Consider the following 72,089-nt stretch of genomic DNA (forward strand, 5'->3'; position numbering starts at 1 on the left):
GTACAGGGGAGAGAAGAGAAAGAGAGATAGAGAAGAGAGAGGGAGAGAGAGAGAGAGAAAGAGAGGGGAGGGGAGAGGGGATAGAACAAGAGAAAGAGTAAAAAGGGAGAGAGAGAGATGACAAATCTGTACACTGTTGGACATTTACAAGGTAACTTCATAATGGTGAAACTCGTCTTGCTTTGGAGTTGAACACATGGATAGAGTCAAGGACAAAGATCGTCTGAAACATGCACGTTGAGTTTGTGGTGCACACAGGTGTACTCCTGATCTGTTAAAGTTAAAGTTCTCACTCAGTGGATGCAAGGGATCATGCATTATCTGTTTCTCTTTTAAAAAGGACATTATTCTGGTACAGGTCTTCGATTGATGGTAAATCCACTGCAATGATGCGTTTCACTACCTTTCTCGGACGTTCTAACAGATTCCTGGTAGCATTAGTCGCGTTTGCATAGTAGCAGTCAGATTAGGTTGAAGGGTAATAAACTTTGTATCAGGGACTTAAAGAACAATGCTATCAAAATAATATCTCTCACCCCCCCCCCATCCCCATTAACACTCATTCTTACATGCAGGTATCTCTCTCCATTTGCCCCCACCCCCTCTTCCTTCATCACCCTTCTTCGTATCTCTCTTCATCAACATTGCTCTCCCTCTCACCCCACTCTTTCTCCTTTGTGATCCTCTCTCTCTCACACACTATTTCTCTATCTTCTCATTCAGTCTCCCTCCAAAGTCATCTAGCTATCACCGTTTCCCATGCTCTGTCCCTGGCTGTTTTCTTTTCATCCCCCCCCCCTTTAAACAAATCTCTCTCACTCATGATTTTAAGTTTTCTAAGCATCTCGCTTTTCTGCACCTCTTTTTATGTTGTCTCTAGTGTATCTGTTTCTCTCATCTCTCCCTCTCCCTTCCCCCCCCCCCCCCGCCCTCTCTCTCTCTCTCTCATCGTCTTCCCATATCTCTCCTAGATTTCACATCACACAAAGAGATCAGAGATACAGAGGGTATATTTAAATCTTCCTTTTTTATTCAACTTAGAATCATAACTTATTATAACATAAGTATAGGTAAGTATATAATTCATTGTCCATATCAGGAAATTCGAATTTTTCGGGTTGGTACAAGTTATACAATCCAAACATACACACAATGAAACAAAATACATACATAATATACAAGAATACTCGAGTTATTTATCGTCATCCTTACAATCAATTCCATCAGACAGTTTAATAACTAAATGAGCTGATCATTAGTATTATCATTATTATAATCATCAGTATTATTGTCCATATCATTGATGGTAATTACTTACCTACCTATATACTTACTGCATTTTATTACTTATCCAATATCATTTATCACTACATTCAGTGCCATTGATATAGTGTGGCTAGATCATGTTATGTTTAGACAATCTAGTACATTATTATTTTGTGGCTTAATTGGTTATTGATAATTTAGATACAGTATGAAATCTATGTATTGGCAATGTTTGTGCACAAGTAGGAATGGTAGCAAAGATACAGGGGAGAGAAGAGAAAGAGAGATATGGAGGGAGAAAGAGAGAAAAAAAGAGAAAAAGAGAGAGAAAAAGAGAGAAAGAGCGAGTAGGGGGATATAAAACAACAGAAAGAGGAGAAAGAGTAAAAAGGGAGAGAGAGAGAGATGACAAATATGTACACTGTTGGACATGTACAAGATAACTTCATGATGGTGACACTCGTCTTGCTTTGGAGTTAAACAGATGGATAAACAATAGACTTAGGGACAAAGGATTGTCTGAAACATCCCGGAAACATGCACGTTGAGTTCGCGGTGCACACAGGTGTGTTCCTGATCAGTTTACACTCAGTGGATGCGAGCTTGGGTCCTGCATTATCTGTATCACTTTTAGAAAGGACATTATTCTGGTACAGATCTTCGATTGATGGTAAATCCACTGCAGCTATGATGCATTTCACTACCTTTCTTGGACGTTCTAACATATACCTGGTATCAGTCAGATTAGGTTGAAGGGTAATACAATTTGTATCAGGGACTTAAAGAACAATGCTATCAAAATGATACACATCAATTATGAAGTATAAAATATTGGCGCAGCAGATATAGATTGCTAACCCACATCTATCAAAAATAGTTACATGTATTAGATTTACTATCAACCGCTTTGACATTTTAAATTGAAGCCTTAATCATCATTTTTTCTGAGAATGTAGGAAAACAATATGTGCTAAAATTTATAGACAAAAATGTATATCGAACCAAATGACAAAGGAAATTATCATGTCATTATACATCTTCATTCAGTAATCACATTTGCATAGATTAACAATACATGCATATATATATATACATAATACATGTATGTATCTATTGTATTTCACTGAGGCCATAGGCTGAGGTTGAAATATAATGGCACGAGGGGAATTCTGAATTAGGAGATAAAAACATATTACACTGAACAATGAAATGCATGGAATATTTATTATACAAAATTGTTGGTATTTGCGAACCTTTGGAGTCAGGTCCTCTTCATTACTTTCAGATTGCCTGCGCGTCAGATGCGTGCCGTTAAGACAATGCAAACAATGGGTACACGTAACAAAACTAGAAGAGATGTGCGCAGTTTAATTCTCTTTCGCACACATTATAACGTGCAATTTTTTTTGTCATATTGCACGGTCGTGGAAACATACGTTAATGTTGAGTGTCACGTGACAGTTTCAGCTAATAGGATACTCACTAACAACTAGACTATCATCAAACTATAATTTGCAAGTTCTTTTGTCTCCTTGGTACATCAAAGTGGTGGAAAATCTAAGGCACGGCAAACTTAATTTCAGTAATTCACAATCATCCAATATACATAGAAAGACCTGCTTAGTACATCATTTTGCATGACATAATTCAGAATAAACTCACAGATCTGAGCTATTCGCATTGTCTATTATGAAAATCAGATTGGATTATAAAAATGAGATCACTTAATCAGAAGCGGATGGTGATCGAAAGGCAAGGTAACAGAGTACTGCTTACGTTTGTATCTTATACGCCATTCAGGAATGCAAACTTACTAAAATATAAAACTTATATACAAGGCAAGTATGGCAAACATATACAAGTTAAAAATATACATGAATCATGCCATTGCATCATAATCATAATGATGTGAAGAAAAGCCTGCAATACGTATCATCAAAATGATGAAATGCAGTACTGAATACAATTAGAATAAACATGTATGGTACAATTTTAGTTGCACGTTTACATACACACTGGAATGATGTAGAACAACCTGGAAAATATTTCCTTAAATTAGATTTATTATATAGTACTGGTGGATGTAGCCTACATGTAGTTATATTAACATGTAAAAACAATAATCCATGTCAAAATAAATATTACACTGATAACTCAGGCAAGAGACAAGTATCTGAATAGTATAGCAGCATATTTACACAAACACTGGTGTGATGTAAAGAAAATCCAGGAAAATATTTCCTCAACTGGATTTATTGTAAAGTACTGTAGTGTGTTAAACATATACAAACAATGATCCATGTGAAATCAAATATTACACTGATAACTCAGGCATGGTACATTACCAAAGAGACAGCAGATTAACATATACACTGGAGTAATGTAGGGAAAGTCCTGGAAATATATTTCCTCAAATGCATTTTAAAATCTAGAAGTGGATGTATTTCTAAATTTAAAACAATAATCAACGTCAGATAAATTGTTACACTGATAACTCAGGCCTATGACATACACCCTTACCAGACAAAGCTAGTTCTCAAGTATACCGATTGAGCTCTATCAAGTTTGCTGACATGATAACTAGAGCAATATGGCTCTTAACATCTGGGCCATTTCCGGAAATTAATTCACAAGATAATTTAGAATCTACTTAATTATATTTTTATTGAACATATGTGCAATGACATTGACAAATACAGTGATATTTTGATAAGATAATTTGAAATATTATATACATAACCTCATAACTCACTTTGTGAAAGTTAAGTGGTATTTCATACATTGCATACAAATCACCTGAAACAAAATGGTAAAACATCCTTGACAATTAAGGCATTAATCCACATTTGCCACTCTCCACCCAGGTACACATCAGCACCTGATATGCCAAAGCGCTACATATTCAGCCGCCTAGGACCATTGTAAGAATGTTTGAGTGTTATGGTATGATGGAGTGTGGACTATATCTTAGAAGCCATCGTTATTATCATTATAACAACTAGCTGTTGTCACCCTCTATACACAGGCATAATGCATTAACATAGCCGAGTCAAAAATTAATCCTATTTGGAGTATTTTCAAAAACGTTTTCCACACAACATGGCCCCTTTCTGCATAAAACAGGTGTACACAAAGGGCTCTTGATGCAACTCTGTTTTAGGCTTATTGAGTACACATTCACAAAACGTATCCTAGTTTTGCATCATTTTCTACATAGGACTTTCACATGTTTTTGAACATTGTGACAATATAATGTTTTCTTTCTCGTAAAATATATATACACTAACATTAGATAGTGGACTGTACTCATCAGGATGAAAAAAGAAGAAGACTGCCTTTTTGCAAATATTCAAACGTTTGCATATACATTGCCGAAAGTTGTCCCCTTTTACCCAAAATTTCCTGCTATCACTCCAGGGCTTGAAACCAACAGGCTAGCCGGGACACCCAACATCTAGGTCCAAACCCTCAGAATGTGGAAGTATTTTCTTAGGGCTTTTATGCATACAGACTGTAAAAAGTTAAATCTCAACCTCTTTCCAAAAAGAGTTAGTGTGGAGCCCTGTATCATACATTGACAAAGTCAAGATGAAGTGTTACCACTGGGACATTGTCTTACTCTACCCATACCATAGCAACTAGACTTTATACTTTGATTGCTTCTCTGGAATTTCAAGATCATCCTGTGGATCTCTTGAGTGAGTGCAAGGAGCTTGCCTCTTGTCAGGCCTGCTCCGACTGCTGCTACCCTCTCCGTGTGTTAGAGAGAATTGACAAAGAGTATCTGATGTACTGCCAACATGCTGTTGAGGGTGGTCTGATGAAGGTAATGTCCTTCTTGGATAGTGTACATCACCCATGGGTTGCTGTTGAGGGTGGTCTGATAAAGGTAATGTCCAACTTGGGTAGTGTACATCACCCATGGGTTGCTGTTGAGAGTGGTCTGATGGTGGTAATGTCCTTCTTGAATAGTGTACATCACCCATGGGTTGCTGTTGAGGTTGGTCTGATAGTGGTAATGTCCTTCTTGGATAGTGTACATCACCCATGGGTTGCTGTTGAGGGTGGTCTGATAGTGGTAATGTCCTTCTTGGATAGTGTACATCACCCATGGGTTGCTGTTGAGGGTGGTCTGATGGTGGACATGTCCTTCTTGGATAGTGTACATCACCCATGGGTTGCTGTTGAGGGTGGTCTCTACCAGTACTGCTTGTACTTTGGATTGGGGACGAAAAGTTGGTGGAATGTGATACCTGACTGAAAGAACCTGGTCTACCCGTGTTCCCATGAACCGGTGGTTGATACTGTGTTTGTGAAAGGTACCCTGCGAACATGGTAGGTTGATCATGCCTCGAGACTGGAGGGTTAGGAGACGGAGCAGAACTTGACATAGTGGCATGGTAGGTAGGATTGTAGTAAGCCTCTCTATACTCAGGACTGCAACAATAACCACTGAATGGCTCAATTGGAGCAGGGGTGTGGTACCCAGCAGACATGCCTGATTGGAGATTGGAAGGCATACATTGGGGCTGACTAGGCTCAGGATTCCTCGGTAGTGCATTATTCTCTGAATAGACTGGCAGAAAACCAGACTGATTCCTCAATGTACGTGGCTGTTGTACAGGTTGCCCCACAATGACATTGTCCTGAGACTCTTGCAAGACTGGGATATTAGCACCTAACCCCCTTGGTAGGGTGTCTGGGGTAACATTGGTGTTGGCATCAGCTGAGTTGTCTGAGTCGTTTGAGCTGCCCAAGTCAGCTGAGTTGTCTGAGTTGTTTGAGCTGCCCAAGTCAGCTGTGTTGTCTGAGTCGTTTGAGCTGCCCAAGTCAGCTGAGTTGTCTGAGTTGTTTGAGCTGCCCAAGTCAGCTGAGTTGTCTGAGTCGTTTGAGTTGCCCAAGTCAGTTGAGTTGTCTGAGTCTTTTGAGCTGCCCAAGTCAGCTTAGTTGTCTGAGTTGTTTGAGCTGTCCAAGTCAGCTGAGCTATAAAGGAAACAGATGTTTTGTTACTGGTACTATCTGTTTGCAAGATGAGAAATAAAAAGCCAACTACTATTGGTCTTATTGAAAGTACTAGTCTCAAGAAACCTTTGATCAGTGAATGAAGAAAAAAAAATATATATAGACTATAGCCCCCCCCCCCCCCCAAAAAAAAAAAAAAAAAATTAAAACAAAATAAATAAAGACATATATATATTATATATACAAAGAACACAAAAATTCAACAAATTTTAGGTTGACTGATACCACTTTACAGTAGGGAATTTGTTCAATAAAGCTGTTACTGAATATGCAGTACTGTCAAACAAGGAATCTTCATTTTTTTGTAAAGGTAAACAGTATCACTTTATCACATGCTCCCTGAAGAGGTATCAGCATTGTAGCTTTTCTTAGTATTCCATTAGAGGCTCATTATATTGTTTATATATCGCACTATTCATGATGGGGATATACATGCTGTTCCCTGATTTTTGTTATCACATATACTGTCCTGACCTTTGCAAACATGTGAGGATGTGAAGAAATGAGTTCAAGTCATGTTGAGCAACTCCATTGAACCTGAAGTTTCCCTTCCTGATCTGAGGAAAACAACCCTGTAACATATAATAGCAACATTGCTTGTAAAACTTGTATCAGTTTCAAGTAAGTGGATCTATTTCATTCTGGCATATTATATATTTTCTTGGGGAATACACACTCAACATCTAAAGTTACATCCCTTAAACAAAATGAAAATAAGGACAAAAAAGAAGTATGGAGAATCTAGGCAATTTGTTCAGTATAAATGAAAATTAAAAAAAGCTAGAGTACCTGGTAAGACAAATTATGCACAAGAGATTTACATTAGTACTGGTAGTAGTATCCACTATAGCAGTAGTAGTGGAATATGGTATCGGCGACAAGTAAATCAAAATCAACTACCTGTTAGACAAATCTTTATACTTTTTCTCATACTGTTAGGGGATCAGAGAACAACAGAGAACAGAAGAGCATTACTTTTACGATTCAACCCTTAAAGGGCTTGGGTTGGTGGAAGCAGCCAACTTTCCTGAAAGTAATATGTTTGAGATTAATTTTATTCCACGAGCTGTCCTGACTTAATAGCCTAGAATCTTGTGCATTTTTTATACTAAATTTATATAATTTAAACCATTGTTTACTGCGCAGCATCAAGAATGATTGCACTGTGCACATCAAAAATAGACATTAACCCATATGTAATGTACCGGTACACAATGCAGAATAAACAAGATGAATGTGACTGCATCTCTGATATGACTCCCCCTACATGTATGATCAATGATCCTGTGACCTTTAACATCTGACCTCACAAACCTAAACTCTTTTCCTTTAATATATTTTTATGCTCTCACATACCTGTGCCTTGTTTGGTTGAAACTGGTTATTTTTTTGTTAATTTTTAGACTAAAAAGGTGTTTTCTGGGGTTTGTAACAGTTCATGACCCTGTTATCATTCACCTTTGATCTCTTATAGTCAAAATCTAATCAGTTCATCCTTACAGGTATATACATATGTACAGGCGCGTACACAGGTGGGTGTGGGGGTTGGGGTTAACCCCCCCCCCCCCTTTGAGGTTTTTTGTTTTATTATTTATTATTTTTAATTAAAAATTTAAAAAAATCCAAATGGATGACCTAAAAAAGATGACATTACCCCCCCCCCCCCCCCCAATGGAACGGAATGACGTTCGTTCAAATTTTGAAATTTCGGGACCAAATTTTTTTTTTAAATGTCATCTTATCATTTTGTTTGATATTTCTTCTTCTTCTTTAAGATAATCTGCCTCCTTCAATACTGAAGATTCTTGCAGATGCCGTATATCCTCGGCCTGATTGGGGTGTGCAGGTGGACCACTACACCGGGGTTTCCCCCTACTCTTATATGAATAGTGCAGTGGGTTCTTAAAGTGCCTGTTCAAAGAAAATCACAAATATGGCAAATAGCATATCACTAGAAACTAGTCAGCTAACAGATGGCCATCGTACAAGTTTTAGGTCAACTACCCGGTACATATCGGGTGATTTATAAAAATACAAATAAAACCACCTCCCTAGCATCTGGGATATGCGAGAGATTCGCCAAAAAAAGAACGATGTTTTAATGCCGTCACAATATGAACCAATACTGCCCAAGCAGACGACATCTCACAAAGAATGAACATAATTGAAATGCTATTATTTCTCAAATTATAAGGAGTTTAGTGTATATAATAAATAATAATAATACATTACATTTATAATGCGCTTAATACAATGTTTCTAAGCGCAAGAGAAAGAAGAAAGGATAAGGAAGGAAAGTGAGAAATACTAAAGGAACATGTTAAAAACATCGAATTACAAGTAAACGGCAATGAAGAATATGACATTACACAAAATAAGGCCGCATCGAAATTGATTGAAATATATATTAATAAACCAGATATGGACTCAGAATTATAATAAACCATATGATATATGAAAATACAACTTAAATGCAAACTATTATATACATTCAATATAAGAATTTTGCATCATTAAACTATATAAATGTAATGGAATTTTACACCATTCAAAAAGGGATATGAAACCGATTCTGATAACAAAAATCTTTTGTTTGTAAATACACAGGATAGGGGTTAATGAACAATCAAAGGAACCACACTTTCAAATTGAAAAAACCCTCGGAATAATAGCATGGAATTCACCTTCTATAGGGATAACGCAAATTATGAAATGTTTGACATGAGGCCTTTAATCGAGATTTTCACTATAATGACGTCATCAAAATGAAAAATGGTTATTACAGAGCTTGTAGAAAATTGTTTTAGCTACAACATATCAAAATTTTGAAGAAAATTGATCAATATTTACAGAGATACAATCAATTTTACATAAATATGCTGACGTCATAATATGCAAATTCGTATTTTGAGTTCCAAGGCCATTGTGATGATGTCACGATACACTTAATGGCCAAATGAGACATGAAATCATATCTCCGACTCATACTCTATCTAAATATGAAAAAAGATTGAGGATCCCGGTGCATTCCAAAGAGCTATAATGGATTTTGTATAGGCATGTTTTTGCCCATATATGCTATGTATTATAAGAGCTCGCGTGCACGGATATTTATCTTGAATGGATGCTCATCTTGTTATTAATGGTCATAAAGATATGAACGTGGTATCAAATTGTACAAACAAATATATGAAATATCATGAAAGAAAAAAAAATGGCGATTCTATGTTATGTAATGGTGTTACGCGCGAAAACGCGCGTGCATGAGCGTGTGCGGGATTTTTTATGAAATGCTTAAAATGGCCTGAAACGTATGTAAAATAAATTTGAGACGATTTTGAGCATTTTGAAATTTTGCGCGCGCACTGACGAGCGGACGTACGCGCATGCGCGCGTTTTTCGACCTGAAATTGACCGGACTGATATTGACCTTGATCATGATAAATATGAATGAGAAATGACTTTTGGTTATGAAGATATGATCATGAGTTGATTTTCAGAAAATTTCACAAAATGGCGCCTAGATGACGTCATCAGTCAAGGTCAAGGTTGAAAAAATGTCTGTGTTTTGTTCTAATGCCTATACATATGTGTGCAAAATTTCAAGGTATTTGATTGAACGATTTTCAAGTTATCTTGCTCACAAAAAAGTGGGTCGAAATAAGAAAAATAAACTAGAATTTAATTCGTCACGAAGACGAATAAGGTGGTCTGTCTAAGTCTTATGATAGATTTGAGAATGGGAGAAGTTATATAGACATGTAAACAATGATGATCATGATAGTAAAGGTGATGATGATGATGATAATGATAATGTTATATGATAATAAAAACGATAATGTTAATGATGATGATGATAATGATCATGATCATGATGATGTTGATGATGATCATCTTCAGACCATGATGATAATGATGGTGACATTGATGATGATGATGATGATGATGATGATATTGATGATGATGATGATGATGAGCATGAGCATGATCCTGACATCTGATTGAAAAAATGAGGAAATATTTAGATAGCAAATAGTCTCAGCTACAACATACTAAAATTTGGAAGAAAACTGTTGAATAATAACCGAGATACTGGTCAAAACACATTGTCATGCAGAGTCATGTTTTGAAAAAAGTGACCTCCCATAGACATAACACGCAAATATGACAAATTATGCATTGTCGCCTTTAATCGAATATTTTACTATGATGACGTCATCAAAATGAAAAATAAATGACATATTTTTGATAGAAAATTATCTCAGCTACAACATATCAAAATTTGGGAGAAAATCGATCACCGATAAGTAAGATAATCTCAATTAAACAAAGACAAAAATGACGTCATCAACAAAATACATTTGTTTGAGTCTAGATGCCAATATGATGACTTTGTTTCACTTTGTACGAGTCAGGGTGGCATGAAATCATATCTCCAACTCATGCTTTCTCCAACCATGATATCAAAATTGGGGGTCGATGGACTATCTGAAGAGCTATTTCAATTTTTAAAAAGGCATGTTTTTGATCAAATTTGCATTATATTGCCCATAGCAGCACGCGCGGATTTTGAACTTTGACGCGCGCTCACGGCCTTATGAAAGGTCAAGAGTGACTGAAATTAATGTAAATTGTCAATTACGGTAAGAGGAATCCAAATCATGTAAACATTTTGAATTTGACCTTTTCCGCGCGCTGTGAGCGCGCACAACGCGCGCGGGGACACGTACGGACGGAAAATTTTGAAATGCTTAAAATGACCTGATTCGTACTCTCGTTTAATAGTTAAGTGATATTGAGCAATTTAAAATTTTGACGCACGCGTTTGCGCGCGTCATGACCTTTATTTGACATTTGATGACACGACCTGTTGACCCTTAACCTGAAGTATATGTGATATGAATATGAATGAACTTTGAGTACGCATCATGAAGATATGATGGATAATGTAATTTCACAAAATGGCGCCTGGATGACGTCACGATAATTTGATGACCTTGAAAATGTTCCTGTCACGTCTCATGATGATTACCTATGACTGTGTCAACATTGAGAGAAATTGGGTGGATGGATATTGAGAAATCGGTTGCACAAAAGAGTGGAGAAATAAATAAAAATAAATAATAAATAAATAATAATAAATAAAGAAATAAAGAAAGAAAATTCTGACGAAATCAATAGGTGGTCTGTTGACAACAGACCACCTAATAAAGAAAGAAAATTCTGACGAAATCAATAGGTGGTCTGTTGACAACAGACCACCTAATAATAATAAAGGAAATCCTGCAAAGTTCTAGAAAATGTGCAATTTCAACTTTCAATTGAAAATTCCGACATGATCCCAACATCTGATTAAAAAACAAAGTACACCGTTTTTGTAGCCCATAGTCTCAGCTATAACATACCAAAATTTGGAATAAAATAGAGCACGAAAAGGCGAGATAGTGCTCAAAGATGAGTGTCATGTAGATTCATGATGTGAACGAAATTCACCTTCCATAGAGATAACACGCAAATTAAGAAAATTCTGACATGTCGCCTTTAATTGAAATTTTCACCATGATGACGTCATCAAAATGAAAAACAATGGGCATTCATCTTGTAGAAAATTGTCTCAGCTACAACATATCTAAGTTTGGAAGTGAATTAATTAATATTGACAGAGATACAATTGATTTCCCATAAATTTGCTGACGTCATAATATGCAAATTCGTTTTTTGAGTTCCAAGGCCATTATGATGATGTCACGATATATATAATGGCCAAATGAGACCTTAAATCATATCTCCAAATCATATTCTATCCAAATATGACCCAAAAATTGGGGGTCTCCAGACTTCCTAAAGAGCTACAGTGGAGTTTGTATGAGCAGGGACAAGCATGTTATTGGCCATATATGCTATGTATTACAAGATCTCGCGCGTACGGACGTGTATTTTAAACGGACGCTAATTCCGTCAATAATGGTCATGAAAAGATGAACATGGTATCAAATTGTTCGGAAAGAGATAAGAAATATCCTGTCAAAAATAATCTAGGAGGAATTATTTTTCGTTTGGCCGCTACGAACGAAAACGCGCAAAAATGCATGTTTTGCGTGATTTTTATGAAATGCTTAAAATGGCCTGAAACGTATCCAAAATGAATTTGAGACGATTTGGAGCATTTCAAAAAAAATTCGCGCGCATTGACGCGCGGACGTACGCGCACGCGCGCGTTCTTCGACCTAAAATTGACCGGACGGATATTGACCTTGATCATGATAAATATGAATGAGAAATAGCTATCGGTTATGAAGATATGATCATGAGCTGATTTTCGTAAAATTTTATAAAATGGCGCCTAGATGACGTCATCAGTGAAAGTCAATGTTGAAAACGTTATTGTGCTTTGTACATATGCCTATACATATGTGTGCCAAATTTGAAGGCATTTGATTGAGCCATTTTCATGTTATCTTGTCCACAAAAAAGTGGTTAGAAATAAGTAAAATAAACTAGATTTGTAATACTTGTTTGGAACAAGTATAGGTGGGCTGATCCAACAAAAAATTGAGACAAAATGAAGGGTACATTTGAGATAGCTTTTGGTCTCAGCTACAACATACCCGAAGTTCAGCGTAAATGAAGCTAAAACGACGTAGATATTGCTCGCGAAAGACGGGAATGTAGAATCAAGTTTTGAGAAAAAGTCATGTCCCATAGAGAATACACGCAAAATGTGAAAATTGACATGCCTCCTTTAATCACAAAAATACGCCATGATGCTTTTGTCAAAATTAACAATTGTGATGACTTCATTTGTAGAAAATTGTCTCAGCTAGAACATATCAAAATTTTGAAGAAAATCGATCAATTTTTACAAAGATACAATCAATTTTCCATAAATATGCTGACGTCATAATATGCAAATTGAAATTTTGAGTTCGGAGGCCATTATGATGACGTCATGAGTTAATTGAGGGTCAAATGAGACATGAAATCATATCTCCGATTCATACTCAATCAAAATCTGAAAAAAATTGGGGTCACCTTGCATCCTAAAGAGCTACAATGGATTTTGCATAGGCATGTTCTTGCCCATATATGCTATGTATTACAAGAGCTCGCGCGCACGGAAATTTATGTTTAACGGTCGATCATTCCGTCATTAATAGTCATAAAGAGATAAACATGCTATCAATTTTTTTGTAAAAATATGTGGAATATTATGAAAGAAAAAAAATGGCGATTCTATGTTGTGCAATAGTTTTACACGCATGTGCGTGTGCGCGATTTTTTATAAAATGCTTAGAATGGCCTAAAACGTATGCAAAATGATTTTGAGACGATTTTGAGCATTTCAAAATTTTACGCGCGCATTGACGCGCGGACGTACGCGCACGCGCGCGTTATTTGACCTGCCATTGACCGGACGGATATTGACCTTGATCATGATAAATATGAATGAGAAATACCTTTTGGTTATGAAGATATGATCATGAGTTGATTTTCGTAAAATTTTACAAAATGGCGCCTAGATGAGGTCATCAGTCAAGGTCAAGGTTTAAAAAAATTCTGTGCTTTGTACATATGCCTATACATATGTGTGCCAAATTTTAAGGCATTTGATTCAGCCATTTTCAAGTTATCTTGTCCACAAAAAAGTGGTTAGAAATAAGAAAAATAAAGAATAACTAGAAATGTAATTCGTCGCGAAGACGAATAAGGTGGTCTGTCTTCAAGTCTTATAATAGATTGAAATATTTACTATATTGAAAAAGGGATAAGTTATATAGACATGTACACAATGATGATTATGATGATGATCTTGATAGTAATGATTATGATGATGATGATCATGATGATGTTGATGAGGATGATGATCACGATCATAAGCGTGATTCTGACATCTTATCGGAAAAATGAGGACTGATTTAGATGACATATAGTCTCAGCGACAACATACTAAAATTTGGGAGAAAACTGTTGAATAACAACCGAGATACTGGTCAAAACACATTGTCATGCAGATTCATGTTTTGAAATAACTGACCTCCCATAGACATAACACGCAAATATGACAAATTATGCATTGTCGCCTTTAATCGAATATTTTACTATGATAACGTCATCTAAATGAAAAATAAATGACATATTCTGATAGAGAATTATCTCAGCTACAACATATCAAAATCTGAGAGAAAATTGAGAACGATGCCTTCAATATTTCTAGCATAAATAGGCTCTTGAATTAAGATCATGAAAGTGTGCCGATGATAATGAAATGATAATGTACGCGATAATGACGATATAGGGCCATGATTAAAAGTGGTATAGCGCCCCCTTCAGGTATTCGATAGAGGATTGTTATACGGTAAACTTGCTAAACATGCATGCCCAAATTTCGACATGATCCCAACCTCTGATAAAAAACGAAACGTCTCCTATGGCCCATAGTCTCAGCTATGACAAACTAAAATTGGGGATAAAGACAGCAACAATAAGCGAGATACTGCTCAAAGAACAATGCCATGTAGATTCATGATGTGAACGATATTCACCTTTCATAGGCAAAACACGCAAATTAATTCTGACATGTCGCCTTTAATTGAAATTTTCACTACGATGACGTCACCAAATTGAAAAATAATGAATACTGAACTTGTAGAAAAATGTGTGAGCTACCAGATTTAAAAAATATGGAAGTAAATTGATCAATATTTACAGAGATACAATCAATTTTCCATAAATTTGCTGACGTCATAATTTGCAAATTCGTTTTTTGAGACCCGAGGCTATTTTGATGATGTCAGGATATAAATAATGGCCAAATGAGACCTGAAATGGAATCTACGAGTCATATTCTATCCAAATATGAAGAAAAATTGGGGGGTCTGTGGACTTCCTAAAGAGCTATAATGGATTTTGTATAGGCATGTTTTGGCCAATATATGCTATATATTACAAGAGCTCGCGCGCACGGACAATGGGAGAAGTTATATAGACATGTAAACAATGATGATCATGATGATCATGATGAACATGATGATGATCATGATAGTAATGGTGATGATAATGATGATAATGATCATGATCATGATGATGTTGATGATGATCATCATCAGACCATGATGATGATGATGATGATCATGATATTGATGATGATGATCATCATGATGATGAGCATGAGCATGATCCTGACATCTGATTGAAAAAAATGAGGAAATATTTAGATAGCAAATAGTGTCAGCTACAACATACTAACATTTGGGAGAAAACTGTTGAATAATAACCGAGATACTGGTCAAAACACATTGTCATGCAGATTCATGTTTTGAAAAAAGTGACCTCCCATAGACATAACACGCAAATATGAAAAATTATGCATTGTCGCCTTTAATCGAATATTTCACTATGATGAAGTCATCCAAATGAAAAATAAATGACATATTTTTGATAGAGAATTATCTCAGCTACAACATATCAAAATCTGGGAGAAAATTGATAAACGATAAGTGAGATAATCTCAATTAAACAAAGACAAAAATGACGTCATCAACAAAATACATTTGTTTGAGTTTAGATGCCAATATGATGACTTTGTTTCACTTTGTACGAGTCAGGGTGGTATGAAATCATATCTCAAACTCATGCGTTCTCCAACCATGATATAAAAATTGGGGGTCAATGGACTATCTGAAGAGCTATTTCGATTTTTAAAATGGCATGTTTTTGATCAAATTTGCATTATATCGCCCATAGCAGTACGCGCGGATTTTGAACTTTGACGCACGCTCACGGCCTTATGAAATATGAAGAGTGACTGAAATTTATGTAAATTGTCAATTACGTTAAGAGGAATCCAAATCATGTAAATATTTTGAATTTGACTTTTTCCGCGCGTCATGAGCGCGCGCAACGCGCGCGGGGACATGTACGGACGGAAAATTTTGAAATGCTTAAAATGACCTGATTCGTACTCTCCTTTAGTAGTTAAGTGATTTTGAGCTTTTTAAAATTTTGACGCACACGTACGCGCGCGTCATGACCTTTATGTGACCTTTAATGACATGACCTGTTGACCCTTGACCTAAAGTATATATGATATGAATATGAATGACCTTTGCTGATGCATCATGAAGATATGATGGATAATGTGATTTCACAAAATGGCGCCTTGATGACGTCACGATGACTTGATGACCTTGAAAATGTTCCAGTCACGTGTCATGACAATGACCTATGACTGTGCTAAAATTGAATCAAATTGACTTAACCAAACTGTGAGTTATCCTGGGCACAAAAAACGGGAAGAAATAAAAATAAATAATAATAATAAATAAATAAAGAAAATTCTGACGAAATCAATAGGTGGTCTGTTGATAACAGACCACCTAATAAATAAAGGCAATTCTAACGAAATCATAAGGTGGTCTGTACGTTATACAGCCCACCTGACTAGATTTGTAATACTTGTTTGGAACAAGTATAGGTGGGCTGATCCAACAAAATTGAGACAAAATAAAGGGTACATTTGAGATAGCTTTTTGTCTCAGCTACAACATACTCGAAGTTCAGCGTAAATGAAGCTAAAACGACGTAGATATTGCTCGCGAAAGACGGGAATGTAGAATCGAGTTTTGAGAAAAAAATCATGTCCCATAGAGAATACACGCAAAATGTGAAAATTGACATGCCTCCTTTAATCACAAAAATACGCCATGATGCTTTTGTCAAAATTAACAATTGTGATGACTTCATTTGTAGAAAATTGTCTCAGCTAGAACATATCAAAATTTTGAAGAAAATCGATCAATTTTTACAAAGATACAATCAATTTTCCATAAATATGCTGACGCCATAATATGCAAATTGAAATTTTGAGTTCGGAGGCCATTATGATGACGTCATGAGTTAATTGAGGGTCAAATGAGACATGAAATCATATCTCCGATTCATACTCAATCAAAATCTGAAAAAAATTGGGGTCACCTTGCATCCTAAAGAGCTACAATGGATTTTGCATAGGCATGTTCTTGCCCATATATGCTATGTATTACAAGAGCTCGCGCGCACGGAAATTTATGTTTAACGGTCGATCATTCCATCATTAATAGTCATAAAGAGATAAACATGCTATCAATTTTTTTGTAAAAATATGTGGAATATTATGAAAGAAAAAAAATGGCGATTCTATGTTGTGCAATAGTTTTACACGCATGTGCGTGTGCGCGATTTTGTATAAAATGCTTAGAATGGCCTAAAACGTATGCAAAATGATTTTGAGACGATTTTGAGCATTTCAAAATTTTACGCGCGCATTGACGCGCGGACGTACGCGCACGCGCGCGTTATTTGACCTGCCATTGACCGGACGGATATTGACCTTGATCATGATAAATATGAATGAGAAATACCTTTTGGTTATGAAGATATGATCATGAGTTGATTTTCGTAAAATTTTACAAAATGGCGCCTAGATGAGGTCATCAGTCAAGGTCAAGGTTTAAAAAAATTCTGTGCTTTGTACATATGCCTATACATATGTGTGCCAAATTTTAAGGCATTTGATTCAGCCATTTTCAAGTTATCTTGTCCACAAAAAAGTGGTTAGAAATAAGAAAAATAAAGAATAACTAGACATAATACTTGTTTGGAACAAGTATAGGTGGGCTGGTCAACTAACATTTGAGACAAAATAGAGCAAAAATAAGCGAGATACTGCTTAAAAAATCTTAAAAAACAATATCATGTAGATTCATTACGTGAACGAAATTCACCTTCTATAGTCATAACACGCAAATTATGAAATTTCTGACATGAGGCCTTTAATCGAAATTTTCACTCTGATGACGTCATCAAAATGAAAAATGGTGAATATTTAGCTTGTAGAGAATTATCTTAGCTACAACATATCGAAATTTAAAAGAAAATCGATCAATATTTACAAAAATACAATCAATTTTCCATAAATATGCTGACGTCATAATATGCAAATTCGTATTTTGAGTTTCAAGGCCATTATGATGATGTCACAATACATTTAATGGCCAAATGAGACATGGAATCATATCTCCGCCTCATACTCTATCTAAATATGAAAAAAATTGGGGGTCCAGTTCCATCCCAAAGAGTTATAATGGAATTTGTATAGGCATGTTTTTGCCAATATATGCTATGTATTAAAAGAGCTCGCGCGCGCCGACATTTATCTTGAAATTACGCTCATCTTGCTAATATTGGTCATAAAGAGATAAACATTGTATCAAATTCCTTGAAAAAATATGAGAAATATCATGAAAGATAAAAAAATGGCGATTCTATGTTTTGTAATGGTGTTACTTTCAGGCGAAAACGCGCGCGCATGCTCGTACTCGCGATTTTTTATAAAATGCTTAAAATGACCTGAAACGTATGCAAAATAAATTTGAGACGATTTTGAGCATTTAAAAATTTTGCGCGCGCACTGACGCGCGGACGTACGCGCACGCGCGCGTTTTTTGACCTGAAATTGACTGGACTGATATTGACCTTGATCATGATAAATATGAATGAGAAATACCTTTTGGTTATGAAGATATGATCATGAGTTGATTTTCAGAAAATTTCACAAAATGGCGCCTAGATGACGTCGAGAGTCAAGGTCAAGGTTGAAAACGTTATTGTGCTTCGTACATATGCCTATACATATGTGTGCCAAATTTGAACGCATTTGATTGAGTCATTTTCAAGTTATCTTGTCCACAAAAATATGGGTGGAAATAAGAAAAATAAAGAATAATAAAGGCAATTTTAACAAAATTATAAGGTGGTCTGTATTAGATACAGCCCACCTAATAAATAAAGGCAATTCTAACGAAATCATAAGGTGGTCTGTACGTTATACAGCCCACCTGACTAGATTTGTAATACTTGTTTGGAACAAGTATAGGTGGGCTGATCCAACAAAATTGAGACAAAATAAAGGGTACATTTGAGATAGCTTTTTGTCTCAGCTACAACATACTCGAAGTTCAGCGTAAATGAAGCTAAAACGACGTAGATATTGCTCGCGAAAGACGGGAATGTAGAATCGAGTTTTGAGAAAAAATCATGTCCCATAGAGAATACACGCAAAATGTGAAAATTGACATGCCTCCTTTAATCACAAAAATACGCCATGATGCTTTTGTCAAAATTAACAATTGTGAAGACTTCATTTGTAGAAAATTGTCTCAGCTAGAACATTTCAAAATTTGGAAGAAAATCAATCACTATTTACAGAGATACAATCAATTTTCCATAAATATGCTGACGTCAAAATATGCAAATTGGAATTTTGAGTTTGGAGGCCATTATGATGACGTCATGAGTTAATTGAAGGTCAAATGTGACATGAAACAATATCTCCGAATCATACTCTATCTAAATATGAAAAAAAATTGGGGTCACCTTGCATCCTAAAGAGCTACAATGGATTTTGTATAGGCATGTTTTTGCCCATATATGCTATGTATTACAAGAGCTCGCGCGCACGGAGATTTATGTTAAACGGTCGATCATTCCGTTATTAATAGTCATAAAGATACAAACATGGTATCAATTTGTTTGTAAATATATGTGGAATATTATAAAAGAAAACAAATGGCGAATCTATGTTGTGTAATACTCTTACGTGCGAAAATGGCCTAAAACGTATGCAAAATGATTTTGAGACGATTTTGAGCATTTAAAAATTTTGCGCGCGCATTGACGCGCGAATGTGCTGACGTACGCGCACGCGCGCGTTATTTGACCTGAAATTGACCGGACGGATATTGACCTTGATCATGATAAATATGAATGAGAAATATCTTTTGGTTATGAAGATATGATCATGAGTTGATTTTCGTAAAATTTTACAAAATGGCGCCTAGATGACGTCATCAGTGAAGGTCAATGTTGAAAACGTTATTGTGCTTTGTACATATGCCTATACATATGTGTGCCAAATTTCAAGGCATTTGATTGAGCCATTTCCAAGTTATCTTGCCAACAAAAAAGTGGTTAGAAATAAGAAAAATATATAATAAATAAATAAATAAATAATAAAGGCAATTTTAACAAAATTATAAGGTGGTCTGTACGTTATACAGCCCACCTGATAATAAATAAATAATAATAATAAAGGCAATTTTAACGAAATTATAAGGTGGTCTGTATTAGATACGATACAGACCACCTAATAAGCAAAATATTGAAAAATATTGTTGTCTCGTTGTTCATTATACTTATATGTGTACCAATTTTCATACAACCATAGCCGAGATCTTAGGGGGGTTCATAATGCCCCCCCCCCCCCCCCCCCCGGTATTAGAAACCCTTGAAATACCCAAGCCTCATTAGCGCTATAAGTGTTTATATATCAATAAATTTATGTGATTTTTACAACTTTATAGCCCATTTGACTTTTCACGTTTAACCCCAAAATCTAATCACTTGATCCTTGGGTGATTCTTGCTGACTGTCTCCTTTTCTGTCCATGTGCTTGCATACCACATAGATGAGGGGAAGGGTGTATGTAGAGGGGGTTCCCCTCCCACGTAAGGGACTCTTTTAATTAAATTAACTTAAATTATGGTTTAGCGCAATGAACAAATAGGAATTGAATGTTACCTTTTTAAATAATTAAACAAAATAGGGTTGACGGGAGGAGCATCCTTCAAAATGAAGGGGGCACTAACAAAAAAAGGGCTACCTACAGAAAGCGAAAACAAGGTAGACTGGGTAACCGGGTCCTGCCCGAAAGCCTCGGGTCCAGGGTCAAAAAATTAGGTAAATGTTTCCCGAAATTGGATGGCGATGAAAAATAAGCCCCTTAAAAGTTAAGTTTGTTAGCAATGAAATAAATCAACACATGAGTACCTTGGCACAGATTGGTATATTATTCCATTTGATATTATGTTCATAATATATGTGTTTGGCAATATTAGGTACTATTATTAACCGTATCAGACATCTGAGCAGGGCAATTTTTAAATGTTATTGCCCTCAAGGTTTGATGGATAAGCCAACAAAATTACAATATTTTAGCCCGCTCAGAAAAGTTAATGGGATTTTGTGTTATTTGCCGGGCAATATGGTTATACAGTAAACCAATGGACAAATATTTTAGCCCGCTCAGAAAAGTCAATGGGATTTGTGTGCAATTTGCCGGGCAATATGGTTATACAGTAAACCAATGAACAAATATTTTAGCCCGCTCTGAAAAGTCAATGGCAAAATGCGTGTTAAACTAGTGAGCAATAATATAGAGCCAGTTGTAATTTACATCGCGCATCAGCTACTGTAATCTACATCGCGCATCGTGTATAAGAACATGCGCACTTTGCACGAACTCTATTGTGACGTAACAATCACACCCAAGGCAAACTGTTTCAGTGTATCGAAAATCTGTCAAACACTGGATGAACAATGCTGGTTTGACAATGTTTTTGCAACTTCTAATGCTAGGAAACCCTGTATAGCCTACATAATTTAAGAGTATAAGGTAGTAAGAGTTTCTTGTTTGCTCTAGATGTCTGATGTGGTTAATAATAGTAATATTGACTGCCTAATTCAGGGCAATACGACTTGTCATATATCACCCTCACCTTCGGTTCGGGCGATATATGTCGTATTGCCCAGAAGGCAGACAATATTACTTAAATATCATGCCTCTAAATGTTGAAATCTGAAGTAAAATTAGAATTAGAATATGCGAGCCACCATTCTGAATTATTCAGGATGAAAGAATCATGCTAAAAAACAATGTTGGAATTACAAAAAAGGCTTTCTAAAAATTCTTTTTCTAATCAAATACATTTTTAAAGACTATTTGTTTTCTTCTTATTCTAAACACTGCATGCTTCGTTGAATAGCTGATGTAGACATAACAAGTTCCATTATTTATCACTTCGTCGCCTGGCTGGCAGAAGGGCGTTAGCTAGATTTTTCAGGTAAAAAATGAAGCGCTAAGCAGAAGGGCGTTAGCACTAAATCACCTCAAACTTTTATAAAACTGTTATTTCCAAAAAAAATTGGGTCTGTGTTCTTTTATAACATTTCTATTAGTCTTTTAAGTTTTAAACCAATTTTCGGGACAGAAAGCAGTTTAAATATGAAACAAATCTTTAAATGTGAATAATTCGGAAAGTAGTTTTCGAGTCCCTTGCGCGCTAACGCCCTTCTGCCACTATGGCGACGAATGTTGCTAGGCCAGTTTGGATTAGTCACGAAAGGAACACTAGTACACTGCATTAGCTGTAATCAGAGCTGCCAACCTCCAAAACAGAAAATCAGTAATTTCCTATGCTGCGCTATTAATCTTAAAAAATGGCACTACAACACTCCATGGCCGCCAAGAACGAAAATAAAATGCTGTAAAATTATTACCTAGCCTTTTTGGGGGGTGATTTTAGTCACACACTATTGCTAAACATTCGATTTTTAAGTCATCACAACACATCTCACGGAGATGGCGCTGCTCACATTTTTTCATTTTTTGTGTGTGTGTAGTCGTGTTTTCTGTAATTTTAGACAACATTCCATACTTTCGTAATGATTGTTAATTTTGGTACCAATTGTTTTTATCAAATTTGTACTCAACAACCTGAATATCATAGTATATATATATATGTTATTTGTTTGTATAATGTTTTCCTTTTCCGTTTTACTGTTTCTACCTGCTTTCTTTTTCTTCTTAATGTTATGTTAATTACGTACTTGTTTAGGGGTCAACGTTTAACAAGGCTAAATGCTCTTTTTTGTTGACCCCTCATTCGACATAAATTTTCTTTCTTAACTAGTTTCCTTGTTATTTTTATTGTATTCATATTATCTGTAATGTTACCCTTCTACATGTATTTATATATTTCTCTTTTTTTTTTAATACTCTGTATGTATTGTATATGTTTTTTATGAAGAATGAAATAAATACCATACCATACCATATTTCTGTGACATTTCTTGGACAACTATTGAATTCATGTACCTGCATGTTTACACTAATTCTGAGCGGTTGTCTTTTTCATTATGCTTTCATATTTTTGACAGATATCTCGGTACGATCACGTTTTTATTTAGGTTTGCAACAGCGATGAAGTATCGAAACTTATTGTGATTACTAAGCAAAGATATAAGGTTTTAAAAGAAACTCAAGGTATTTAGACTAAAAGACGTAAAAGCACTAAACAATGCCAAACATGGATGAAAATAGCTTCATATGAGATATATTCTGATATTAGCCTACCGGTAGGTATTCATGCTATGTATATTCAAAGGTATTTGGCTGCTACAATGAAATTTCAGCATAGTAATGGGAACATTTAGATCTAACAACAGAAGTAGATCTAGCAATTGTTTTCTGTTGTATCATTTTCACGTTAAAATAACATATATACATATGCAGCATATAACTATTATCGCTGTTTCTCTCTTTCAATGACCCTCGATGACATTAACATAAGGACACACATACCTGTATGGATGAGGCCTTTGCTTTCAATGCAGAGTAGAATGTGGTTATTGTACAGTTTTGGTAAATTCAAGTATCGAAATTAGAAACGGTTGGATATTGATTAGTGATCAAAATAATATTAATCTAATACACAATGGAATTTTGACTATCTATGCTCTTCTATAGTTTGCTTTCATTCCATATTTCATGACTATTTAGACATTTTGGGTAAATGGATTATAATTAAAAAAAAGTATTTGGAATTTAAAAAAGACATGTATACATAAACATCATATCATCAATACTACTCTTACTTTTTTCAATGACCCTTTCCATGGCATTTACATTAGGACACACAAACCTGTATGGATGAGGCCTTTGCTTTCAATGCAGAGTAGAACTCCTCAGTGAATGCCTCTCCAACGAGTGTAAGGTCAGTCAGGTTTGGCATAGAAGACAGTGCTTCTACTAGGTGATGTGATGAGGCTGGTTTGGGAAACTGGAGATCATCAAGCTTGAGAGTCTGGACCTGCATTGTTTGTGAATATAGTTAAACAGCACATATATACTTTTTATTTACTAATTTCTGACTGTATTCTTACATTTTACACAAATTCTATTAATTACATAGTTGTATCATAATAACATTCTCAACAAAAATGAATGAAGAAATTTTATTTTCAATTCAAGTCTATTCTCAGAACGAACACACTAAAGTTTCTATGAAGAGAATGATTTAGTATGAGTGATTTTTTCGAAATTATGTACGTATTCTCTGTAGCGCTTTCAAACTGTTTGTATCGATAAGTCCTACTCGTGATAACATCAAAATTAATAATACCCAGAAATATACCTTTGCTATCAATGTATTAAAGGTATTTGTAACTCGGGATTTCAGGTGAACAAGGTCCTAACTCAGGAGGATTGTTAGTACAGGTTGGTAAATTCAAGCCTTTATTAAATTTGACACTTAAAAAACTGTATGACCTATTTTTCATATCGATCAAACTTGGAAAAGGTTGGATATTGATTATTGATCAAAACAATGTAAATGTTACAAACTTGAATTTCAACTGAATCAGAACATGTGTAGATTGCTTTTATTTCATGTCTGTTCCAATATACCAAGTGAATGGCCTTTAAAAAGGGTGTTTGGAGAAAAAAACATAGATGTATATACTGTGCACCATATAACTATTACTACACTTACTTTTTTCAATGACCCTTTTCATGACATTTACATTAGGACACACACACCTGTATGGATGATGCCTTTGCTTTCAATGTAGAGAAGAACTCCTCAGTGAATGCCTCTCCAATGAGCTCCAGGTAAGTCAGGTTTGGCATAGAACACAGTGCTTCTGCTAGGTGCTGTGCTGAGGTTGGTGTGGGACACTGGTTTTTATGAAGCTTGAGAGTCTGTACCTGCATTGTTTGTCAATATAGTAAAGCAGGTAATCTATACATGCATTTGTTTTATTTACTAGAACTAATTTCTCATTGCATTCTTATATCTATCACCGAGGATATGTATAACACATCTGTATTCATATTAACATTCTTAACCTTAAGATAACTAAATAGATGTTTTTTTAAAATCAATTCTAGTATAACATTCAAGTTTCCATCAGTAGAATGATCAAGTTATATATTTTTTTATAAAATATCCTATATCTGTTTGCATTGATAAGTCATACTCTTAAAGGTAAAGACCAGTATTGGAAACGCCCCAATTTCAAAAAATGAAATGTAAGCTCTTATTATCAATCATGTGAAAGAATATGTTTTGACTAATACATGATGATAAAAATGTTGCCGGGAAACCGCCTACTAATTGATATATTTGGTAAATTAGTCTATCTACATCGTCTGTGAGAGATAAACGCACGTGTCGCGCACGTGTGCGTATAGTCCCATAAATATCTTTCTGTGTACAGTGCTTGTAACTTTACAAAGACTGGGCCATATTTCTTATCATTTTGATGATTCCAGAACCTTGCAGTACACACCAATACTTATATGCTAGATGATCAACCTTTTCTGATCGATTCCACAATGTTTCTTTCACAATGCAATCGCATGACCATAACTGGTCTTTACCTTTAACAACACTGAAATAAATAATACCCAGAAATCTGCATTTGTTATTCAAGGCATCGTTTAGGAACGTTAAATCTGAGATGCATGTTTCTACATTTCATCAGTGTCTGTGATATGGGGTAATATTTGAGCCCTAAAAAGAATTGTGCTTCAAAATGATCATGAAGTGTCTCAAAAAAGTAAAAATCATAGAGAGACTGGTTTTCCCCGATAGACTGTAGTGTTATGGAAACCGTCAAATTTTATTTAGATTTCCAATCATACATATCTTGATAATCAGACAAGCGATCAGCTTGTAAAAGTGATGGGGTTCCTGACTGACCTAAAGGTTTATAATTATAATTGCAGCATGGCTAAATCTAGGATTTTGTTTCAGAATCTGAGACAAAGTTACCCAACCCCTTTAACGTAGTGAAGGTATTCATAACTCTGGTTTCATGTGCACAAAAAAGCTTATTGTACAGTTTTGGTAAATTCAAGCCTTTATCTAAATTGGAAAGGGTTGGATATTGATTAGTGATCAAAATAATATTAATCTCATACACACTGAAATTTCAACTAAATATGCTCTTCTATAGTTTGCTTTCATTCAATAATTCATGACCATTTCAACATTTTTGGTAAATGGATTTTGAAAAAAACAAAAAGGTATTGGGATAAAAGAGAGACATGTATACATGAACATCATATCATCAATACTACTTTCTATTTCCAATGACCCTTTCCATGACATTTACATTAGGACAAACATACTTGTATGGATGATGCCTTTGCTTTCAATGTAGAGAAGAACTCCTCAGTGAATGCCTCTCCAGCGAGTGCCAGGTAAGTCAGGTTTGGCATAGAACACAGTGCTTCTACTAGGTGATGTGATGAGGCTGGTGTGCGACACTTGATTATACAAAGCAAGAGAGTCTGGACCTGCATTGTTTGTCAATATAGTAAAGCAGGTAATCTATACATGCATTTGTTTTATTTACTAGAACTAATTTCTCATTGCATTCTTATATCTATCACCGAGGATATGTATAACACATCTGTATTCATATTAACATTCTTAACCTTAAGATAACTAAATAGATGTTTTTTTTAAAATCAATTCTAGTATAACATTCAAGTTTCCATCAGTAGAATGATCAAGTTATATATTTTTTAAATAAAATATCCTATATCTGTTTGCATTGATAAATCATACTCTTAAAGGTAAAGACCAGTATTGGAAACGCCCCAATTTCAAAAAATGAAATGTAAGCTCTTATTATCAATCATGTGAAAGAATATGTTTTGACTAATACATGATGATAAAAATGTTGCCGGGAAACCGCCAACTAATTGATATATTTGATAAATTAGTCTATCTACATCGTCTGTGAGAGATAAACGACGTGTCGCGCACGTGTGCGTATAGTCCCATAAATATCTTTCTGTGTACAGTGCTTGTAACTTTACAAAGACTGGGCCATATTTCTTATCATTTTGATGATTCCAGAACCTTGCAGTACACACCAATACTTATATGCTAGATGATCAACCTTTTCTGATCGATTCCACAATGTTTCTTTCACAATGCAATCGCATGACCATAACTGGTCTTTACCTCTAACAACACTGAAATAAATAATACCCAGAAATCTGCATTTGTTATTCAAGGCATCGTTTAGGAACGTTAAATCTGAGATGCATGTTTCTACATTTCATCAGTGTCTGTGATATGGTGTAATATTGAAGCCCTAAAAAGAATTGTGCTTCAAAATGATCATGAAGTGTCTCAAAAAAGTAAAAATCATAGAGAGACTGGTTTTCCCCGATAGACTGTAGTGTTATGGAAACCGTCAAATTTTATTTAGATTTCCAATCATACATATCTTGATAATCAGACAAGCGATCAGCTTGTAAAAGTGATGGGGTTCCTGACTGACCTAAAGGTTTATAATTATAATTGCAGCATGCGCTAAATCTAGGATTTTGTTTCAGAATCTGAGACAAAGTTACCCAACCCCTTTAACGTAGTGAAGGTATTCATAACTCTGGTTTCATGTGCACAAAAAAGCTTATTGTACAGTTTTGGTAAATTCAAGCCTTTATCTAAATTGGAAAGGGTTGGATATTGATTAGTGATCAAAATAATATTAATCTCATACACACTGAAATTTCAACTAAATATGCTCTTCTACAGTTTGCTTTCATTCAATATTTCATGACTATTTCAACATTTCATGACTATTTCAACATTTTTGGTAAATGGATTTTAAAAAACAAAAAGGTATTTGGAATAAAAAAAGACATGTGTACATGTACATCATATATCTATCACCTACGGTATGTATAACACACCTGTATTTATATTCACATTCTTAACAGAAACAATTAAATAAATAAATAAATTTATTTTTAAAAAAACATCAAAAGGAATATTTAAGTGGTCTTCTTCTTCTGGAGTTGCTATGGTCAGTGCTTCCAGATCTTCTTTGGTGCAATGGTCTTTGTGTTCATTAATATTCCACATGTAATCTTTAAAGCCCCACTGTCCTACTTGTAGCTTCTTGCTCCCTCTATATAGAAAACTTCCCCAATCGGTGGCTGTTGGTCCCCCATGATCCTCTTTTTCCTATGTTAGTTGAGAGCTGAGTTAATGAGATAGCCACATGTCAGTGACCTCGCTGTGTGGTCTAATCCATTCTGGCCCAGTAGTGTTGACTGTCTTTAAGGAGAATAAAACCCAACAAATTCTAAGTGATAGCCTTACTAAAACAAATTAGAGCCGGTCAAAAATATCTTGAAATTACTCCTATTTGATTTAGTAAGGAAAAAAAATATCTCCATATTTTGCAGTTTCCTTGCTGGCCATTCTCGCATGAGAGTTGCCATTTGGATTAAAATAGTGATGTCATAAAAGTACAACTTGTGAGATACCCAATGTAGGACACTCACATGCGAAATACATGACAATGGTTTCCTAAAAATTGACTTTTTTTGTAATGCATTCAAATAAATGGATCAAATTTTCATTGTGAACAGTGGTCTACGAGAGTGTAGGCCTATGGAGCCTATGGCAAACAATAGCTCTTTACAAATTTGTATCAAGGCCTACAAGTTGTGAAGTTTGGAGAGCATAATTGCCTATTTATACCATGATGGGATGGTTGTTAGTTTCTTGTCTTTCCTCTCCTCTTAAAAATGCATATCATGTGCAGATCCTCCCCCCCCCCCCCACCTTCCCCTGGTTGTACTCAAAACTGTGTAGAAAGACCTACACCATTAAACCGAGCACCACCGCCATCATTTTGTTCTATCTATAGACCAAGGTTTCCTTAGTTTGCTCAGGAAAATGCAAATTTAATATTATTAAGTTGTTTGACAGCATCACTCAGTCCGATCTCATTAAAGAAACATTGTTTCTAAAGACTGAGGCTTCCTTGGTTTCTTTGGGAAAATGAAAAACTAATTATGTTTAGTTGTTTGATATATCATCACACAGTCTGATTGTATGTAAATGATATCTCTAGATAATAGTTTTAGTGTCAATGCGATAAAGGGAATTTAATCATGAAGCTAGCTAGATTAACCAAAATTGTCCGTTCAGAAATAATTTGACAGCTAGGTAGACAATCGTGTTAGCATCCAAGAAAGGGGTTCTAGCTAGGACATCTCTTAAAGTACGTCTCTGCTCACTGATGTAAAAGTTTGCTCTCCAAATAGTATTCTTTCAAAATACTTTGTTAATCAAATTGGAACCTCTATGTGTGAGTCTAAATCAAATTCTTACTGATATTTAGACTGACTACAGTGTGAGTCAAAAAAAAGTTTACACCTAGAAAATTGCTAATTATTAAAAAAAAAATCATCTATGAACAGTAAATTATTATACATCTTATGAAAGAGTATTTTTTCCCAAATCATTTAGTATCATTTTGTGTGGTATGTGTTCACGCTTGGATGAACAGAAGGCATTGTTTGCGAGAGTGCAAAAATCGACTTGCGCCAAAGTTGCTTATGTGATGTTTAAATAAAACAATTGGGATTTGGGTATTAAATCGGTTTTTGCAGATCCAAATAACATCCCTCACAAAATTAATCATGCCACACATATCAAATATCGAATATCAAATATCAACGAACATTGTGTGCGCGTGTGTGCGTATGTGTGACTTTGTTTCTGTAAAAAGAGTATGCAATGCATTTCATTTGATACATTCAATTCATTCTCTCACTCCGCCAATCCCAACATGTACATACTGTAGGCATCACTTTGGCGCAAGTCGATTGTGCACTCTTGCAAACAATGCCTCCTCTTCATCGAAGCGTGAACACATACTACACAAAAATGGTACCAAATGATTTGGGATAAAACACTCTTTCATATGATGTATAATAATTTCCTATTCATAGATTTTTGAAATAACTAGCAAATTTCTAGGTGTAAACTTTTTTTTGACACACACGGTATGTAGGCTTTACACTGTTTTCATTTACCACTTGACTGCTATTGGCTTAATATGCGTTCATCCCCCTGTGCTACTCGCACTAACATCATTAGTGGGACTGAAACATCACTGCTGGATCCTTTTTTTTTAAAGAGCGCCAGCTACTGTTCAAGACCTGTATAACGTCATTGCAGTGCTAATTACACAGTAGGGCTAGGCATAATATGCAGTGCTTCAGTCTTGAAAGTACAATGCACTAAGCACGTACATTTACGTGGTACGTACAGGCATGCGAGAGCGGGAACACGTATATGGTCTGCGGTCGAGTGGTTAAAGACACTCAGTAGTCAGCTCTCATAGGGAATTCAACGTCGTTTGGGTGTTTACCCAATAACAGGTACCTTCGGGTTCATGACCATTAGACCTTATGTAATGCTTTGCTTTTCCGTCACCCAAAGACTCTTTAGGGAGAGATTAGGGGCGAATTCATGACTGGCCAACGGGTTTGCTGTGTGCAGATTTGTACTCCCATTAATGGTATTTCTACCAAGTCTGGTGTCAGTGAATTATGGCTTTCTACACATGGAAACTGACAAGTGACTCCCTTTAAAGGGACTTGGTCACATTGTGCAGATGAGATAAAATGGTGCTAACGTAGTGATTTCACTGCTAGATGTTCAATTAAAGAGAAACTGAAAGTTTGAGTGAAAACAGACCATAATTAATGATAACAATTGGGAAAAACTGATCTGATCAATTCCTGAATTCTCCCAACTATATTATTATAATTTAATTTAATTTAGGTCAATATAAATCGTCTCATAGCAATAAATTGGCTCTATATACCATTCCAAACATTTATATGTGGAACTATTGTTTAGAGCCTGTTTGGTGTTTTATTTTCATGGAAAATTGGGTGGGAAAATTCAAAAATTGGTTGGGAGAATTTACTGTTAGAGGGCGTCGCACAGTGACGCCTTCAGAGAAAACCATGAATACCTTTGTTTGAGAATTTTTGTTCAGGATTTTTGGCATGTTAGAGGGTTAGTCCGGTAGAAAAAATTACACTGTTTTTCTATCAATCCTGAACAATGTAATACCAAGTCACTTTAATGAGATATATGAAGGAAAGGGAGAGAGAGGGCGTGCAGGAATAAATATACATTCTACTTCAAACAAAAATCAAGGCAAGACCAATAGAGAGTGAATTCATGGTCTCATCAAATAATTCAGTATTGAAACATCATTATGATGAGAGAAGATGGGGAGAAGAGGTAGAGAAAAAAGACATAGCGACTGAGAGAGAAAGGACGAAGGTATAGAAGAAAATTGTTTAACAATTTTAACAGGAATACTTGACAATTCATTACATAGTGCAAGCAAGAGAAGTAACAATAAAACCGATGGTTATCACAACAAAATCTAATATTCATGGAGGATGGATAATTTTTTAAATATTAAATAGTTATGAGTTTATGTTTATATCAATGAAACCAATTAAGTTGGCATCAAAAAATCTTTTACCTATCTTCTAGATTAATTCAAGCATTTCAAATATATGTCTAACTGATCATAAATGCATCCTTAATCTGGGAGTGCCATGTTTAATTTGGATAAAAGATTTTTTTTAAATCACTTCATGGTTTGACACAATCAATGTCAGTAGTGATTCCGTGGACAAATTCACTATATGAGATTGATTTTGTGACAAAATCAATTATTTGGAGTGTACATGGCGCTCCAGAGCGCATAGTTCGAAGTAGAAGGGGAAGTGACATGGAAATGTTGACATCTAGTGCAGTGATCTTTGTTGAGTAAGTATGCTTAATTGTTTCTTTTATAATTGACCTAGGGAAAGGATTGGTGAAATCAAAATTGATTGATGTGTAAAATTGTCACTTCTGGCATTTTTCCTAACCCTGGCATTTTAACCTCTCACACTTTTACACCAAAGAAATTTTCCTTGGTAGTTGCCAGGGGGGGGGGGGGGGGGGGGGGAGGTAAATTGTAAATTGTCCAAAGGGTACAATGTAGTTGTCCAGTGATTTAAATCGTGCAAACCCTGCTACCCAGGGACACTAATAATATACTCCTCTGTATTTATCTCATTATTGTTTATCTTTCAATTGCATTTTGTGTTAAAGATACTATGTCCCTTTTGCAGCCGACCTCAAATTCTGTAGAACTTTCAGGAATTATGAATATGTCATGTATGTCCTATCTGTGAAATTTAAATGTTAGCAGTGTCCTAATATTCAAATTATGCAACAACAAAAAACGTTCACTTGCTAGACTTCACTGTCAGACACTATTGAGTGACTGACTGGCTCTTTTCTTCTCTGGTAATAACATACATAAAATTAGCTGTAAAGGGTACATGAGCATTTGTCTACATCAATAACCCACTTCTAGTAATGGCCAACATTTAACTGATTGAATCTTTGCGCAGAACAAAACGCACGACCATTCGGTACAGCGGTCTGAAAATCAAGACTATTAATAGTCGTTATTTTCCCACTTAAAGACATTTTCAAGCCCCCATTTTTTTAGGGAAGTTCTAAACTAGTATTATCTTTCAAATGCCGTTGGAATTTAACTTTTCATTTTTTTGGCCTGCAAATGGGATATACAGTGTAGTACCTTTAAGTGATGTAAAATTTAACATCTTCCATTTTGTAAATTCCATAGAGGGGCCATGCAGAATCGACTAGCAAATACATGTGCTATTTTCTGGAAGTTCATAAGTTGACCTTTGTTACCTTGACCTTTGACCTATTTACTCCAAAAACTAATGAGATTCTCTTCCTATGGTGATACATACTATCATCAAGTTTAAAGGTCATATCTCAAGGACCGGGTTCTAGAGATATCCCGTTAATGAGAAAGTGGGTCGGACGCACGGACAGCATGCACCAGAGTGAGAGCACCTTGCTTCGAGAGGAAACATCTGATTTTACTCATGCACCTGATTACTGCCATTGCTGATTTGCAAACGGTTTTTACATGTTCTTTCAAGGTGATGTGCTGGTCAAACATGACCCCCAAATTTCTGGCTCAAGGCACAGGATTAATGTGGCAGTCACCGACATATACCCTAGATAGGGAGGGATCTTGACGAAAGTTAGATGTGAAATGGATAACTTCAGTTTTGGAATCATTCAAAGACAATTTGTTTTTCATTGCCCAAATCTTCACCTCAGTTATGCAGGCTTTTAACCTCTCTAATGATTCTTCACATTCACTATGCTTGAACAAGATATACAATGTGCGTGTCATCTGCATAAAGCATTACATTTACACCATGAGATGTTACGATGTCTTCCATTGGCTCTGTGTACATTGTGAAGGCAAGGGGCCCGATGACGGATCCTTGTGGAACCCCATGTTTATCATGGTAGGTTTGCGAAGAGGCATTTTTTATCATAACATGCTTTCTGTTTTCCAGGTATGAGGAAAACCATCGAAGAGCCCTTCCTCTGATTTCAAAGTAGGATTCCATTTTTTCAAGCAGCAGATCCTGGTCAATCGTATCAAATGCTGCGCTAAAATCTAGCAGCACCAGTACCGCTTCCTACTAACTGATGATGTGCACCTAGCAGGCAGCCCTTTAGTATCTTCTCAAATTTGTTATATTTTTTGGTTCATGATCACGTCCAATAGTTTGTGTAGTAATCAGTGTCATCAATAAAGATGAACATTATGAACCTTATGAACCTTATGAACCTGATAGTGTGGACCTTGCAGGACTGACTTTGAGGGATTTAGTGAATTAATATTCCTGCATTTAAAAGTGTAATTTTTTCACCTTTTTTGGATTGGATCTATGTATATGCTATAATCCTTGAGAAGATATATTCCTCTGTCAAAAAAACCAGCATTATTCAAGAAATAGGTTAGTTTGAAATCTGTCTGGCCAGTACGTTGCAGACCACCTTATGTGTGTCTGCATCAGAAACAGATTTAGTTTTTAAACATCTGTCAGATCTGGCCACTGAAGAAGAGTGTGACACGAACCGGTTTCTTTTCTTCTATTTTTTTTCTTTTTTTTGGACAATTCATCGCCCTCCGCCTGCCGGATGGAGGGTTTTTTAGGCCGTTTTGGGGGTTGTTCACATTCTGTCGAAAGAACCACCATATATGAGATATTGAAAGGAATTACAGAAAAGTAAAATGTAGATTAGAAAAAGGAAGAGATGGTAATGGAATTAACTTAAATTAAAACTCAAACATATATCACAATTGTGGATGAACAGCTCACCTTTGATTCTTTTCCTTTCCTTGCAAGTGTTTCAAAAAAACAATGATGGAATGCGCCATGAAGAAAAACTGCCTTCAAGGAAGGCATGGAGCATATCATCTCTGCCACATCAAGTGACATAGTAGGTCCACAATCTCTATGAATATAGAGATCAACCTGGATAAAATGATGAAGTGATTACTGATGAGATACAGAATATAGATGTTCACTTGGATGTAAGCCATACATGAGTAACCTACATGAGCGGTTGCCCTAAATTTGCTGCTAGAACTACAGAGAGTAAGAGGGAAAAGGAAATAATTAAGGGTACAGGCTGAAGAACTATTGCCATGACATTTCATATCAAATTCCCTTTTTGCGTCAGTAGGAATATCTCATCTAGGTTTACCATGTAATAAACAGACAATCCTTAAAAAAATTTAAAGGAGAGTATAAGTCTAAGAACAGGTTTCAAAGGAGATTATTTAAGTCCACACCATACCTTTATCATTTCTAAATGTTAATAACAATACAATCACTAAATTAAAAGGGTGGATACAGAGCAAAACGTTAGGCTCGCAAAGGAGAAAAGAAGAAAAAATGTTGATACTTCCTGTACATTTATTATTGGAATGGGCCTGCTGCGATGTCCGTGCACATTTTTATGTTTAACACGAGGCTAGAATCCACTATAGGTCACTTTTAAGGGGCATACTGATGATATGCGCTATTTATAGAGGCAAGTGACAAATCCTGCTAGCTGATTGCGGGACACCGGTTCCGGATCGGTGCAAGGTCATCGGGACCCGGTTTATAAAAGTCCTGACATGACTCAGGCCTACTACAGACTTCCTAACAAATTACTCTAAATAGTGAAAAAGTTGCTCTTAATCTTAACCACACAAATGGTCCTTCAAAATGCAATCTTCATACTCTAAATATTTAAGTCCGAAATCGACTCTTTCAACGATCGCTAAAGAATTACCTTTAAATTTGTTTTATCAATTTCTTTCTGTATGAAATTTTTACAGCATCTTTATCTTTGCATTGCACATATTTCTGTTGAATTTCACACATCAATAGTCATGCATGATATGAATAGCATGCTCTAAAGTTCTGAAAATGGATTTATATGGGGCCATAGCTCCATCATGCCTAGCTTTATCAGTACCCTTTTTTGAAGATATACACTTTTCACCAACAACAACAAAATTCATCCTACCACTTACTGACTTTGCGAAAAATTGCTCTTGAAAACCATACTTTTCAGAATAATTCCTAAAAAACTTCAATATGTATGAGTTCAATTTGCAAACTTGAATGTATACCAAGGTAGACCTAAGAAACTTGGCAGACATGTGTATCAACCTACTTGACAACCGACTGCCAACTTTGGTAAAATTTCATGACATCGATCATCACAAATGACACAGTTAATTATGAAAATATGCTGAATTTGCTATATGCATCACATCTACAATGCATGACATGCTTGTAGTACCTTAGTTAGGATGACAATGTTGTTTTGGGGGGAAATCAAATCAATAGCTTTGGATTGCTATAACTTTTTATTGAAACGAGATATACACCTTTCCTTTTCACAGAGTATTATCCTTATATATTGGCAAATTCCTGGAAAGTTACAAAAAAGGCACTTCTCTGATTTTTGATAAAATTGAACATTTCGAGAAAAAAAAAATCTAACTTCTTTTTTTAAAACTTTTTGAACTTAAATTTGCGATTGAATTAATCAAATTGGTATCAAAATGCAGATAATTTAATTTTCTTTCATATGACACCAAAGTCATGGTGGTTCAAGGTTCCCTTAAAATATAATTAACAAAATACTATTTTTCATCATCAAAAGGACTGCTCTTTTGACGCCTCCTCCGAATGAGGAGTGTTCGCTACAAATTATTTAAAAAAAACCTCTGAAATACTGTGTATTATGTTAAAATCTTATATACAAGATGTGCATAGTCTGACTTTGGCCCTCCGCTTAAGAGGATCATCAATCTAATTGCTTTATTTATCTGCTCAAAGAAATAAAAATACAGGCATCAATGCATGCATGCATATCATCACTAATTGCAGTTCTAGAAAACAAATTATCACTGTTTAAACCTCCTTGATGCACCTTTCCATAATTATACTGTTGTACAGTAAGAAAATTGCAAAAAGACGTAATAAAAGAAAATGGATGTACTAATTTTGTTTATCAAAATATGTTCAAACTTACCACATGTGGTCCAACTTGAATGAATGCATAACCAGCTACAGTGTGTGCTGTCGTGTCTGTGAAAATGATCAGCACAATCTCCTCTGATGACTGCACCCTGTCCTTCACCAAGGCTGCTACATCTGGGTCCTGACTCTCAAAGGCTACATCAACAATGAAAGGTAACTCTTTACATATGGCCAATGAATCCCTGTTTACTCCCTGAAGCATAGACTTCATTACATGGGTTGCAATACTTTTGTTCTGTGACACAGTGAAGTACAGTAGATACCTAAACTCCCCCTTCCTTGGCAGCACTACTTGCTCAATCAGCCTGTTGAATTCATTACGATCCGATTCATACAGGGAAGCAAGATGGATTCCAGCCATGTACTCCTGAAACAGTTTGTGAGGGAAAAAGACTGGCAATTGCACATAAGAATTTCCCTGATGTATGTCCATGCTAGTGGTAATTCTGTCCTCCTGAGACAAAATCCCAACCCTACAGGCAGTGTCCTTGGATTCTGGGCATATTTCGAAATCATCTTCACCAAAAACCAAGGTATTTTCTAGCAAACCGTTGAGGGCCTGTTTGGCAATTGGTCCAAGGAGCTCATCAATTTTTTTCAAAGAGGCAAGAAGTGAGGGGCTGCCTACTTTCTTCACCTCTTTCTGAGCATAATGTTCTTTTAGAAAGGCAATCATTGTTTTTAATATTTGAGAAAAAGTTTTCAGTGATTTCATTTCCTTTAGTTTTTGCTCACCAAGTTCTTTCCACATAAGACACAACATGGCTACATATATAGGATAGTGGGCCATGTTTTTAGATATGACATCATTCTCATGGGTGAACTGGATAAGCTGATTTGCTTTATCCTCATTCATTGGAAAGTATTTGTGAATGTAAACTGACAAATTCTCTCTGTTGAAACCCTCAACATGAATGAATGTGTAGAGCTTCATCAGATCACCATCTGATCTAATCTCTACTGCCCTCCAAGGGCGAGTGGTAACCAAGACTGGGCAAGAGGCAAGTTGATCTGAACAAAGAATATCTACAAGTCTAATATCACCAGTCTCAGATGAGCTTTCACATGCCTCTGAAGAGTCGACACTTGGCTGTGATGGCCTAAGTTGTATTTGATCAGTAGACTGTGATTTGCAGGATTTTGGCTTCATGATTTCGCCACTGACTTCGTCTAGCCCATCAAATGCAATGAATACCTTATCAGGATTTGACTGAATATAGTCACTAATCTGAGAAACCGTTGCTGGATTGTTTTTGGCCAGATAAGACTTCACAATCTTGCCAATAGTATGTTGCTTAAATTCACGTAGAGGAACAATCAAGACCCACACAAAGTGACTAAAATGCCTCCCTTCAATCCAGTCCCAGGCAATCTTAGCACAAAATGTAGTTTTTCCAGCCCCTGCCTCTCCCTGAACCATGATCCGCTTGGGGAACTCTCCATTGACTTTGAGATCAAGGATATCATTGTAATCTAGTATTCGTTTCTCTGTCCTATGTTCTTCTAGTAAGATGAGATTAGTATACATGTCTTGAAACTGCACAGTGGAAGCAGGATTGAGAGGATCAGCTCTGATCTTACAGACAGTTGACCTGTACTTGAACTTGAAATCATTTGCACACCGCTCAACCAGTTCAGGAGAAAGTGGTTTGGTCCGAGATCCAGCAGAAGGAGGTTTGGTCTGTGATTCGAGCAGTCTTGATGGCCCTCCTAAAAATACATAGATAATCCATATTCACATGATTACACATAAACATGTATTTTGATACATCTGAAAAGATTTTAAAGGCATGAGGCTAATAGTGTGACCTACAAATAGGTGCATGCACTCAAGTAAAGACACAAAGTCCTACATGTTTGTCTGAATTTGTATGAAGTCATGAAGTCAATTATGCATCCGTGCATGGGCAGATGCATAATTATAGTTATCATAATTAAATGACGCAAAAGAATATAATTTGTTTGAAGAACATGTACACATAAAGAAAGCTGACAAACATTAAATTCTGCTGTCACTCAAAGAACTTGTACTATACTGGTGTACAGAAAATATTTAAGATTAACAAAGTTAAATTAGTAAATTACAAAAACATACATGGGGCCTGAAATATTTGACACTTCTGTAAATTGTGGTCAATGTACATGTATAGAACACAGAGCATCATTCACTTTATCTAGATGGTAAAAACTTACTTTACTTTCATGCATGGTTTTCTATATCTTCTGTTCACATAGCAAGACTGCAATAATTAATATCTGTTTACCTGTGCTGTTTGGTTCATTGAGTAATCTGTCTGATAAGCCACCCAAGTCAATCTCTCGTAGTTTGTCTGCCAAAAGCTGCCGTTTGTTTGAGTGTGGAGGTTGCTGCATGACATTCCATTCCATGAATACCCGCAAAAATGCATTGGTATAGTTATTCCACTTCTGAATCAGGATATTCTCTAGCTGAGCATAAGAGAACCCTAGGGATATCCCTACAGCCTCATAGTAAGATGGTTGGATATCATGGGCCAGCTGCAGGAACTCCATGTCACTGACATTACTGTAAAATGAATAATATATCAATTGGGTATAATAATATAGAGAACATCCTATTGCCTGAGAAGTTATCATGTGATACTCAACAATTTGTATTACATGCGTGCTTGAGCATGCAATATATAACAGCCTAGGAATATCAGAATATAATGCCTGTGATATTAACAATTGAAAGATATTGGCCCAAGTTGCAGGTCAGGGCAGTATTGTTCTGTCAAGGGTAATTATGCCAAAAAAGCAGAGTTAGGCAGTAAATACAATAATGATGATGATGATAAAATAATAATAAGAAAAGGATTACTATACCACTTGTCAAAATAATAATAATGTTTACAAATTTTTACATGTATTATCATTACTACAATAGATGATGATGATGATTATTATCATTATTATTATTTTTATTTTTACAACTATCATCATCATCATCATCATCATCATTATTGTCATAATTCTCATTACTATTACCTTCATCATCATCATAATGATAATCTGTATCATGCATAATATATATGTAATCACTATGTTTGTTCGATAACATGATGATTTCAAGTGTCACATTGATCTCATTCATGACTGACCACATTGAGTGGTTTGCCTTGTTTAAGGAGGTTGAGTTTTGGGAAAGGTGACAAAAAATTGTGAGCTTTTTCACACTTTTTATGTTAGTGTGGAAGAGTATCATAGAACAAAAACTTCCCTGACTGAAAAAGACAGCTCTTCAAATGCCCTCATTTTTTAAAAATTTTGTTTTTGACCACATGCACTTTCCCTACATATGCTTGTGGAGTTCCATATATACACATTACTGTGTCCAGCTAGTACATGTACATGTGACTTTTAGCAAGACTGGGCAAAATTATTATTTTGACAAATCCAAACACCTCACAGTATACACCAATACTTACATGTATGTGCTACATGATCAACCTTTCAAATCGCTTCCACACCGTTTCTTTCGCAATACAATCATGTAACTGTAGGTCCCGGTTTCATAAAACTTGTTATCAATCAAAAATGCCTAACTTCTATGACATTTCTGATCTCAGGCTCTCAGCAGAACAAATGCCACAATAGACCAGTTCACGGTTAGCACATCTCTGCAATGACCCCGAATATCCACAGATCTTCAAAACATGAAGAGGTCCCACTTTGTAAATTTTGAAATAATCACTCCTACATCGATGGTGTATCATGGAGTGCACTGCTTATGCATGAATGAATAATGATTACATAACTTCATGAGCACATATCCGGTATTTTGTCTCCATATTTTTCACAATTTGTTCTGCAATAACCTTTATCTGCTCATGCTCAGACTGCAACCGTGAACTGGCTTATTCTAGTAGCTTATAACAGTTATTGTAACTTGTTATTGATAACAAGATTCATGAAACAGGGTCCAGAACTCAACGTCATTGTTAAACCAGAAGGCGCTTCTAGTATGTATATTATATGCATACCTTACTGCAGTGTTAGGACCTGGATTGGTTTCAACGTCACCAGATCTCATCAAGAGGATCAGGAGCAGATAGAGAAGGCAGAATCCATCCATGGTGTAAGATGTCCTTCTCATCACTCGACAGAAATGTAGTCCTCTGGAAAAAGGTGATATGACACGGGCAACAATATCTGAAAACAACATTCAAAAATATAAATATTACATACATAAAACAGATGGAATAACTATCCTTCAGAGTTTCAATTCACTACATCTATTTAATAATAGCTTAAGGTTTTGGGGGCTTTTGACGCCATAAACTTTTCGCCCCTGCCTCCTGAAACCCGCCTTCTTCTTCTTCCTTGTTGAGTACAGACCTCTTTACAGAGTATAATCGTACTATGCTGGGGGTGTGTGCAGGTGGACCACTACACCGGGGTTTCCCCCTGCTCTAATACGAATAGTGCAGTGGGTTCTTAACGTGCAAAGGTAGTGACTCTTCTCTACACGGGGCCTCCATTTAACGTCCTATCCGAGGGACGAAGTGTTTTCCACTTAACATAACCTGCGTCTATGAACAAGGGAAGGGGCACGTTAACACACAACGCAGGCTTCAGTCATCCGCCTTGGTGGGAGTCGAACCCGGGATCTGTGGTTCGACAGGCGGACGCTTTACCGACTGAGCCAACTCGCCTCCTTTGGAGAGAATGGCTGGGACCAGCCAAGAAGCTGTGCCTCGCAGGGTTAATATTCACGAAATGCTATATTTGGGCAGAACACAATGATGTTGTGATTTTGTTTTTAGTAGACAATCAGGGCACACAGGTTTCTTTCACAGCATGCAATGAGCATCATCATGTATTGCACCATATTTATAGAGATCCCAGGAGTGCATTCAAGGCCCCTCGGCCCAGCAGCTGCAAGAAGAGGCACAGGAATGGAATCAAATTAATGCATAAATCTTTGTTAAGCGCCTCGTTACAAATTATTTCATTCACCCGTTACAAATAATTTTATTTCAATAGTCAGAATGTGAATTGCAAACATTAGTTGTTGCTACATTGTAGGTAGGACAAATATTATTTTTTGTCCTAACTAACAACATGGAATATAATTCATGCAATTTGCATTCCGACTATCACTATGAACATGACGGACAAAGAAAGCGGACAAAATTTACAGTTCCTCATTCTACCCTCAACAATTGCTGTGGTAGACAAAGGAACATCCCTTCACTGCTATTATAGGGAGGCCAATGCCCGGGCGTAAGGCTTCTACGCCTACGATTTGTGCCCTCGTCGTCCAAGTCAGAAAATTACCAGAAGAAAAAAAAAGGGGGAAAAAAAGAAAACAAATATCTATGGAATAAAATGTATAACAAATACACAATTACACACTCCACAACATACCTATAATCACGGATCTGTAACGGTCTTTCACCATTTATTGACGATCTTGCAGATTTTGACGTATTTTGATCCAATAATTGGGCTAGCAGACAAAAATAACGAACGCACAAGAGAAACTAGACGGGTCCTAGAGGGCGATGAGGTTAGCTCACTAAAATCCTTCTCAATGACTGAAGGTAGAGCCTAAAAATATGGAATCAATTTAATATCAAAGAACTTTTGATAGAGATTAACATATCAGATGTGCACAAATGTCACTTTTAACAACTAGAAAATATAACGAAAAAGGATTATATCTTTTTAATTGCAGATTTTTACAAACTGCACATACGAAGGTAGATAGAGTACGATGTTTTTGTCAATCTTGCGTTGGTTTGAGCCCCATAGCTAGAGCCATCTCAAATTGGGGAGGAAAACTGTGAACAGAGACATGATTGTTCGAGCCCCAAATAGAAGTCTTGCGACATCATAATATGAATATGTATGAGCTCCGGTCTCATCGCGCGCAAAACAAATTTGACGTAGTCTCACACATAGTACCTTTTTCTCAGCACTAGACACCAGTGTCGTGCAGTAATGTATGAGAAGTGTACAAAAAAGACATTTCAGTAAAAACAAAAAAGTCTACGTGAGCAGTCTATACTCCAATTGAGAAGTGTAATGAATGCCATGATTTGAACGTGTGTGTTTTAGTGTATGATATCATCATATGGTTAGTGAGAGAGAGAGAGAGAGAGAGGGAGAGAAATATCTCCGTCAGTACACGTCTATCAATGCTTGCGTGCAGTCCTATTGACTATGTTTGATTCCGTATTGTGTTCGCTACAACTGTGCAAGTTGGATTTATCGATCGTTGATAATGCAGTGTCAGATTGATATTTACTCATGAGGAAATAATTGGAATACATATCAAAACTAAGGTAGGCCTATTTATTTATTTCAATGATTTTCTTAATTTACAATGAGTGGCTTTCGAGCTTTCTCTCATTATGTTTTGACCCTCCATGCCATGGCATGGCTAGCATGGCTCGATTGCAGCTTGCATGCAATTACCGTACCTGGACGGCCTGTAGTACTGTGTCGGTGTGTGCGACTAATTCAAGGCTAGCCGGTGATGATGAATGTACTTTTGCGCGAAGTTTTGAACTTGTTGTCCGGGCAATGACCATGATGACACGCCCATTCCCTCGGGCCTGTCTAATTCTCGACGTAATTTTTGGGACCATGAAATTGATTGTTTCAAGGCTCTTACGTACGGCCAGGCGTAGAAGGAAGCTCATAGGAACTAGCTGGATATCTCCTATTTTATGGAACTTCTGGAGTCGGCAGATGGGTGAGTTTTCTTAGTGAAAGAAAATGCTTTCTTTTAATGTTTGTTTTATTATAAACAAATTAGTAATTAAAAAGTTAGATTTGGGCATTGGCCTCCCTACTATTAATTATTATGTAAAAAAGGGTAGCACAGGTGAATATACATGTGACACCTGTTCTACACATTTTACATAATAGCAGTGAAGGGATGTTCCTTTATTTATTTTGTGTCTAGACTAGAAAGTAGAATGAGGAACTGTATATTTTGTCCGCTTTCTTTGTCCGCCATGCATAGTCTAGATCTAGTGTATTGAAATACAATTATTTGTAACAGTAGGGAGGCCAATGCCCAAATCTAACTTTTTAATTACTAATTTGTTTATAATAAAACTAAGATTAAAAGAAAGCATTTACTTTCACTAAGAAAACTCACCCATCTGCCGACTCCAGGGCCCCGTTGCATAAAACTTTTTACCGGAGTTTTTTCCGGTTAAAATCGAAAAAACTCCGGTTAAAATCAGAAAACTCCGGTAAAGAGAAATTTACCGGAGTTTCCCCATTGCATAAAAAGTAACCGGATTTTTTTCCGGTTATTTCCGGTTAATTCCCATGGAAACTCCGGTAAATTTAACCCTAGCTTTTAAGTAGGTGTTGGGTTAACCCAATTTTTATTCCTGTCCACAACACTCAATATGGCTGCAATACTTTTTGCAATACAACATGCTGCGATCAGACGCGAGAGAGTCTTTAGGGACAGGCTTCATCCCCTAGATCTATACGACGACCAGCAAATGTTCAAGTTATATAGATTTACGAGACAAGGGTGTCTCCATATTATCGATCGACTAGAGGACAGATTAGCCCATCAAACGGCACGTAATCATGCATTACCCCCCAGCCTGCAAGTTTTTGTTGCGCTGAGGTATTACGCTACAGGCAGTGTCATGGACGACACGAGGTGTATCCATGGGATACATCTTTCTACAGCGTCCAGGACAATACGAAGAGTGACCCAAGCTCTTTGCGAGCTAAAGGACGAGGTAATTATTAATTTTACTACAAATTCTAATCTATGAATCTGCATTTGATTGCCTTGCCCTTGCTTGGTCTTAATAAACAAAAAGTTTGTAGATCTAAACTAAAGTTAGACCTCGAAACTGGCAATGTCTCGGTGTTTAATCTCGACTCTCGAGTTAACTTGAATTAAGATTATTTCTTGATTTATTTAGTTTCTCAGTAATTTCTTGGTGAATTTAACTGAATTTTCAAAATCATATATAGATCTAGGCATAATAAATTGATCAGTTCACTTGTTGCAACTTTGAAAAGAATCTAGCTAGCCGTATCGTACGGTACGTCTGCCGAGAGCCAATCAATTATAATCACACGGCAGCTAGCGCGACTGCATTGAAAAATGAAAATAAAAATCCATTTCTGTGTAGAAAGACGCTTAATGATTGATATCCTCATACACCCCCTAAAAAAAAATTTGTCGCTGTAAATGTTGCTCAACAGATTAAGATGAAGAAATTACTTTCAAGTTCGTATAATCGAAAATATTCTGCGCATGTTTAATTATCACTTAATGTAAAGCCCAGTCCCACACGTACAAATATGTGTGGAGCATTGCAAAACTTCAAATCGAGACCAGAGTACTGACTACTGTAAAGTTTAGCTAAGCCTAAGCGGTGTGTATAAGCTCGAAGAAAAACTTACTGTTTGTCTGGCTGCAGGCCACTACAACAAGCTCAGGTTCTCTTGATCACAACACTAGACAATTTAAAAAGCATTATTATTTCACAGCTTTTGTACACTTGGTTTTCATACACTTGCTAAAAAAATCAGCGGTATCAACAAACTGTATTGCGCAATGATTCCGGTGATTTTTTTTTAACTTGAATACGATTTCGTCTCCTATGGAGTGCTAAATGTAACATGTAGTTGCATAGTTATTGGGGTAAATGATGAAATAATAACGTTCGAATATGGGTATCAAAACATCACATCATCTGTTATCTTTTAGAAGGCTGTTCACAGTAAATGATTTGGGGTAGGAGAAGGGGGGGGGGGGAGTGAGAGACGCATTTGAAGAGATGCCGCAACTGTTTTTTTTTTTTTTTTTTTTTTTCAAGTTAGGCCTTCTGTTTTTTTGTTAAATATTAATGGAGGTTTCTTGGGAGTATCACCTATAATGATATACTAGTAGATAGATCTAGACCTCTTAATTAATAAAAAAAAAATCAGACTATGAATTCGAGGATCTATATGAAGTTTTCTTGCAAAATATACTGTAGGCCCCATTTTCAAATTGTTTGCAGAAACGTGAAAATACTTTTTGGCCTTAAAAAATTCTGCAATGCTGTTTAAAAGCTGGTAGGTCTATCTGTGCATGTGAGATATATTATTTCACGTATGTATATTTAATTTTGTTATTTATTTCCATATTCGGGATAGCCGGGAAACCAGAGTGTGTGTGAGTGATGGGGATCGAAGAGTGAGCTCTGATGATATAACCCTCAATAATTCAGAGTACCGTTTATCGCGCATCCGTATATTATTTTTAAAATTTTCAGAGGGGGGAGGAGGGGGGGGGGGGGAGGAAATGGAAATGAACAGTGAGCTTTAACCCAGGTACGGTAGAGGAATTGTGAACCCCCCCCCCCCCACCCACTCTTTTTAGACTTTTTGTCAAATTTTTGTTCTTATAACCCACTTTAATTTTTGGTTCAATTTTGCGCCCCCTCTCAGTTTTAAATCAATTTTGCACCCCCTCACTTTCCGATCAATTCTGCTCCCCTCAGTCTCAATTCAATTTTTCGCCCACTCAGTTTCAGATTAATTTTTAGCCCCCTAAGTTTCACGTCAATTTTGCGCCCCTCCTCCCCCCCCCCCCCACCCCCCAGTTGGTCAGACTATTTTTTGTTCTCTTCCCTCTTCTTCTCTTTTTTTTTTTTTTTTAATTTTGTCTCTTTTTTCCCTTCCTTTCCTCTCCTTTTCTTTTTCTCTCTCTCTACTTGTTTTTTTTTTTGCGTCTATCAGGGGGGGGGGGCATGGACTCCAGAATACACACCTGCACCCCTCTACAAAAATAAATAATATTAGATAAGGTTTATTGAGGAACTTGAACCCTTTCTTTTCTTGGTCGTTATCAATAAAAAGGGGGCCCTAACTAATAGTTCAGTCCTATATAACCTTGCTATGATATGGAGGCCTAACCATCAACGTTCCAGATGAATTTTTCTTATTTTATTGTCAGGGGGCAGCGTGGAGCCAATTTAATTCATTGGGCTTAGCTGCTCACTGAAATCATTCAGTCAGTCAGTTTGGTTGCTGTAATGGTGAAAAAAACCCTCCCTTAAAACAATAAAGATTTCATATTAATTTCAATTATATAATGTCATTGTATTAATACAAATTTGGTAGAAATGTGATGATAATGAATACTAATCCATTTACAAAATATCATTTCATAACAGGTAATCAAGTTCCCTGAAACTTTGGCTGACGTCAGGGAGACCCAAATTTCCTTTTTTGATTTGGCTGGGTTCCCAAATGTGGTTGGCGCCGTTGATGGCACTCATGTAAACCTCCATGGAGCACCTCTCGGTGAAGATGAGCATGTATATGTTAACAGGAAGGGACACCATTCGATAAACGTCCAGTTAATCTCCGACGCCAGATACCGGATAACGAACGTAGTAGCCAGGTGGCCTGGTTGCACACACGACAGCAGGATCTTGAGAGTATGTAACTATTCCATCATGTTATTATGAAATTGTTTAGTGGTATAGTCATATTCTGCTCTAATTAATTCATCGGTATTTAAATGAATCTCCGTTTTTCACATAATAATCATCACACTTTCACCAGTCTCACATTGAAAATCACACAAACACTACTATCGCATAATGAAACCATATATACTATTTGACTTAAAGATATGAAGTTATTCCACGTGTGTATATGAATATGTATTTATTATATTTTGTTTAATTCCTTTAAATTTCATTCTATTAACAAACCTCAGAACAGTGCAATTGGTCAACGGTTTGGCAATGGCGATTTACAAGGGATTTTGCTGGGTGATTCTGGATATCGCTTGGAATCATGGCTCATGACACCTGTGAGAGTTCCACTAAGTGACGCTGAAAGGACATACAACAGGTTGGATCTGAATTTCTGAATTTTTAATTCCGGTGGGCGAGACAAAATTGATCTCTGAATATATACAAAGCATGTTAAACATTCATGTTTGATAACCAGTCAATATATAAGCTACACCAATTTACAATGCAAGGGTGCATTCATGTCATCAACCACCAAGTAGGCCTATGCTAGGCTGATTTTGAAGAGCTTTGAAATTATCACAGCACATGCACATTGATGAATTTCAAACTGCATCAATGGAACTCCCTTCCTAAAGCATTATCTAGATATGATCATTTCCTGCTGAGATAAAATGCAAGTTTTTTAATAAAATATTGTATAATTCCATAAATAAGAATGGTACAAATAATCTACTGCAAATACAAATACTAAAATTTAACCTTTCTTTACAACCTATGCATTTAGGGCTCACTGCCGAACACGTGTGGTCATTGAGCAAGTGAATGGACAAGTAAAAAATAAGCTGAGGTGCTTAATCGGCAGTGGACTGCAGATGAGTCCCAACAGAGCATGTGATCATGATTGTGATGTAATTGTCGCATGCTGTGTCCTGCATAATATCGGCAAGGAGCTCAAGGAGCCGCAGGAACATATGGGAGGCGAGGAAGATGCAGATGTGCACCCCTTAGAGGAAGCTGCTCAAGATCCAGTTGGTGAAGGAGCCGCTACCAGAAGAGATATCATTGCTAATTATTTCTCTTAATTCTAATATCCCCATTTTCCTAGGGAATACTGTCACACTCCATAATTATAATGTTTAGATTTTTGTTCTTATTAAGCCAACTTATTGTATGTCGTTGGATAATCAGAGTAACTGTATTTTTTCCACTTTAAAATGTAACAAATAAACTATTCCATGAAACCTTATTCATAGCCCTGCTGTTATGAATGACTGAGCGACAAATCATATTTTTAAAGTCTTCCCAAATAAGTCTTTACCGTTTTTATACCGCAAATACTCGAGGAATGCTGAGTAAATGTACACTTCACATAAAATTTACATTTATAGGTTTCTAAGGATGAAGTACATGTAGTGGGGCAAGAAGTAGCATCTCGACTCTGTTTTGTTTTTTTATTGAGGCTGATACAGAAACCATCAACAAACTAATAGTCTAAAGGAAAACAGGAAACTTAAAGGAAACCAAAACCCAAGGAGAAAATCAATCTCATAGAAACACCATTTTGCTCCGGCTTTAATTTTTTGAATGTGTTTGTCCCTGCTTTCACTTTTCGGGACCCTGGCTATATCTTGGACGTTCCCCCAACCCTTCCTGGGGATTTTTTTGAAAAAAAGTTTGTCAACCCCCACAATGCCCATTGTCTAGGGAAGGGGTTGAATTAAAAAGTGTGATTGGTAAAAAAATGGAATATTTTATTCTACCTTTATGTTAAAATCAAAAGAAATAAAAAACAGTCTTAAACCCTTATTTATTATCATTTTCCCCAACATTTTGTTTTAGCCTTTATGACAAGGTTGTAAATGGTTACTATAGTTTATTTTTCATTATTATTTTTATTTGGCTGAGATTCTACAATACATTTTTGGGAAATTAAAATTTCCATGGTGTAAAAATGAAAAAAAAAAAAAAAAAAAAAAAAAAAAAAAAAAAAAAAAAAAAAAAAAAAAAAAAAAAAAAAAAAAAATCAATTTTGAACACCAATCAAAATAAACTTTGACCCTTCCCCTAGACAATAGACCTAAGCCTGTAACCATACACCTAGATTTAACTTAAAGAACAATAACAACCCTACACCTCAGACGCGTTTCCGGGAGGTAGGAATGAGGGGGCCTTGGTCGGCCGGGTAAACAAGAAGGGGCCCCAAAATTAGAAAAAAATGGCGAAAATGGACATTGTTGGGGTTTAAAAACTTTTTTTTCAAAAAAAAATCCCCAGGAAGGGTTGGGGGAACGTCCAAGATATAGCCAGGGTCCTGAAAAGTTAGAGCGGGGACAAACACATTCAAGAAATTAAAGCCGGAGCAAAGTGATGTTGCTTGAGCAAAAAAAAAATATTCCACCTTTATGACGAACAGTGTATTAGCCCAAAACTTTGAAACAACGTCAATTTGGAAAACAGAAATTCATCAATTATGAATTTTGTTTTTGTGCCATATCCTGCATAACACCCAGCATTGAATTTAATGCAACAAGCATTCCTTTTTGGGTCTTCAACAACTCTGACTGCACTTTAATAAGTGTTTTTTGATATTTTACATGTTGCTGCTGAACAGAATCAACATGTGGTACCGGTAGTTTTCTCTTTTTTGTTTGTTTCAATACCGTATTGCATTTAACCTCCTCTACTGTCTCCTCTTCTAGTACTCCCTCCTCCTCTTCTCTGTCTTCTTCTCCTCTCTCCTCCTCTTCTTCTCTGGCCTCCTCTTCTCCTGGCTCTTCCCCGTCTTTTGTCTCCTCTTCTTCCCTTTCTTCTCCACTGTCGTCTCCAATGTCCTCACCCATCCTCTCAAGCAGATGACATGCTTCTGTATTCTGTGACTCCTGTATGAATATGAATAGAAATTATTGATAAGGTTATTTGCATGAATACATAATGTTTATTTATATTACAGAAACAAGCCTTCAGTTAATGAAAGCTAAAATATCCTTGAAAATGTAATACTGGTTAAATTTCATTTTGTAAATATAATGCTTGCATGTCTATGTTCCCAGAAAATGTGTGTCTATGAATAGGATGCCTGTGGAATTCATGGCTGTTAACCACCGAGTATACTACTAAAAATCCAAAACACATCAATTAGATAGATGGAATAGTCATTTAAAAAAAAGTACAAAACAGAGTATTTTTTAATGGTAAGATTCTATGTTAGAGTCATCAAGGGAGGTCCTCACTATTTCACCATTGTTAATCAATGTAAATTTTTGATCAAGCTGTAAAACTAATCATTCTTCATGTAAAATCAAACACACAGGTAAAACATAAATGTTCAAAATGTATCAATTGAGTTGTTTAATTGTTGTATTGCGATGACATGCAGAGTTGAAGTGGAGGTGATGATTAAATTGTATGGTAATGATTGCAATAAACAAAACATGATTGGGAATACTAGATTTTCAAAGAGAAATGGATCATGGAGTGAGATGGTGACTTTATTTCTTTTTACAGCTGTATCCTTTTAGAATTGCTCATTCAAATTTAAGAAGACAAAACATGAATTCAATAGATTTTTCACTTACAGTCTACTCCCGTTATAACGAGCACAGATACAAGATTTTGTTAGAACGAGATCATTTTCCTGGTTTCAATTTCAAGCATGTGCACACGTGTCTATGTGCCTATTTGTTCAGTATAACAGGATTTCATTATAACGAGGTAATTGCCTTGGTGCTGAGCATCTCTTTATAACGGGAGTGGTTTGTAATTTAATTCCATTATTCATTGATGCTGCAATGTGTGGGAATTAAGAAAGCTGAAGCAACCATTTTTATCACGGAGAACATTAATATTAGAGCACTTTTTCTTTTGACACCGCCATATCCCATAGTGAAATAAGTCCAAGTTTTCATGACAGTTTGATTGGTAAACTTACAAGAACGCCAACAACTAAATCATCCCATGTGCAGCTACCTATCACCTTAGCTATTGGCATTAATGAATTAGATTTAATATTTATCATGATCACAACCTAGCAAAGACATTGCATATTGAATCATGCACTATTTATACAATGTTTAACACTTCATTTCCCTTCCTCAATTTTATTTTTCATTCTACCCTCTACTTTATTATCAATACTGACCGGCTGACCTGCCCCACTCTCCGACTCTTGGCCCTTTATGCCGTGTACGGCCTTATCCGACATGGCTTGCAACACCTGCTCCAAGAGTGGTTTCAGTTTATAGGTACCTCCTCCTGTTCAAAGAAAATAAGAAATCCTTCATATCAATTTCAGAAAGAAAAAAAAAATTAGTATCGCATGCCGAGATTTAGATTTGACATTTAGAATGAAGGAAAATGATTTTTTTTTTCGTCTTTAGAGACCTGAAATGTGACCTGTGTTAAAATATATTGGGAGGAGAGGGGGAGGGGGGCTCAATGATATCCGAGCGTCACCAAACATATGGGGGGGGGGGCTCAATGATATGTGAGCCCCCTGAAAAAAGATATCTGGGGGCTCAATAATATCTGAGCCACACCAAAATTATAAGGGGGTCAATGATATCTGAGCCCCCCCACCAAAAATATTGGGGGGGGGGGGGGCTGCGCCCCCCCGGTTCCGAAGCCTATGATTATAGTTACTGTGCAAATAAAGCAATTGCCCAGCAATGAACACCAATCTGAGCAGTGACTATTTTGTTTAATCCCTCTCTCTTGTCCCCAGATAAAACTCACTTACAGTACAAACGTATCTTATGTTAAAGTTAGAACTATTTAAGCAGTTAAGTGCAGTCAAGGACAAGGAGAGAAAGTAGATCTAGAGTCGAGAAAGAATGACTCATGAGCTGAGAGAGGTAAACTAAAAACAAAGAAGGAGAGAGAGAGGGGTTACAACATACGAGGACAAAAACAGACTGGCCGTAAGTCATATATCTAGATCTAACTTAATTTACCGTTAGTAAGATCTAACAGTTACGCCGTACCACTGCACTGCAGGCAGCGTTCCCCACAGCGGAACTCTGTACAAAACAACGCCAGAGCTCCGGCGTCAAGAGACACCACTGCCTCGCTGAACTGCACAGTAACAACCTACATTGTTTTGTGGTCAAACCGGTGTCGTTTATCGAGGACAATTCAAGATACAAAGGTCGAATTTGTCACATAATTAATATGGATCATCGATATCAATACGAAATGAATGTTGTAAATTTAAAAGTAGAATATACCTATAAAAGAATGGAAATTTAGAAATTTACCTCATTTGTTGAAGCCATTGCGAAAAATTGAAGAGTGAAGCAGACGCCGGTATCAGGTGACAGATCGCACACAAATTTCACAAATTTAGAGCGCGCATCCTCGTCCACGAATATTCACGTATATTAAAAGTCGGGTTACCAACCCAACTTTTTAAGAGTGTTTATGCAATGGATTTTTGAATCTCGGGTTGATAACCCGAGAAATCTGAGTAACCCAAATTTCCAACCCGAGATTTCTCGGGTTGAAACAAAAGTTTTATGCAACACCCCCCAGAAGTTCCATAAAATAGGAGATATCCAGCTTTTAAGCACTCCCTTCCTTCTACGCTTGGCCGTACGTGAGAGCCTTGAAACAATCAATTTCATGGTCCCAAAAGTTACGTTGAGAATTAGACAGGCCCGAGGGAATGGGCGTGTCATCATGGTCATTGCCCGGACAACAAGTTCAAAACTTCGCGCGAAAGTACAGTCATAATCACCGGCTAGCCTTGAATTAGTCGCACACACCGACACAGTACTGCAGGCCAGGTACGGCAAGCCGCGATCGAGCCATGCTAGCCATGGCATGGAGGGTCAAACATTATTAATAGAGAGAAAGCTCGAAAGCCACTCATTGTAAATTAAGAAAGTTATTGAAATAAATAATAGGCCTACCTTAGTTTTGCGATGTATTCCAATTACTATTTCCTCATGAGTAAAGATCAATCTGATCTGACACTGCATTATCAACGATCGATACATCCAACTTGCACTTGCAGCACACAAACTTGCAGCGAACACAATACGGAATCAAACACTAGAAATGCAATCGTGTCACAACGATGTGCGTGCAATGACGCCATGTTTCTACAAGTCAAACGAAGGAGCTACTCTCGGACTATCCAGAGCAATATGTAAGAAGTCTGTAGCTTCTGTGATAGTGGAGATAGTTAGGGCGAAAGAAAGGTCACCAAAACGGCCCGAAACGGAAAAATGGTGCCTGGACGGTCACGCATGAGGGTTTCCGGAGAACGAAGAATTTAGTGACCTTGAAGGAATGCTAGAGACTACGCCTACGAATTTTGAAGGGAATTGGAGTAGAGGAAGGGATCTAGAAAGGGCTCGCAAGCACTGCGTGCAAAACCAATAGGACTTGGTGCATGATGAACATGTTGCGACGCGTGCTTTGGCACGAACGGCCGCCCATACTAACACAACCGAATAACAGTCTAACAAAATGACGTCATGGCCGAAACGTGTTATAATAGGGCGGAAACTCGGCGGAATTCGTATAGTGACCCTTGTTCAAATGCGATTTACTCACAATTTTCTGCGTGAACATATACCATACTTGGTATCATTCGAAAGGGCACTTCGGTGCGGTCAGTTTGAAACCATTGTCATCTGCGCAAAACGTACTGCACGCATCAAACGCGCTATTACGTAAAGCATAGTAAATTCATCATTTTTGGCGATAACTTGGCAAAGAGGCTATACAATTTACTAAACTTAGCAGACAGTTGTCACGTATATGGATACATGTGTCTGCCAAGTTTCATTGATGTAGGTATAAAGATCGCCGGTTTAGAGCAAGTTGAAGTTATTACTCAATTTTCTTGAAAATGGCGAATTTGGAGGGCAATTTTCTCAAATTTGGTCAGTGATAGGGTATATAATTTTGTATATGGCTGGAAAGGGCATATCTTCAAGTATCTAAATCCAAAAAAGGGTACGGGTTTGCCAAGCCATTATGGAGATACGGCCACAGAGAGAAAGCCAATTCGAAGAACTTTAGAGGGCGCTATTTATGTTGTGCAAAGCCATTGGAGCGTGAAATTTGGCATGGCTATGTGCAATTATGAGATAAAGATACTGTTAAATTTAAATACAAAACGGAATTTATATGAGAAAGTTATGGCAGTTTTAGATTATTTAGGGGTCAAATTTTCGAGAAGTTGAGAGATTTTTGATGGAGTCGGTTTCAGATTTGAATTTTGAGTACGAAGATGGCATTTTGAAGGTCAGGTTATACGTCGCAGATGAAAGAACATCTCTTAGACTATCTAGAGGAATTTGTTAGAAGGTTGTAGGATCTAGGATAGTTGAGATAGGAAGGAAGAAAGAAAGGCCTTAAAATGGACCAGAAACGGACAAAATGGCGCCTGGACGGTTATGCATGAGTGATTTCGAGAATCGAAGAATGTAGTGACCTTGATGAGATGTTAGAGACTATGCCCATGAAATTTGAAAGGAAAAGGACATGAGGAAAGCACCTAACTAGGAATAACAAGCACTACGTGCAAAACGAATGGGATTCCGGACGACAAGAAGAAGAAGAGGAAGTAAGAATATTAATAAGAAGAATGTGAACGAAAACAAGGCAATGACGAAGGTTCGTCATTGCAATGACTGCACGCATTGATATAGACGTGTACTGACGGAGATATTTCTCTCCCTCCCTCTCTCTCTCTCTCACTAACCATATGATGATATCATACACTAAAACACACACGTTCAAATCATGGCATTCATTACACTTCTCAATTGGAGTATAGACTGCTCACGTAGACTTTTTTTTTTTACTGAAATGTCTTTTTTGTACACTTCTCATACATTACTGCACGACAATGGTGTCTAGTGCTGAGAAAAAGGCACTATGTGTGAGACTACGTCAAATTTGTTTTGCACGCGATGAGACCGGACCTCATACATATTCATATATTATTTCGCAATAATCTCCGTTTGGGGCTCGAACAATCATGTCTCTGTTCACAGTTTTCCACCCCAATTTGAGATGGCTCTAGCTATGGGGCTCAAACCAACGCAAGATTGACAAAAACATTGTATTCTATCTACCTTCGTATTTGCAGTTTGTAAAAATCTGCAATTAAAAAGATATAATCCTTTTTCGTTATATTTTCTAGTTGTTAAAAGTGACATTTGTGCACATCTGATATGTTAATCTCTATCAAAAGTTCTTTGATATTAAATTGATTCCATATTTTTAGGCTCTACCTTCAGTCATTGAGAAGGATTTTAGTGAGCTAACCTCATCGCCCTCTAGGACCCGTCTAGTTTCTATTGTCCGTCCGTTTTTTTTGTCTGCTAGCCCAAGTTATTGGATCAAAATACGTCAAAATCTGCAAGATCGTCAATAAATGGTGAAAGACCGTTACAGATCCGTGATTATAGGTATGTTGTGGAGTGTGTAATTGTGTATTTGTTATACATTTTATTCCATAGATATTTGTTTTCTTTTTTTTCCCCTTTTTTTTTCTTCCGGTAATTTTCTGACTTGGACGACGAGCGCACAAATCGTAGGCGTATAGAAGCCTTAGTTACGCCCGGGCATTGGCCTCCCTAGTTAGTAACAGGTGAATGAAATGCTTCTAACAAAGATTTATGCATTAAATTTGCTTCCATTTAATAAGAAAAAAATTGAGAAATTCTAAAAATAGATATTTAATGACGTCACACTTCACCACTCTATATACTACAACACAAGGAACAAGGCCAAGGTCAGTATAGCATAGGCTATAGATCTATTATCTAGACTATCTAGATCTCTACATGTATGTAGATCACTCATAGTAAATACACTAACCTTGTTTCACTTCAGTCTGATTATGTTTACAACGGCAGCATTTCGTCGACAGACTTCAATCTAAATCTACTGCAACTGAAGAAAGATCCTAATATTGAGTAAGATCAATCACTGAATCGAACTCGGAAGCTAAGCGAGGTGGCGTGGCAGTAGGCCTACAGGACGTGCATGTGCACATTTCTGGCAGAAAAATGGCGACTGTGTATGGCGCGCCATTTGACCAATAACCCCGATAAACCTTGTTTATCGCCGATAAACAAGGTTTATCGACGAAAAACAAGGTTTATCGAGCGAAAAACAAGGTTTATCGAGCGATAAACATTGTTTATCATGAGAAACTCTGTATATCGACTGATAAACACAGTTTCTCTCGATAAACTAGGTTTATCGACGATAAACAAGGTTTATCGATAAACAAGGTTTTATATCGAAAAACAGGTTTATCGAAAAACACGGTTATTCGTATTTCATCAGGAGTGGGCGCTTTTTAAAGTTGCACCCAGCTCAGAGCACTGCTCCGCACGTGCGCTTTACACCGTAGAATATACCAACACCGTAACACTTGCTCGCGCTCATGACCACGATCGACATTTTCTGAGTGGAGGTATGGCGAAGTATTCTTAATTCCAGGCTTTTTCCCCAATTTTTGAAATGTTATGTTTTTATATCTCTCTCTAGCCCTCTCTCTCTTTCAAACTTTCTAGGTTTTCCCCCTTCTCTTATCTCTCTCACTCTCCCCCATTCTTTCTCTCACTCTCTCTTTCTCCTACCCTCTCAATATAACCCTTCTGTCTCTCCCTCTCTTTCTTCTAATTCTCTCTTTCCCTTTCTCTTTCCTTTTTCTTTCTCTGCACTCCCTCTCTGCCTACTCCCCTTTTATCTATTTTCCCCGGTATGAGAAATAGGGTAGAGATAGATGGTTGGAGAGAGAGGAGAGATACAATCAGATAAAGGACAGATAGGGTAGAGATGGATAGATGGAGATAGAGGACAGATAGAGGGGAGATAGAGGAGAGATAGATCAGGAATAGATGGATGGAGATAGATTGAGAGATAGAGGAGAGTTAGGGTAGAGATAGATGGATGGAGAGATAGAGGAGAGATGAATGAGAAATAGAGGAGAGATAGAGCAGGGATAGATAGATGGAGATAAAGGAGATATAGAGCAGGGTAGATGGATGGAGAGAGAGAGAGAGGAGAGATAAAGAAGAGAAATGAGAGATAGAGGAGAGATAGAGCAGGGATAGATAGATGGAGATAAAGGGGGTATAGAGCAGGGTAGATGGATGGAGAGAGAGGAGAGATAAAGGAGAGATAGAGGAGAGATATCGATCTATCCCCGCTCTATCTCTCCTCTATCTCTCCTTTATATATATATATCTCTCTCTCCATCTATATCCATCCATCTATCCCTGCTCTATCTCTCCTCTATCTCCTCCATCTCTCATTTATATCTCCTCTCTCTCCATCCATCTATCTCTACCCTATATCTCCTCTTTCTCTATCTCTCTCTCTACATCCATCTATATCCCTGCTCTATCTCTCCTCTATCTCTCCGCTATCTCTCATTCATCTCTCCTCTCTCTCCATCCATCTATCTCTACCCTTTCTCTCCTTTATCTCTCCTCTAATATTCACCATCCATCTTTCCCTGCTATATCTGTTCTCTCTCTCTCTCTCAAATCTCCATCCATCTATCCCTGCTCTATCTCTCCTCTCTCTCTCTCTCTCTTTCTCCATCTATCTCTATCCATCTTTCACCCGCTCGATCTCTCCTCTATCTCTCCTCTATTTATCCTCAATAACCATCCATCTATCCCCGCTCTACCTCTCCTCTATCTTCATCCATCTATCTTTAAAATATCTCTCTTCTATCTCTCCTCTCTCTCTCTCCATCCATCTATCCCCGCTCTATCTCTCCTTTTCCCCTGCTCTATCTCTCCTCTATCTCTCATTTATCTCTCCTCTCTCTCCAACCATCTATCTCTACCCTATTTCTCATACCGGGTGAAATAGATAAAAGGGGAGGAGGCAGAGAGGGAGTGCAGAGAAAGAAAAAGGAAAGAGAAAGGGAAAGAGAGAATTAGAAGAAAGAGAGGGAAAGACAGAAGGGTTATATTGAGAGGGTAGAAGAAAGAGAGAATGAGAGAAAGAAAGGGGGAGAGTGAGAGAGATAAGAGAAGGGGAAAACCTAGAAAGTTTGAAAGAGAGAGAGGGCTAGAGAGAGATATATAAACATAACATTTCAAAAATTGGGAAAAAAGCCTGGAATTAAGAATACTTCGCCATACCTCCACTCAGAAAATGTCGATCGTGGTCAAAAGCGCCCACTCCTGACGAAATACGAATAACCGTGTTTATCGATAAACCTTGTTTATCGAGGGAAACTGTGTTTATCAGTCGATATACAGAGTTTCTCACGATAAACCTTGTTTATCGCTCGATAAACCTTGTTTATCGCTCGATAAACCTTGTTTTTCGCTCGATAAACCTTGTTTATCGGCGATAAACAATGTTTTTTGGGGTTATTGGGCATATGGCGCGCCATAACTGTGTACAGTTCGGTGGGTCACTGAGCGCGCGAATGAATGAGGGGAATCCCGGCTCTTTTCAGCAAGATATCTTTTACGCATGCGCGGGTATACAGCTATAAAAGTGTAGACAGTTCAGTTCAGTCTTCAGCTAGTGTGGTGTAGAACAATGCTGTACAACACAATATGAATTATCATAATCATTTAAGTAATATTGACTGCCTTCTGGGCAATACGACATATATCGCCCGAACCGAAGGTGAGGGTGATATATGACAAGTCGTATTGCCCTGAATTAGGCAGTCAATATTACTATTATTAACCACATCAGACATCTAGAGCAAACAAGAAACTCTTACTATCTTATACTCTTAAATTATGTAGGCTATACAGGGTTTCCTAGCATTAGAAGTTGCAAAAACATTGTCAAACCAGCACTGTTCATCCAGTGTTTGACAGATTTTCGATACACTGCAAACAGTTTGCCTTGGGTTTGATTGTTACGTCACAATGGAGTTCGCGCAAAGTGCGCATTTTCTTATACACGATGCGCGATGTAGATTACAGTAGCTGATGCGCGATGTAAATTACAACTGGATCTACATTATTGCGCACTAGTTTAACACGCATTTTGCCATTGACTTTTCTGAGCGGGCTAAAATATTTTTCCATTGGTTTACTGTATAACCTATATTGCCCGCCAAATTACACACAAATCCCATTGACTCTTCTGAGCGGGGTAAAATATTTGTCCATTGGTTTTCTGTATAACCTATATTGCCCGCCAAATTACACACAAAATGCCATTGACTTTTTTGAGCGGACTAACTTATTGTAATTTTGTTGACTTATCCATCAAACCTTGAGGGCAATAACATTTAAAAATTACCCTGCTCAGATGTCTGATACGGTTAATAATAATCATTATTGTTGCATGATCTCCCGGCATGATCTGGTATATATGACAGAAAGTCTCTTTCATCAGAGCACTTCATCTGCACCGTCTCATAGGCTAGCTTTTCCTTTTGTCTTTTCCTTTTTTTACACAATAATTAGCTATAGATTGAGATCGGCCATTAGTAAGACAGTTTTCAGGGTCTCCTATATTAATTGTCATGTCAGTGGCGGATCCAGGGGGCGGTTCGGCCATGCACTCCTTTTCGGCGGCCTGGAAAGGGGGAAGAGAGCGACGGAAATAAAAAATAGAAAAGAAGGTTAAGAGGAGATCGAAGAGATGAAAATGAAAGAGAGGTAGAGAGAGTGAGAGAGACACAGAAAGAGATATACGAGAGAGAGAGGGGAGAGAGAGAGAGAGAGAGAGAGAGAGAATTTTTTTTTTTTTTTTTTAAACCATACCCTGAGTAACGGATCGGCAACGTATTGTATGGGATGAATATACCCCACCCCATCGCATGCAAGCTTTTCGTAATGCATACGTTAATGTATAAATCAATGGCGGATCGAGGGATGGGGGGGGGGGGGGGGTCGAATAGGCCGAGGCCTCTTTTTTTTTTCGCGGCCTTAAAGAGGGGAAGAAAAAAAAATGAGAGGGTGACGGAAGATAGAGGAGAAAAAGGAGAGAAAAGAAGGTAAAAGAGAAGAAAAGGAGAGATAGAGAGAGTAAGAGAGAGAGAGAGAGAGAGTGAAAGAGAGAGTGAGAGAGAGAGAGAGAAATTAAATTGGAAAAAAACACACACACTATACCACGTATTGGATGGGATGGATACCCCACCCCACCGCACAAATATAAAAACCTTTATTCTATAAATTGTCCTTAAGGGAGTGTGAGTGAGAAAGAGAATTGATTTCAAACGAAATAAACTGTTAGGGGCAGTGCAAATTCCAAGGGATGTAGATCTAGAATAGAGTTTAGAGCGTCTGGGTCTCCGGCTGGGGCTTTGCATGCCCTTGCAAGCCGAACAGGCCCTGAAGCATGCCATAGGACCCATCAGTAATGATAAAAGTGATTCCCAAAATTCACAAGACAACAGCTTACTGTCACAAAGGGGTTTTGGGGCTCAAGAACCCCCCCCCCCCCCCCCCAAAAAAAAAAAAAAAAAAAACGCGAGGCACGTGTATAAAATGAATGCAAGAACCTCATGAACCCCCATCCCCCACCCTTCTTCGAAACTCTCTTCAACGTTGCTCTCCCTCTCACCCCGCTCTCTCTCCTTTCTTTCTCTATCTTCTCATTCGGTCTCCCTCCAAAGTCTGGCTGTTTTCTTTTTAATCCCCCTTTTCAAAAAAATCATCTCCGCTCTCAATCAAGTTTTTAAAATGTTCTTAGCATCTCGCTTTTCTGCTCCTCTCTTTTTTGTCTCTCTTACTCACTATAAAAGAGTGTATCTGTTTCTCTCATCTCTCCCCCTCCCTTCCTTCCTAGCCCCCCTCTCTCTCTCTTTCTCTCATCGTCTTCCCATCCCATATCTCTCCTAGTTTTCACATCACACAAAGAGATCAGAGATACAGAGGGTATATTTAAATCTTCCTATTTTTATTCAACTTAGAATCATGACTTATTATGACACAAGTATAGGTACAAGTATATCATTCATTGTCCATATCAGGAAATTTGATTTCCGCTGGTTAGTACAAGTAATACAACATACACATAATGAAACAAAATACATACATAACATACACAAATACTCGAGTAATATATCATCCTTACAATCAATTCCATCAGACAGGTTAATATCAAAATGAGCTTATCATTATTATTATAATCAATAGTATTATTATCCATATCATTGATGGTAATTACCTACCTACCTATATACTTACTGCATTTTATTACTTATGCAATATTATTTATCCCAAAACGACAAAATATTACATTCAGTGCCATTGATATAGTGTGGCTAAATCATGTTGTGTTTAGACAATCCAGTACATTATTATTTTGTGGCTTAATTGATTATTGATAATTTAGATACAGTATGAAATCTATGTATTGGCAATGTATGTGCACAAGTAGGAATTTGAGCAAAGATACAGGGGAGAGAAGAGAAAGAGAGATAGAGAAGAGAGAGAGAGAGATGGAAAGAGAGAGAGAGAGGGGGAGGGGGGAAAGAGAAAGTAAGGGGATATAGAACAAGAGAAAGAGTAAAAAGAGAGAGAGAGGGAGAGATGACAAATCTGTACACTGTTGGACATTTACAAGATAACTTCACGATGGTGAAACTCGTCTTGCTTTGGAGTTAAACAGATGGATAAACAATAGACTTAAGACAAAGGATTGTCTGAAACATCCCAGAAACATGCACGTTGAGTTCACGGTGCACACAGGTGTGTTCCTGATCAGTTTACACTCAGTGGATGCGAGCTTGGGTCCTGCATTATCTGTATCACTTTTAGAAAGGACATTATTCTGGTACAGATCTTTGATTGATGGTAAATCCACTGCAGCTATGATGCGTTTCACTACCTTTCTTGGACGTTCTAACATATTCCTGGTATCAGTCAGATTAGGTTGAAGGGTAATACACTTTGTATCAGGGACTTTAAGAACAATGCTATCAAAATAATACACATCAATTATGAAGTATAAAATATTGACGCAGCAGATATAGATTGCTAACCCACATCTATCAAAAATAGTTACATGTATTAGATTTACTATCAACCACTTTGACATTTTAAATTGAAGCCTTAATCATCATTTTTTCTGAGAATGTAGGAAAACAATATGTGCTAAAATTTATAGACAAAAATAAGCAACAGTGTATATCGAACCAAATGACAAAGGAAATTATCATGTCATTATACCTCTTCATTCATCACATTTGCATAGATTAACAATACGTACATATATATATATATATATGTATACATGTATATGAACTGAAAAAATACAGAAATTCCTGAGCTATATTATATTTCACTGAGGCCATAGGCTGAGGTGAGATGAATACATAATACACTGAACAATGAAATGCATGCAATATTTGTTATATAAAATTGTGGGTATTTGCGAACCTTTGGATTCATACCCTCTTGATTACTTTCAGATTGCCTTCGCCTCAGATGGGCGCAGTTAAGACAATGCAAACAATGGGTACGCATAGAGAACTAGAAGAGATGTGGCAGTCTATTTCAAGTTTGCATGCGTTATAACATGCAAAATAAGGTTGCTATATTGCACGGTCGTGGAAATATAACAAAACGTTGAGTGTCACGTGACACCGTTTCAGCTTCTAGGATACTCACTAACAACTAAACAATCATCAAACTACAATTCACAAGTTCTTTTGTCTCCTTGGTACATCAAAGTGGTGAAAAATCTAAGGCACGGCAAAGTTAATTTCAGTAATTCATAATCATCCAATATACATGCTTAGTACATCATTTTGCATGACATAATTCAGAATAAACTCACAGATCTGAGCTATTCGCTTTGTCTATTATGAAAATTAGATTGGATTATAAAAATGAGATCACTTAAGCAGAAGCGGATGGTGATCGAAAGGCAAGGTAACAGAGTACTGCTTACGTTTTTATCTTATATGCCATTCAGGAATGCAAACTTATTCAAATATTAAACTCATTTACAAAAGCAAGTGTGGCAAACATATACAAGTTCCAAATATACATGTATCACACCATCGCATAATCATAATGGAATAATGCGAAGAAAAGCCTGGAATATGTATCATTAACATTATTGAAATGCAGTACTGAATACAATTAGAATAAAAATGTATGGTACAATTATAGAAGCATATTTACATATACACTGGAATGATTTAAAGAAAATCTAGGAAAATATTTCCTCAACTGAATCTTTAATAGTACTGGTGAATGTAGTTAAACATGTACAAACAATAATCCATTTCAAATTAAGTATTACACTGATAACTCAGACATGTTACACTGACAAAAGAGGCAAGTATCTTAATATTATAGCAGCCTATTTACATATACAATAGAATGATGTGAAGAAAATCCTGGAAAATATTTCCTCAAATAGATTTTAAAATCTAGAACTGGATGTCTTTCTAAATTTAAAACAACAACCAACGTCAGATAGGATAAATTGTTACACTGATAAGTCAGGCCTATGACATTACACCCTTACCAGACAAAGCTAGTTTTCAAGTATACTGAGTTCTATCAAGTTTGCTGACATGATAACAAGAGCAATATGGCTCTTAACATCCGAGTCATTTCTGGTAATTAATTCACAAGTTAATTTAGATTCTACTTAATTTTATTGTGATTGAACATATGTACAATGAAATTGACAAATACAGTGATATTTTGATAAGATAATTTGAAATATTATATTACATAACCTCATAACTCACTTTGTGAAAGTTGAGTGGTATTTCATACATTGCATACATATCACCTGAAACAAAATGGTAAAACATCCTTGACAATTAAGGCATTAATCCACATTTGCCACTCTCCACCCAGGTACACATCAGCACCCGATATACCAAAGCGCTACATATTCAGCCATCTAGGACCATTGTAATAATGTTTGAGTGTTATAGTATGATGGCATGTGTAATATATCAGAAGCCATTGTTATTATCATTATAACAACTAGTTGTTGTCACCTTCTATACACAGGCATATTGCATGATTATAGCCAAGTCAAAAACGCTGTTGAGGGTGGTCTGATGGTGGAAATATCCCTCTTGGATAGTGTACATCACCCATGGGTTGCTGTTGAGGGTGGTCTGATGGTGGTGGTAATGTCCTTCTTGGATAGTGTACATCACCCATGGGTTGCTGTTGAGGTTGGTCTGATGGTGGTAATGTCCTTCTTGGATAGTGTACATCAAACATGGGTTGCTGTTGAGGGTGGTCTGATGGTGGTAATGTCCGTCTTGGATAGTGTACATCACACATGGGTTGCTGTTGAAGGTGGTCTGATGATGGTAATGTCCTGCTTGGATAGTGTACATCAAACATGGGTTGCTGTTGAGGGTGGTCTGATGGTGGTAATGTCCTTCTTGGATAGTGTACATCAAACATGGGTTGCTGTTGAGGGTGGTCTGATGGTGGTAATGTCCTTCTTGGATAGTGTACATCACCCATGGGTTGCAGTTTAGGTTGGTCTGATGGTGGTAATGTCCATCTTGGATAGTGTACATCAAACATGGGTTGCTGTTGAGGGTGGTCTGATGGTGGTAATGTCCTTCTTGGATAGTGTACATCACCCATGGGTTGCTGTTGAGGGTGGTCACTACCAGTACTGCTTGTACTTTGGATTGGGGACGAAAGATTGGTGGAATGTGATACCTGACTGGAAGAACCTGGTCTACTTGGAGTATGGGAAGCTGAATGGAATCCTGATGTGGAGCAATTTTGACTAGGCTGAGGTTGGCTATATCCTGACCGCTCTACAATCATTGGTTGAAATGGTGCATCTGAAATGTGCAATCTCGACATGGCAGGTTGATGATATCCAGAGACTGGAGGGTTACACAGAAGAGCAGAGCTGGATGGAAACGCATTGTAGGGTCGAGTGTAGGGATCCTGACTTGACCAAGGCATGACGGTACGTGTAGCACCTGTGCTCCCATGAACCGGTGGTTGATTCTGTGTTGGTGAAAGGTACCCTGCGAACATGGTAGGTTGATCATGTCTTGAGACTGGAGGGTTAGGAGATGGAGCAGAACTTGACATAGTGGGATGGTAGGTAGGATTGTAGTAAGCCTCTCTATACTCGGGACTGCAACAATAACCACCGAATGGCTCATTTGGAGCAGGGGTGTGGTACCCAGCAAACATGCCTGATTGGAGATTGGAAGGCATAAATTGGGGCTGACTATGCCCAGCATTCCATGGGAGTGCATTATTCTCTGAATAGACTGGCCCAAAACCAGACTGAGTCCTCAATGTATGTGGCTGTTGTACAGGTTGCCCCACAATGACATTGTTCTGAGACTCTTGCAAGACCGGAATATTAGCACCTAACTCCCTTGGTAGGGTGTTTGAGGTAACACTGGTGTTGGCATGAGCTGAGTTGTGTGAGTCGTTTGAGCAGCTTCTTAATGGAGAGCGTGACCTGAAATAAGGTTGATAAGGACTGTAAGGAATGATGGGAAACAGCTGAGTTTGAGTTGGCCAAGTCGAAGGCAACAGATTTTGCCTTACTATCTGTTTGCAAGATGAGAAATATTAAATCAACTACTATTGGTCTTATAGAAAGTACTAGTCTCAAGAAACATTTTGACCAGTGAATGAAGAAGAAAAAAGAAATATAAGAGACTAAACACCCCCCCCCTAAAAAAATAATTTTAATTTAAACTAGATGGAACTAGATGGAAAATGATGCCTCCGTCATAGAACAATTTACAAACCAGAACAGAAGAAATTTTTCAAATTTAAGTTCGATTGTAATCCATTAACAGGTTCTCAGAATATTGTGATTACAAGCTATATACATGTATGACCAAACTGTGTATGACCCTTTTGATCTTTGACCTCCTGACCCCAAAATCTACCTAGTTCATTCGCTCTGCAAGATACATACATGTCTTGAGTTTGATGGTAATCTGTCCATCTGTTCTAATGATGTGATCATAAGCTATTTTTGCATACATAATGAGCCATGTGACCTTTGACCTATGACCCTGTGACCCTAAAATCGAATCAATTAATTGGCTCTGCAAGATACATACATTACCTAAGTAGGGCAGGAATCCATCAATCGGTTCTTGAGATAACGCGATCACGAGCTATTTTTGCATACATAATGAGCCCTGTGACTTTTGACCTCGTGGCCCCAAAATCTATTCAATTCATTGGCTCTGCAAGTTACATACATGACAAAAGTTTGGTAGGAATCCATCAGTCGGTTATTGAGATAACGCGATCACAAGAACGGGATGTACAGACGGACAACCCGAAAACATAATGCCTCCGGCTACTTCGTAACGGAGGCATAAAAACACACATATATATATATAAATATAACAAAAATTCAACAGAATTTAGATTGATTGATTCTGCTTTACAGTTGGGAATTTGTTCAATAAAGCTTTTACTGTACAGACGGACAACCCGAAAACATAATGCCTCCGGCTACTTCGTAACGGAGGCATAAAAACACACATATATATAATATATATAAATATAACAAAAATTCAACAGAATTTAGATTGATTGATTCTGCTTTACAGTTGGGAATTTGTTCAATAAAGCTTTTACTGTATTTTTAGTACTGAAAGACAAGAAATCTTCATTTTTTAAAAAGATTAACAGTATCACTTTATCGCATGCTCCTCAAAGAGGTATCAGCATTATAGCTTTTCTTAGTATTCCATTCGAGGCTCTGCACTATTCATGAACAGTCTACATACTGTTACCTGATTTTTGTTTTGTTATCACATATACTGTACTGACCTTTGCAAACATGTGAGGGTGTGAAGAAATGAGTTCAAGTCATCTTGAGCAGCTCCTTTGAACCTGAAGTTTCCCTTCCTTAGTTGAGGAAAACAACCCTGTAACATATAATAGCAACAAGTAAGTGGGTCTATTCCATTCTGGCATATTATATATTTTCTTGGGGAATACACACTCAACAGCTAAGGTTACATCCCTTAAACAAAATGAAAATTTGAAGGGAAAAAATAAGTACCGGTATGGAGAAGTAAAAAAAAGCTAGATTAAGACAAATTTTGTGCAAGAGATTTACATTAGCACTGGTAGTAGTATCCACTATAGCAGTAATAGTGGAATATGGTATCGACGACAAGTAAATCAAAATCAACTACCTGTTAGACAAATCTTTATACTTTTTCTCATATTATTAGGGGATCAGAGAACAACAGAGAACAGAAGAGAAGTACTTTTAGGATCTAACCCCAAAATGGCTGGGGTTGGTGGAGGCTGCCTACTTTCCTGTAATTAATGTGAGAGTAATTTATTTCCAAGATCTGTCCTGACTTAATAGCCTAGAATCTTGTGCATCTTTAATTCTAAATGTATAGAACTTAATCATTGGTTACTGTGCAGCATCAAGAATGATTGCACTGTGCACAGCCAAAATAGACATTTACCCATATGTAATGTACCGGTACGCAATGCAGAATAAACAAGATGAATGTGACTGCATCTCTGATAAGACTCCCCCTACATGTATGTTCAATGATCAATGATCCTGTGACCTTTAACATCTGACCTCACGAACCTAAAATCTTTTCATTTAATGTTTTCATGCTCTCACATACCTGAGCCTTGTTTGGTTGAAACTGGTTATTTTGTTGTTAATTTTTAGACTAATAAGGTGTTTTCTGGGGTTAGTAACAGTTCATGACCCTGTAATCATTCACCTCTGATCTCTTACACTCAAAATCTTATCAGTCCATCCTTACAGGTATATATGTATGTAATGAAATGCCTTTGTATCTTTTGTTTGATGTCTGCCTGTCTTGCATACCTGGTTGCCTGACATAGCAACCAGGCATGCAGTCAGGTGGTAGATTGCTTTACCTATTATTTATGTGATGCAAATGTTTTGTACTCGTGCACTACATGTATGTGTCTGGATTAACATGCAAGAAGAAGGGATAAAAGGGCGCCTCACGTATTGGCACAAGGCAGATAGACTAGGGCATGTACAGATGAGATGGACCAGTAGGGAGTGGCAAGATTATCAATAGATTAGAGTCATTTAGACCACCTGTTTCTATTTTGTTTGATATTTTGCCTTAAATTTAATAAAGCAAAATGGATTTAAAACTGTATACACTTGAGCCTACATTCTTATATTGTGGTTTCACTACACGTATTTGAGCCAATATTGGATTAACCCTAATGACAGAAATAGTGATATTCCATGAGTTACCAGGTACATTTTTATTGAAATGCTCATCTATTGTTTAATAGTGCTAATCACTATGCTCGAATCCACTGCTCTACTGCTTTTTACCCTGAGGGCAGTGAGGGGATTCTAGCGTAGCGATCAAGATGAACAGTACGGTATAGTACGTGTGTAAGAACCTTGCACCAGGCCCATTCCGATACTAAATATACCTAATAACTCCTGAAATATCTTTATTTCTGTGGCATTTCTTGGACAACTATTGAATTCTTTTTCCAAGTTATGTATCTGCATGTTTACAATAATTTTGAGAAGTTGTTGTCTTTCTCATTATGCTCTCATAGTTTTGAATGATATCTCAATACGATCACGTTTTTATTTAGGTTTGCAACAACGAGGAGTATCGATGTTGACATGTGGCTGCTACAAAAAAAATAGATCATTAAAGTATTAGTTTCAGTATTAAAGGTATTTATAACTCTGGATTTTATGTGCACAAAACCCCTTAGTCAGCTTTGTTGCTATGGTTTAGTTTTGTAAATTAAAGCCTACCGGTATACTAAAATTGGCTCTTACAAAACTATATGACACTTTTTTCATTATCAATCAAACTTGGAAAAGGTTGGATATTGATTATTGATTGAAACAATGTCAATCTTATACACACTTGAATTTCAACGGAATCCGTAGTGCATGTGTAGTTTGCTTTCCTTCCCTGTTTCATGACTATTCCAATATACCATGTTAATAGCCTTTATGAAAAAAGGAGTGTTTGGAGAAGATATGTGCACCATATAACTATTACCACTATTTTTCTCTTTCGATGAACCTTTCCATGACATTTACATTAGGACACACATACTTGTATGGATGATGCCTTTGCTTTCAATGTAGAGGAGAACTCCTCAGTGAATGCCTCTCCAACGAGTGTCAGGTGAGTCAGGTTTGGCATGGAACACAGTGCTTCTGCAAGGTGATGTAACGAGGCTGGTATGGCACATTGGAGACCATAAAGCGTGAGAGTCCGGACCTGCATTGTTTGTGAATATAGTTAAGCAGCTAATATATACATGCATTTTTTTTTTATTTACTAGTACTAATTTTCCATTTCATTCTTAAATCTATCACCTAGGATATGTAAAACACACCTGTATTTATATCCACATTTCTTAACAAAAACAATTAAATAAATAAATAAAAAAAATTAAAAAAATAATCAGAAGGAATATTTAAGTGGTCTTCTTCTTCTTCTGGAGTTGCTATCAGTGCTTCCAGATCTTCTTTGGTTCAAGGGTCTTTGTGTTCATTAATATTCCACATGTAATCTTCAAGGAGAATAAAACCCAACAAATTTTAAGTGATAGCCTTACTAAAACAAATTAGAGCCGGTCAAAAATATCTTGAAATTACTCCTATTTGATTACTTAGTAAGGAAAAAAAATCTCTCCATATTTTGCAGTTTCCTTGCTGGCCATTCTCGCATGAGAGTTGCCATTTTGATTAAAATAGTGATGTCATAGTAGTACGACTTGTGAGATACCCACTGACCAGTATACAATGTAGGACGCTCACATGCGAAATAAATGACAATGGTTTCCTAAAAATATACTTTTTTTTGGATTGCATTCAAATAAATGGATCAAATTTTAATTTTGAACAGTGGTCTACGAGAGTGTAGGCCTACATGTATGGAGCCTATGGCAAACAATAGCTCTTTAATTTTTTTTATCAAGGCCTACAAGTTGTGAAGTTTGCAGAGCATAATTGCCTATTTATACCATGTGATGGTTGTTAGTTTCTTGTCTTTCCTCTCCTCTTAAAAATGCATATCATGTGCAGATCCTCCCCCCCCCCCCACCTTCCCCTGGTTGTACTCAAAACTGTGTAGAAAGACCTACACCATTAAACCGAGCACCACCGCCATCATTTTTTTCTATCTATAGACCAAGGTTTCCTTAGTTTGCTCAGGAAAATGCAATTTTTAATATTATTAAGTTGTTTGACAGCATCACTGAGTCCGATCTCATGAAAGAAACATTGTTTCTAAAGACTGAGGCTTCCTTGGTTTCTTTGGGAAAGTGCAAAACTAATTATGTTTAGTTGTTTGATATATCATCACACAGTCTGATTGTATGTAAATGATATCTCTAGATAATAGTTTTAGTGTCAATGCGATAAAGGGAATTTAATCATGAAGCTAGCTAGATTAACCAAAATTGTCCGTTCAGAAATAATTTGACAGCTAGGTAGACAATCGTGTTAGCATCCAAGAAAGGGGTTCTAGCTAGGACATCTCTTAAAGTACGTCTCTGCTCACTGATGTAAAAGTTTGCTCTCCAAATAGTATTCTTTCAAAATACTTTGTTAATCAAATTGGAACCTCTATGTGTGAGTCTAAATGAAATTCTTACTGATATTTAGACTACAGTGTGAGTCAAAAAAAAGTTTACACCTAGAAAATTGCTAATTTATTTAAAAAAAATCATCTATGAACAGTAAATTATTATACATCTTATGAAAGTGTATTTTTTCCCCAAATCATTTAGTATCATTTTGTGTGGTATGTGTTCACGCTTGCAAAAATCGACTTGCGCCAAAGTTGCTTATGTGATGTTTGTATAAAACAATTGGGATATGGGTATTTATTCGGTCTTTGCAGATCCAAATAACATCCCTCACAAAATTAATCATGCCACAAATATCAAATATTGAATATCAAATATCAACGAACGTAGTGTGCGCGTGTGTGACTTTGCTTCTGCAAAAAGGGTATGCAATGCATTTCATTTGATACATTCAATTCATTCTCTCACTCCGCCAATCCCAACATAATACATACTGTAGGCATCACTTTAGCGCAAGTCGATTGTGCACTCTTGCAAACAATGCCTTCTCTTCATCGAAGCGTGAACACATACCACACAAAAATGGTACCAAATGATTTGGGATAAAACACTCTTTCATATGATGTATAATAATTTCCTATTCATAGATGATTTTTGAAATAATTAGCAAATTTCTAGGTGTAAACTTTTTTTTGACACACACTGTGTATAGGCTTTACAATGTTTTCATTAACCACTTGACTGCTATTGGCTTAATATGCGTTCATACCCCCTGTGCTACTCGCACTAACATCATTCGTGGGACTGAAACATCACTGCTGGATCTTTTTTTTTTGGAAGAGCGCCAGCTACTGTTCAAGACCTGTATAACATCATTGCAGTGCTAATTGCATAGTAGGGCTAGGCATAATATGCAGTGCTTCGGTCTTGAAAGTACAATGCACTAAGCACGTACATGTACGTCACTGGTGGCCAACCTTTTAAAGCTCGCGGGCCACAGCTAACGATTGGCATAACTTGGCGGGCCATAGGTAATGTTCTCCTCTTCCCCCACACACACTCATGCAATACGTGTACACATCTGCAATTTTGCAAAAACTAATAATCAAAAAACAAAATCAGTTGAAAAAAAATCAGGCTTACTTTTTTAGGTAGATTTCTAAGGGGGGATTTGATGGACAAGTTTCAGCAAGTTAGACCGGTTACTAATTTGTCAGGTCTTTGTTTTCTAGCCTCACCCTGTAACTCTCCATAATTTGCTAGATGCAGCATGTCATAATGTCTTGCTATGTTGTTAACGTTCATTACATTCACACTCTGGTGACAAATGAGGCAAAGTGGGTTACCTTTCTCTTCTATGAAGAAATACTTCAG

General features: G+C 36.8%; 1 protein-coding gene across 1 annotated transcript; it reads right to left on the reverse strand.

Moving 5' to 3' along the window:
- Window positions 1–5,463: 5,463 nt before the first annotated feature.
- Window positions 5,464–40,844, reverse strand: LOC105439149 (NACHT, LRR and PYD domains-containing protein 12-like). The gene is made up of 8 exons (XM_030977738.1): window positions 40,738–40,844; window positions 38,998–39,278; window positions 36,726–38,443; window positions 24,983–25,150; window positions 24,087–24,254; window positions 6,763–6,860; window positions 5,520–6,195; window positions 5,464–5,481 (listed from the first exon to the last, which is right to left on the reverse strand). Exons 1-8 carry the CDS (start codon window positions 40,827–40,829, stop codon window positions 5,464–5,466), a joined length of 3,219 nt encoding a protein of 1,072 aa, XP_030833598.1. The 5' UTR covers window positions 40,830–40,844.
- Between the last annotated feature and the right edge of the window lie 31,245 nt (window positions 40,845–72,089).

This window comes from Strongylocentrotus purpuratus, unplaced genomic scaffold (genome assembly GCF_000002235.5).
Source record: "Strongylocentrotus purpuratus isolate Spur 01 unplaced genomic scaffold, Spur_5.0 spur5_scaffold_1, whole genome shotgun sequence".
NCBI lineage: Eukaryota > Metazoa > Echinodermata > Echinoidea > Camarodonta > Strongylocentrotidae > Strongylocentrotus > Strongylocentrotus purpuratus.

What these genes read in the sequence shown, in the direction of transcription:
- LOC105439149 (XM_030977738.1), bottom strand. Translation starts at nt 40,829, where the DNA reads ATGGATGGATTCTGCCTTCTCTATCTGCTCCTGATCCTCTTGATGAGA. An exon ending in CAATGAACCAAACAGCACAG is followed by an intron (nt 38,444 to 38,997) that starts GTAAACAGATAT and finishes ATGTATTTTTAG; the next exon opens with GAGGGCCATCAAGACTGCTC. An exon ending in CAAAGGCCTCATCCATACAG is followed by an intron (nt 6,861 to 24,086) that starts GTTTGTGTGTCC and finishes TATATGTTACAG; the next exon opens with GGTTGTTTTCCTCAGATCAG.